The sequence below is a fragment of the Chelmon rostratus genome, chromosome 14, assembly GCF_017976325.1.
Source record: "Chelmon rostratus isolate fCheRos1 chromosome 14, fCheRos1.pri, whole genome shotgun sequence".
Lineage (NCBI taxonomy): Eukaryota > Metazoa > Chordata > Actinopteri > Chaetodontiformes > Chaetodontidae > Chelmon > Chelmon rostratus.
Window position 1 is genome coordinate 18129425 of NC_055671.1, and position 70700 is coordinate 18200124.

General features: G+C 41.0%; 5 protein-coding genes across 5 annotated transcripts in view; 3 read left to right on the forward strand and 2 right to left on the reverse strand.

The window, feature by feature from the left end:
* Positions 1-7560: 7560 nt before the first annotated feature.
* On the reverse strand, positions 7561-13192 carry LOC121617596 (sodium-dependent phosphate transport protein 2A-like). Its single transcript, XM_041952790.1, has 12 exons — positions 13057-13192; positions 12731-12874; positions 12464-12575; positions 12170-12365; positions 11417-11569; positions 11176-11227; positions 10247-10414; positions 9960-10076; positions 8979-9103; positions 8461-8573; positions 8086-8369; positions 7561-7874 (listed from the first exon to the last, which is right to left on the reverse strand). Exons 1-12 carry the CDS (start codon positions 13190-13192, stop codon positions 7561-7563), a joined length of 1914 nt encoding a protein of 637 aa, XP_041808724.1.
* A 1364-nt stretch (positions 13193-14556) lies between these two features.
* On the forward strand, positions 14557-21755 carry LOC121617597 (solute carrier family 22 member 5-like). Its single transcript, XM_041952791.1, has 11 exons — positions 14557-14763; positions 15284-15466; positions 15645-15748; positions 16980-17134; positions 17259-17430; positions 18982-19108; positions 19346-19452; positions 20616-20830; positions 20951-21133; positions 21237-21372; positions 21686-21755. The coding sequence occupies exons 1-11, from the start codon at positions 14557-14559 to the stop codon at positions 21753-21755; spliced, it is 1659 nt and encodes a 552-aa protein (XP_041808725.1).
* A 5521-nt stretch (positions 21756-27276) lies between these two features.
* Positions 27277-35665, reverse strand: slc22a21 (solute carrier family 22 member 21). Its single transcript, XM_041952376.1, has 10 exons — positions 35267-35665; positions 34499-34602; positions 33628-33782; positions 33348-33519; positions 32610-32736; positions 30574-30671; positions 28961-29175; positions 28536-28718; positions 27802-27937; positions 27277-27361 (listed from the first exon to the last, which is right to left on the reverse strand). Exons 1-10 carry the CDS (start codon positions 35663-35665, stop codon positions 27277-27279), a joined length of 1674 nt encoding a protein of 557 aa, XP_041808310.1.
* Positions 35666-40874: 5209 nt separating this feature from the next.
* slc22a5 (solute carrier family 22 member 5) lies at positions 40875-47510 on the forward strand. The gene is made up of 10 exons (XM_041952345.1): positions 40875-41264; positions 41353-41456; positions 43557-43711; positions 43839-44010; positions 44120-44246; positions 44566-44654; positions 44852-45066; positions 45997-46179; positions 46332-46467; positions 47291-47510. Exons 1-10 carry the CDS (start codon positions 40875-40877, stop codon positions 47394-47396), a joined length of 1677 nt encoding a protein of 558 aa, XP_041808279.1. The 3' UTR covers positions 47397-47510.
* Positions 47511-49788: 2278 nt separating this feature from the next.
* LOC121617598 (solute carrier family 22 member 4-like) overlaps positions 49789-70700 on the forward strand; it is a 25172-nt gene continuing 4260 nt past the window's right edge. The window contains exons 1-9 of the mRNA XM_041952792.1: positions 49789-50196; positions 50770-50873; positions 50986-51140; positions 51532-51703; positions 52549-52675; positions 53123-53223; positions 53424-53638; positions 56785-56967; positions 57080-57215. Coding sequence (XP_041808726.1) covers positions 49789-50196; positions 50770-50873; positions 50986-51140; positions 51532-51703; positions 52549-52675; positions 53123-53223; positions 53424-53638; positions 56785-56967; positions 57080-57215 — 1601 coding nt within the window. The remainder of the gene's footprint in view (positions 50197-50769; positions 50874-50985; positions 51141-51531; positions 51704-52548; positions 52676-53122; positions 53224-53423; positions 53639-56784; positions 56968-57079; positions 57216-70700) is intronic.

Below are 70700 nucleotides of genomic sequence, written 5' to 3' on the forward strand. Positions count from 1 at the left end.
TTTTTAACCAAACATAATTTAGGTAAGGGCTGTTGCATGATTAATGTTTTATATAAAGATTATGCAGCATATTGAAATTAACAGCTCAGTAGATAATGTTTTTGCCATCTTGTCGAAATTCCTGCAGAAGTTATAAAAAGCATAATCTCAGAATTTCAGTAGAAAGTACACTTAATGTATTGAGTAATAATACAGAGACACTTCATGAACATGCTAACGGATATTTTGGTTTAATTTTGTAGGACAAGAAAACAGACAAGGGCCCTGTAAAATTAAAGAAAGGGTGTATGTGGTTTTGGTTAGCAGAAAACTTTACAAGAAACATAACTGTGTGTGTGCCATATGCAAAGAACTTTCTCATTATAATGCAATTATTTTGAAACAGCCCATACATACAGCGCTTAACAAAAAGGGCTAAGAACAATATACTAAGATTTGGAACATAAAGAACAAGGGCAAGGGCTGCAGTGTGACCATTTACATTGTATTCACTTACCTTCTTTAATAGTCATTGGCCTTGTTTTCTTGTGTACATAGCGGATACCAAGAGACAAAGCCGAAAGAAGTATAGTGGCAACACCAACTCTGACAGCCAGAATGACAGACAGGTGAGAAGTGGAAGCTGGAAAACACAAATATCAGACCAAATTAGGCAGTGTTACATGTCATATTTGATTCTCAAGCCTCAGTATTAACTGAAAAAAACTGAACAAATCTCAGAAAGATGCTTGAAAAAGCTGATGTGTACCAACTAACCCAGAAATTGGCAAAATACCTCATGTGGAAGAATTAAAATTTATCATTGATTTAGTCACTGTTTGTTGTTGTTGTTTTTTTTTAAATAAACTTTCATGAGACAAACTACAGGTTAGGTACAGTAGTTGTAGTACAGCCAACAACACTGAAGTGATTGTCAAACTCCTGGGTCATGACCAGACGAATGAGGCCACATACCTGGAAACAGGCTTTTATAAATGGTCCTAATGCCATGACAACAATTCACCTTTCAAGTAAAACAGCTGCTACTCTACATGAGATGAGCTAGTTTATGTGGCGTAGGCATTTCGAAAGATGTAACAAAAGTAAGTGAAATGGCAGAGAGAAGCTAAGTGAAAGAAACAAAATTTGGAGTCTGATCATCCTCTAAACACTGTACCTTTGCAGCTTTTCAGGTGAATAACTGTTTCCTCTCTGCTGACATTGTTCCAAACATGACAAGTCAAGTTTCCTGTTAGCTGACCATGTAAGCTGATGGTAACATTTGAAACACTTGGTGTGTCATGTTCAGTTTTATTCACAACCGGCTGTGTATTTGCCATCTGGCTGCTCAGGGACTGGGTGTGGCCTCTGGTCTGAATCAGTGAGAGACCGTCCAGGGTCAAAGCAAACTCTGCTGCATCTCCCTCAGAGGAGCAGCTGAAGTTCATCTGTTCTGGTGACAAACACATCTGAGAAACAGCTGGCTTTGACACTGGAGCTGGAAGACAGACATAGAATAACACATACAGTATCTACAGTAGGAAATGCAAAGTAAAATCCTCTTCTGATTCCTATTTTGATTGTTATAAAAAACAAAAACTCTCTGCGTCTTTGGTTTGAGATATGCAATATTATCTGAACAAACAGGACAGAGGTAGATAATGTTGAAATAATCTGTGTGATGCAGTCCAGTTCAACACCACAAACTATAACCTCAACAATCAAGGAATTTTTATTTTTCTGACACTGTCAACAAATACTGGAAAAAACTTCTTAAAAGTACAATGCACGGCAGAGCTGTTGGATTGCATTACATTGTACAGGTTTACGTGATATGCAGTTAAATTAATACCTTGCTGACAGTGTCAATCAAAACTGAACAATGTTATATTTGTTAAGACAGAATTTATTGCAGAGCTGTTGTATTGGATCACATTAGATTTTACCAGTTTACCGAATGAAGTGGCCAGTGAGTGTGTATTTCTTTTACGTTGGACCCATCAAAAAGTATGGGCTATTAAAAGACTTAAGATACACATGTACATGCATGTTTTACAAAAACACGTCTGAGATGAAAGCGTGAAGTAACCTACCTTGTATTTCTAGATGCACATTTACATTTTTCACCAAGGCGCCATCAGGTCCAAATTGTTCCAGCACGTAATCTCCAGAATGTCTCTTCATTGCGTTTCCCAGTTTGAGTGTTCCATTGGTGAATAATGCTGGGTGATGCACATATTCCTTATGCACTGACACACTGTGATTTTTGATTTTCAGTATCATATATTTATTGTCCTTTTTCAGTCTAAAATTTGGATTTGCTGTATTTGGCAGATGAAAAACCAACAGTTGTCCCACTGCTCCAAAACACTGCTGAGGTCCAGTAGTTTCAAAGAAGTTGCATTCAGTATACCCTAAAAACAAACAAACAAAAGAAATAAACAGTTTTATGTCCAATTCAGATCAGGACAAAATGTTGTTATTTGTCCAGCATTTCACCTCAGTGGGGAAATGAAAACGACAAGACCCTTTCAGCGTATCTGTAAACATTAAATCTATTGTTTACTTCCACATAATTACTGTCTATACACCATACTGCTAAATGCAGGAGCATACTTTTATCCTGAAATATACCTTTGGCCAGAGCTGTTGTTGCCAGAGAGGTGAAGATCATGTAGATGGAAATCATTGTTTTTCTGTTGAAACACATTAATCAAATTTTAAATGCCACAGTTTACTTGGATTTAAATTGTACTTAAATACTGTGAAATGACTAAATTTGAGAGTAGCTGTTTAGTCTATATAAAAGTGTGTGTTTATTTTGTGTTTTTGATATTATTTTTGACTATCAGATAAGAATGTAAACCCAAACTGTATCATCGTAGAATATTATATGATAGAACTGATATGAGAATTTCTCTACTCACTCGAGATAATCTGAGTACAAGACTAAAATTAAGACGTGTCACTCACTGCCTTCAGAAGGGTGGGCTCTCTTCTTCGTGCGTCAGGATGAATTTTCCACTGACAGAAGGCTGGTCTATGCTCGCCTTTTTATTGTCTCATTATGTGGTAGCAAATAAGGAAGCAGTTGTGGTATTGTCACCTACAACTTGCCAGTGAACAAAGTACTAAGATTCTCTGCTTTGGCAGCTAGAAATTTTCAATTAATGAACATTAAAACATGAATATCTGACAGTACTCAGATAAAGACTGCTGATGTAATTTATGGTTTCCCAAACTTGAAACAATGTCCAATGTAATCTAAATGTTCAGTTTTGACATGAAGGAATAATTGTGCTGTGTGGGATGTTCTAGTCATTGTGTGAACTGTCACATCTTATTAAAACACTTTTGAAAGGGACGTATCACACAGACAGTGACAAATTACATGTATCAGACACACAAGCATCACTTGGTGCATGGTGATTGTTGGTGAGGGACACTTGAGAAGACATAGCTGAAAAATGTGTGCTGAATTGAGACACTGAGAACTAAATCAAAGGAACAATCAAATTTAGATGTGCAACCCCTTTTTCGTACTTTTTAAAACTAAAGTAAATAAGCTTTATATTTGAGCATCTTTACAGAGTGAATGATTCACATAGCATTTCACCACATTCAGAGTCAATAATTGTGGTGAAATGCTACATCTTAGCAGCTCTATGAAACTATATTGTAGATTATGCAGGGTTTAAGCACAGCATCATATCCCATTACAAAGACAACAGAACCGAGAAAAAATCACTTAGTGTATGAGAAGCTGTTGTGCCAGTTAACAGTGGGTACGTTGTGGTTATGGTAGTTGAAGTATTGAAGGACTCACCCTGCGCTGAGTTGTGTTGGAAAAAGTTAAGTCACAGCAGCATACTTCATATATTTTACGCAAGGAAAAAGATCATTACAACACATATTTTTGTACATTTCTTTAAAGGATGCAGTATGCATGCACAGTTAATGAATTTGATTGAAATGAAATGGATTAATTTCATTGTTGTCCTAGTGGGTACCTTCACACACTGGCTCTCGTTCTCACAGTATTTAAAATAATTGTGTTTTGTTCTTTAATATAATGAAAATATCTTCAGTAAAGTGAGAGTGCCGAGTCACAAAGTAGTTTTCAAAAGCCCTTTAGATATACTCACATTAGATACCAGTGCTTCCTCTTGTTTGCTGCAAAGCAGTACAACAAAAAGTACGGAGATGCCTTTGCTCAAAGTTGTGAGTTTCCGTTTCACCTGCAAAAAAACAACCACACAAAACATACATACACTGTAAAACATATTTCCCCTACATCACTTATTGCTCTTATGCACACTTTACCAGTTTCTCTGTGAAATACTGTTGTCACACCATTACTAAAGTCCTAACAGGCATTTAAATGCAAAGTATTGGTTTATTAAGGCATGCATACAAATTGTTCCCAGCATCCATGCATGGAGACTTGTTATATTCTTTTTATTTAGCTGTGTTGTAAGCACATTGTAAACCTGCTTGAAGATGAGGTGTTGTATTTCTACAAAGGACATGAGACAAAATAAACACTTCCGGTGTCAATGCACTGTATAGCCACACTTTTTTTTTAATTTCAGAACCATATATATCACAAGGCAACTCAGATAATGTGAAATTAAACTGCATGTGAGACTGGCAGTTAAAAACCACAGCTTTTTTCTTTCTCTGTCACTTCCTCAACCTCAGTGCCTCATTTAAAGCTCAAAGGCCCAGGAGGGAATCACCTCACCTCTGCTATGAACATAGATTGTAGTCAACAATGCAGGAAGGTGGACTGGCAATAATATTTTCGAAACCGTTATTTTCTCATAATAATCAATAAAGAAGATAAGTGGACTGTTTTGCATTTGGAGATAATTGTTTGATCTCGACTGAATGTTTAATTTAAGGCAGCAATGACAGGATATCAAGCGTTAATTAACAGCAGGGATACTAAGTAAATGTTTTAGCATACTTTTTTCAAAATAGATTGGTTTTGAGAATTTAATTCTCAAAATTAAAAAAGACAAAGCGCTTTTCCGTTCAGATCACTAACTTGAAACAATTCTTCAGTACCCATAACATCAGTGTAAGAAGAAGTGGTCTTTCACAGGTCGCCTCACAGCTCAAACAGGATGTAGAACTGCTTTGGAAGCAGAGAAAGCAGGATCATTTTCTCCCAACACAAGCTATGTACTTCAAATTTTAATTTTGCTTTGTCATAGGTTTTATTGCTTATGTACAGATATGTAAACAGACAAAATTACTCTTCTACTGTTTGGGTCTTTGGTCCTGTGTGTTCTTTTCTGTCTGTGTCCATGCAGGATGTGTTAGTAGTAATACTAGGAGAAACCGTAGCAGCTCTAAGAAATACAGTTGTGAGAAAGAAGTTTGACTCAATTAGTGCCATGGACAGAGACACAAAGACAAGATATACAAAGACATGTAGCTCCAGCTGTGGAAGACTGGTAAATAGATCCTAGGTGGGGCGATCCACCTCCATGAAGCAAATCATGTTTTATATTCTTATTCCAGTACTTTTATGTTTCAGTGTATTGCTACCATTGATTTGTACGAACACAAGTCACAGGTATGGGGGTGTCTGGATAGCATACCTGGCAAAGAAAGAGATTACTTTTGAAGTTTTGAAGTTGATTACTTTTAAAGTTTGTGCCATCTAGTTCCATCATATATAAAGAAGGCAGACATCTCTACAGCCGATATTTCCAGGATTCAGCAGCTAACACAAAAAAAAAGACAAAAAAAATGAGATTAATAGCACTACAGGTAAGAGGAATTTTGGGCTGAACTATTCCTTTGAGGCACTTCCACATTGATTTTCCTTTTTAGACTCTGAAGCCGCGTCCACTCCACTGTCTATGGGTCGTCAGAAGATTCAAATTCAGAATCCCTGCACTCCGATGTTGATTGCATTTGTGTTGTAAATAATACATGCCTCAGTAATAAAGAGGAAAAATAACAAATTAAAGCACAAGTGTAGCAAAGTTGGAGGAAGCTACTGGTGGCAGCATCTGCATGCACTGCTTTCACCATGGTAAATACTTTGTGCCTCTCAATCTACTGTATAGCTAAACCTTTGTAAAATATTTACCATATACTACTCAGAACCATCTGCGCCACTAAACCTTCTCGCAGACAACACAATGTTGCAATGTATAAAATTAAACCATGTGTGAAACTGCTAGTTAAAAACCACAAGTCTTTTTCTGTCTCAGCCACATTGTCGAGTTTGACACTGTCACAGCTCAAAGAGAGACTCGCCCTCTTTCTGCTGTAAACAGACCTAAACATAACTCTGGTCATATGAGTCAGTAAAGATGGTCATTTACAAGAAAATTAATACAAATGGCCTTGTAAGCAGCAACCCTAAGAGTGTTTAAGGCAGCTGACATGCCTTTTTAGTCTACTGTAAGGACATTTGACCAGAACCTGTAACCACACACTGATACTTTTGCATACGTTTTTTAAGTTTTTTGGTATGTTTAACATCTGTGTTCTAACCTTTGCTAAACTTACCATAAAAAAAGAGGAACAAACAAAGGTACTGCCACAGTTTAAGTTTTAATTCCATCTTGTATTTGCCTGTCCACACCTGACTTCACATTTTCAATCAGTTGTGTCACCCAGCTGGACACATACATAGTGGAGGCAAAAGTAAGTCACATGTGTGACAAGTCACAAGCAAGTCTCAGATCTTAACCTTCAAGTCTTAATCAAGTCCCAGGTTACTGTGAGAATCAAGAAAGTCAAGTTGATTCCCTGCTATAAGTTAAACAAGTCACAATTTTGTGATGACCTACAGCAGTGGACAATGTATTCACATCCTTTACCTCAGTACAAGTACTAAAACCACATCACTGGACAGCAAGAGAGTGAAAAAAAAAGTTGTTAGGTTGTTAAATGAGCTGTCTCAAGTTTGAGTTAAGTGTCATGAATACCAAGCCAAACTCAAGTTGAGTCTTTTATCAATGACTTGAGTTCTCACCTGTGGTCCACTGATTTCAGTGCAGCCTTCATTATCATCATCCATCTGCAGGTGATAACTGGACCTGCTGGGTGTGAACATCTCATTCTGTAACTGGATGCTAGACTTTGTCATTGAGAGACTACCGTCAGTAAGGACTAACAACAACACATCTGCCACCACGAAACTGAGCATGCCTTGCTATTGTCCATCCCAACCCCTATCTTATACTATATAAGTATTATATAAGTATTTAAAATCATAGTATTTTTTTATCCCAGTTTTTTAATTCTAGTATTTTTAAACTCTTGTATCACTTGTATACCAACACCCAGGTCTTCAAGAACCAGTATCCTCTGCATTTCCTGTTTGGAAGAATTACAATGAAGCTGATTGTGAACTTTGAACTTCTTTCAACTTTGAAATAAAAGCTAACCTGTTAATAATTAGCTCTTTGTATATGGGTAAGACACCAACATGCTATTTATTAACTTTTCATACCTTACTCATCTAAAAGCAGCAAACCCAAAAACATTTTTCAGTGATGACCTTGATAAAGGTCATGCAACATTCTGGCACACCTTAGACGCAAGATAGCAGCTCTACAAGCGAGTGCTGCTTAGCAGAGTACCCTCACTGTTTAAGTTTTTGTTTTTCAGTGTGGAGCAAGCTGTAGCCAGGTCAAATACATTGTTATCTGAAGACATGTTGTTTGCTGTGTTGTCTCTGTAGTTTTCCTGATTGTATTGTGGATGACAAGATCCAGGTTTGTCCAGTCCTCTTTGTTTCTGCGGGCTCTTATCAGTCTCCTGTCCTTCCCCGCTCTGTTGCCATTTCTCTTTGATTTTTCTCTCAGGGTTGACAGTAATGCCCTCCAATGATGCTACCTGGCCATCATTTCGCTTGAAAGTCCAACCTTGGAACAAAAAACAAAGGACAGGGCAAACGTTCAGGAGTGGCCAGGAAAAGATAAATCGGTGAAATAATAATGCAAACAACAGAAAGTAAGGTGGCTGAGTTTGTATCACAATAGTAGCTGTGAGGGAATGGATAGAAATTTGATCAATCATTCAATTAATCCATTCACATAACAAGTTTAATTGAACAGTCTCACCGAAGTAATTTACCTCTTTCTTGCCTGCACAACAGCGTCACCTTGGTGATAAGGTCATCGAGGGGCTGAAGCGAGGTCATCCAAGCAGGAAGAAAGTCCCAGTTCTGCAGTCTAAGTGGCAAACAACCAGGTCTACGTGCCTGGAGCATGTTTACTGTTGCCACAAATATAACTACCATAATGACTGGGACGCCAATTCCGGTCATCACCTTCCACCCAGCCATGGAGAGGCCAAACACGAGGGATGGGAGTACCAGGAAGCAGAGGAGGAGGTACAAAACAGCAAACCAGCGGTACCTGTGTATGTGAAGAGAATATTTTGATTTCGTTCGATTGTTCAGCTGCCTCATTAGACATTTTGTATGTCTATTACTATTGCTAATTGTACCTGGTAGTGCAATTACCAAGGGCACAGGCCATACGTATGGGTAAGCGGGTGGCTGGTATAGGATACCACAGCAGGATACCAAGGAGGTTAAAGAAAAAATGACATAACGCAACCTGAAACCAAAAGATGGTGAGGATAAAAGACAGCCGCATAGAAGTGAGACAGAGAAACAGAAAAGTGAGTCAAACAGGGCAAGATGTCAACAACTGATACAGTCCCTTGTGAAATCTTAGTTTTTAATAAGGGATGAACTGACAATTATTTTCGTTAATGATTATTCTGATGATTATTTTCTTGATTAACCAATTAATCATTTAATCTAAGTAATATCAAGAAAATCTGAAAAAGTGCTTGAAACGTTTGAGCTAAATGGTTGGTAGAGCACTAATTGGTTGCTAAGACCAAGGTGCTTTTTTATGGCTTCTGTGATGCTAGATGCTTTTTTTAGTATCAGCTGCTGGTGTTTGGCAGGTTGTGTGTGTGTGTGTGTGTGTGTGTGTGTGTGTCTGTCTGTATACCTGTGTGGCAGCAGATAGCTTATCTCCCGGACTAGCCAAGGCTGCCAGTGTAGCTGTTGTAGTGGTTCCAAGGTTGGACCCCAGGGTTAAAGGATAGGCTCTTTCAATATTGATCACACCAATCCCTGAGGGTTTATAGCATGATTAAGAACAGGTACATTAGCTCTAATTTTGCATTCGTCAGTTCATTCAGTAAATTCATCTAAAAAGCAAAACACCATATAAAAGATAAGCAAAACAAGAGGACAAGACACACGCTCAACATAAAAAAGATCAACTGTAGTAGCTACAGTCAGGTAATAAGCCTACTGAATGATCAATGTCTATGGAAAGAGGATGAGCCAGCAGGATGGGACACGATGTTGTTGTGTTACACATTTACTGGTGTAAGTAGTTGTGTTGTTTAAATCATGTACTCATTCCACATAGTCTAAACAGCACGCGAGAGAGAGACGAGCAGAAACACAAAGACACACGCAGGTCATCACACAAAGCGATTCTTATAAATACATCATTATTTAATTCAGTGTAAAAAAAGTCTTCTTTACAGCAGTGTTATGGGATCTCTACATGAAAAGATCTTATCACTGGACTTTAAGGAACATTTTAAAAATTGCAGAAAGATTCTAGACTTAATCCCAGTCTGTTTTTTGTAAGTTAACAGCTGATAAGTTAAGATACTTAACTAAAAATAAGTGAAAATGTGGGAAAGTTTACCAGACAACAAAATGCTTCTTTTCCTTTTTTTTTTGAACTGAACAAATTACAAACATGCTTAACCATCATCTGCTACTAACCTGTTAATGCTATACCAAGCTAGCAGACAAGTGTTTCATATAATGCGATTTTTTTAACTGAACAAATAACAAACATGCTAAACCATCATCTGTTACTGTCCTGTTAATGCTATACTAAGCTAGCAGAAGAGTGTGAAACGTGTGTGTGTGTGTGTGTGTCTGCATTTGTGTGTGTTTGTATTACCTATGAGAGGAGTGATCGCAGAGGTGAAGACCGAGCTACTCTGAACCAGAAAGGTCATGCCTGCTCCCACTAATAGAGCCACATAACCTGCCAGCCAGGTAAAAGGGAAGGGGAAGTCTACAGGACAGGACAGAACAGACAGGGCATGGGTGTGTCCTCCTGCACATTGTCATTGTTGGAATTAAGATTCAATTCAAGATCAGTTTTAGGTCAGGATAATTGAAAAAGCAAGGGTTTAGTTGTGATGTATTCAGTACAATGGCTTTGATATTCCCACTATATATTACCTGTATTAACAACTTTATTAATAGCACTGGCCACATGGCCCTTCAGCAGGGAGTTGAGCAGTTTAACCAGCAGTACCAGACAGCTGCACAGCACCAAAAGGGAGCAAGCCAGGAGGATCAGACCTATAGCCAAGTCAGACAAAGAGCAGTCCACAAAGAGATGCCTACCTGTGCAGAGAGGCAGAGATGTGGCATCATGAGGATTTGATGTACAGAACAAGATTGTTTGACTGAGAAGCAAAATGTTACTAGCGAGATGTCTGAGAACAACTGATAAAAACGTCAAACTTAGAAGTTGGCGTGTTTCATTCGCAGTGCATGTTGATTAATGATGCACAATTTAAAAAGACAGTTCACCCAAAAATCAAAAATACATCCTATCACTGCATAAAAGGAAGCATGCATCGAGTCACGGACAAGAAGGTCATGCTCCTGACATTCTGACATACACATTGATGGCTCAGCTGACCTTACCTAGCTGTATCAGTTAGCTATTAACTAATCTTCACAAGATAGCAATGTCAGACTAGGGTTAGGGAGTAAATGCACAGTCATTTGGTTGGTGGGATTGTTAGAAAGAAAATTGTTCCTCCGTAAAACTACGCCGTCAGTTATTTTTTTGTTTTGTTTTGTTTTTAACCAACAAAAGCCAAGTGCCATCTTGTTTCATTACAAAAAAAGAAGGCAGACACCTCTGCAGCTGATATCTCCAGAACCCAGCAGCTCACATCACAACAACCTTGATGGATAACCAGCACTACAGGTAAGAGGAAAAAAATTGTGTTTTGAGTTTTAGTTGAACTGTCCCATTAAATTTAGGACTAAAACACAAAAGTAGAAGGAAAAGTATGAGAAAGGAGAGGAGAGTTATTCTTCTATCACAGAGATATTAAAGACAGAAATGCTTAAAAACTGGCAAAATGGCATACATTTCTGTGCATGTTCTGAAAGGTTGTGTGTTCCCCAGGATGTTTCATTGTCCTGTCAGATAAACAGGTAGAATGCAGACAGAAGCAAAGACATGCTCGGACAATTTCAGAATGTAACATACAAAGCAGTAACATTTTACATGAACATAATGAGTACACTTGCAGTTTGTAGTTTAGTAAAATGACCACCGTATTTTAGCAAATTGAAACTGAGATGAATATGTCACTCAGAATGGAACACGAGAAGACACAGGCAGTAACTTGACCTGAAGTGGGATGCATCGTATGGTACCAGTACCTTCATGGTTGTGGTTTGACACCAGTGCTTCACCAGACTCTTGTTCCTCACACTGTGGTCTCCTGTAGCGATGGCTGTAATGACTGAACGATCCAGCTACACAGAGAGAATCATGTCATTACACTTTTATTGCAAGTTATCAGAATTACAGTTTACTGCTGCCATCAGTTGTCCACAGCGAGTGTACACAGTAAACAAAGGGGTGGAAAGATTACCTCACAGCTATTTGTAAAAGTGTTATTTTGTGTTCGGTAACCAACTTGTACAATGTTGGGCTTATACAGTTTGTGCTCACCATAAACCATAACGTGACACATTATTGTCTTCCCTACTGAGGTGTGCACAATTTCAAACTCAGAAAAGTGTCTTGAATTTTTGCTCCTAAGCTGCTTTGTAGTCCTGTATGACAATTTTTTTGTCTTTTGCCCCTGAGCACCATTTCCTCTTTTAAATATGCAAAATCAGTGTAATAGGTGACCATTTAATGTCGAAAAATTATGCACAATGTATTTCATAGGTAACAGTTGGTGACTTTTTTGTGAGAGGCCTCTTTCGCTCTAGTTTCTCCACCTGGTTGAGGTGTGCAAATCCCATACCAGTCGTTTAAAATGATGGATATGTTTGCTCATAAAGCTTTGCTTCCTTATCTATCCTGAAAATATTTGCTGTGTTTGTGGAAATATGCTGACACATTACCTGGATAATAATTTTGGTGAGTGGCTCAGTCAGGACTTTAAGAAGTTCAGGAGCTTCTTCTCCAGTACTAAGCTGTAGCGTGTCAACCACAGCCTGTGACATTCGCCTCAACAGCCCGCTCACAACTTCCAAAGGGAGAAGCACCAAAACAGACAACCAGTTGAAACAGTCGTGGACTGTAGCTCCAGCGAATGCCCTGGAATAAACACGGTTTCACATGTTTTTTTTATGTTTTGTTTTTTTTAAATAAGCTTAGCAATAAACTTGTACATGCACAGTAAACCACAGCTGTACCTTTCAAACTCATCTCTCTCCCCAGCCTGCATTAGAGCAACAATGGTATTGGTGACAGATGTTCCGATGTTGGATCCCATGATGATAGGAATGGCTGACTGAACATCCAGCACTTTACAGAAAAACATAATTTGACAAAAATTTTGCTCATGAATTCAGATGGATTAGTTGAACAGGAGATATGTGGTTTTCTGTTGACCATGTCTTGTCACAGTGCTGGCGTTACACCTTAAGACTGTTGTAGAATTGCCGAATACTTAAACTCACAACCAGAAGAGACAAGGCTGACTATGATGGAGGTAGAGGTGGAGGAACTCTGGACTAACACTGTCACCAGTATTCCCACTACCAGCCCTGCCACTGGGTTAGACAGGATGGCATTTTCCTGGAAGATGTCTCCTGCTACCCTGCCTGGAATGGAGAGAAAGAGACAGACAGCAGGATATATATATTAATATTTAAGGTCAAGCTTCATATCAATAATAATAATAATAATAAATACACATACACACATTTATATATATATATATATACACACACACACTGCACATATTAAATGTATCTAAATGGCAATGAAATAAGACAGTCCTTACCTCCTGCTAGTTGGAAAGCAGAGCTTAAAATGTCAAGAGAGCACACAAAGAGGTACAGGAGCAGAAAGAGGAGCGGGATTTTGCAGAGAGCAGATATCTCTCTTTTCACTCGCCATGTTCTTGGCTGAGTTTCCATTTTCTGATCCTGGAGGGCATTAATTACGGGTAATAGAAGCAGAAATAATAGTGGTTAGTGCCTATATTATTGGTACTGGTAGTTACTGCTGTCTGTAACAACATAAATTTCCTAGCTTAGGATCAGTAAAGTTTGATCTGTCTTATCTTAATTTACATTAAGCTATTGCAGGGTCATATACTGTATCAGTGGAAGAAAGAGCACAAGTTAGTTACATTCACTATAAACAAAGCTTTTACCCAAACAAATACTTCAAGCACATACAGTAGTTTGTACAAATGCTTTCATTTCAACATACCTTTGGTTTGGATGAAATTGTTCCTCTACTTCAGGAAATGAATGGTATCTTAAGTTGTTGCTAATAACAAGAAATGAAGAAACAAAAGCAATTTTTCGATTGAAGAGACAGGAGCGAAAGGATAGGAGTTTTTACAGCATACATTACTGGTGTATAGGTAAATAAAAAGGAAAAGAGAGACAAGATGAGAAAGAAGGAAGCGAGAAAGGGCAGATACAGAAAGGGAGGTGCTACTCTGTAGTGTACATTAACTTTGTTAGTCAAGCGCAGATCACTGGTGGTATAATGGATAGCTTAGACTCGTGTTTATAGACTAAACCCTCACCACCTCTTTTTCCATACTGCATCCAAAAATTAAGTTCATTTTTTTCATCTCTGGACATGTGCACTGTCTTCCACAGCCCTAATGGGTGTGTTCACATCAGCATTTGCACGGGTTGAAGCAGCCCTTTTTCTGTTCTTGTCTTCTGTAAGGGTAATCTTGAATGCGACCATTGGCCCTTAATGTAGCCTCATCTTTGATCCAGGTTGAAATAACAAATTCCAATGAGTTTGCTGACACCCTGACTCTAGTGCCACCAGCTGGTTGCCAATTTTGGTAGTTGTTGAAATGTCTCAGGAGATATTGGGTGATATTTGGTACAGATTTTCACGTACCCCTCAGGATGAATTGTAATAACTCCAGTCTCATAACTTTTCATAATGTGCCCTTATCAGCTCAAACTTCCAGTGTGGCCAATACTTTTGTTTATGACCTGATAGGCATGCACTACACATACATTTAATGTGCTTTTATTTACCTGATTTGTCATATAAACAGTGATACTTTCATGTCCCTCTCTTTGTATTTATCTTTCTTTCTCTCTCTCTCTCTCTGTAGGAATGGAGATCAATGTGCAACAACAATTGAAATACATTTTTTTTTAGTTTTTTTTTGGACGGTGTTTGAAGCCATAAAAAATAATGAGATTACTGCACAGTACATAGGGCATCGGTAACACATTTACACACAGTAGATAAAACACAGATCAGAGAAGACTGTTAGGAAGAAGTGAATTCAGAGATTATGAATGATTATGATGAAACCACAGCCTTCCTGGGAGACTGGGGACGTTTCCAGCAGATAGTCTTCTTTCTGCTCTGTGTCAGCACCATCCCCAATGGAACCGGAGTTTTATCCATCATCTTCGTTGCTGCTATTCCCAGTCATCACTGCATGATTCCTGACCTCAACCTGACCCAGGAGTGGCGCAATGCTGTCATCCCAGTAACGGTAAAGTGTACAACTGTCAGAAAACTGTTGCAGTTTGAGTTTGAAGCTCATGACAAAGAGTTTGCCTACGTCTAGTGAAAGTTTACCAATCTGGCCGAGAGATCATTACAATATTACCAAAACATTGTCTTAAGGTACTTCAGAAATTTCTTTGAAATTTGCATGCAGTGGAATCCTAAAATGCATCATGGAATAACTGAAGTATGTTTTTATGATAGAAGAGAAATTTGCCCTTGCTACTTATTGCACAGCAATATTTCCGCTGCAAATAAATATGAGCATGCTAACACATTTTAATACATTGGTGAGCTTGTTAGCATTTAACTCTGCCCAGGTACCACCTGCTAGCATAGCTGTAGACTCTTAGTCTTGTTACCTTTTGTTACTCTGTCTGCTGTGTCATCTCTGGTTTTTATATGTTTTTTCATTAATAATTAATGCTGACATGCTAATGCTTTCAGATTATCATTCCATTTAAATTACACAGTGTTATCAGTAACGTTGTCATTTTGTCTGTCAGGTCGTGGATGGAAAAGAAGAGTTGAGCAAATGCAGCAGATACAAGCTGGATGTGGTCAGAAATCTGTCTGCTCAGGGACTCATTCCTGGGAGAGATCTCAACCTCACAGACTTGGAGCAAGAGAGCTGTCTAGACGGGTGGAGCTACAGCAAAGACCTCTACCAATCCACCATAGTCTCTGAGGTGTGTGCATATGTATGTGTATGTGTGGTATGTGTGTACACCTGCAAAAGTTGTAGTTAAGGATCATGGCTTTAACACAGATCCCTCTCATAAATGTATTTAGTTTTTTTCCAGTATTCTTCACAAGATTTTGGGAATTGTGACTGCTTTGTGCTTTTTGGATGCATGGCTATCCCAGTTTGACCTGGTGTGCAGTGAGCAGTGGAAGCAGCCATTCACCTCCACAGTTTACTTCCTAGGAGTTCTTGTTGGGTCCTTCTTCTCCGGACAGCTCGCAGACAGGTACTAAGAACACAAGCTCAGTGTGATACACATCAAAAACACCTTTGGGGGGGATTAATTTCATTTGATCAAACACTGTTACTAACATTCTGTTGTACTTTATTATGCAAAAGAGCAAAAAACAATGTTTTTATGCTGAATAAGAAGTATGCCTTTCAGTGCAAAGAGATTTTTATTGCGGCATGGAGGTATAATAAAAAAACTGATTATAAAATTGATTGTTGTTGGTCCAAAGTCAATGTCACTGTAACTCCCTTCACAATTGTTGATCAGATAAGATGTCAGTATCGCTGTGACCTCAGAAAGCATGTTTTGGCCAGAACTCTATGTAATGTATGTTTTGCATGATCCACTTAAATTGTATCAATTTAGATCTTGTGTTGATAGTCTTGCTTTGTCCATCTTGACAAACTCTCCTCTGGTAAAGATAAATGGCTTGGAAGTAACTCAGTAACTCAGTAGTTACAGAGCCTAACCCTTACATGCCCCCTCTCACAGGTAACAGTGACAACAAACTCCTGGGATATGGTCACATGTGCTAATATTCCTTCTCTATTCAGCTTAATCTGAGAGGCTGTCATTGTTTTAATTCTTATTCTGGAGAAATCTGTTAATGTTCTGTCCAACATATGTGATGCAGAGTTTAGCAATGAACTGCAAGCCATACTGAATGCCCTCTGAGTGAAGCCTCTGATTCAGGCTTTTGTCAGGCTTTTAACTTCAACAGCAAAGTCAGAAATAGATCCTAGGAAGTCCATGGGGGCTAATCAGGCGAAGGCTGTTATTGTTAGGAGCTTCATTTTAGTTGAATATTTTTTTAATAGAAACAAGACTTGTGTTAGTCAAATCTGCAGAAAGCAAGTTGTCCAGTCAGCCTTTTTGCCTGTTATGGACTATGGTGACGATGGTTACATTCTTTTGCCTCCCATCTAAAACCCTGAATGCAGTAGATCATCAGTTAATGAGGACCATGTCTACACTGGCTCTAAAATACAATGCACCAATCCCTTTGAATCAATTTAAATCTCTCGATAGACACAGAGCTGTGTAACTGTAGGTGTTTTATTTAAACTGATTTTATCTCTCATGTTATTCTCATGGCCTGTTCGTTGCAAAAACTTTTTTTATGTATCTTTCATGTTCATCTGTTGCTTTATAAGTAGCTTCTCACCTATCAAATGTCTCTTTATTTTATATGGCTCCTCTTTTATTCTTTGTCTCCTCAATATAGATATGGAAGGAAGCCTGTGTTTTTCATCACCGTGGCAGCTCAGATGATTTTTACTTTTCTTCAAGTCTTCTCCCCTTCATGGACAGTGTTCATCATTCTCTCCTTCTTTAGTGGTTTGGGACAGATCAGCAACTACATATCTGCTTTAGTGCTGGGTACATATAAACACCCCTTGCTCTAAGTGTTAGCACATTATTTGCTTCATATTAGATGTATGTTATTTATCATACAAATTCTTTCTATGTTCATGTCCCTCTCTTTGTATTTCTGTCTTTGCAGGAGCAGAGATCTTCACTGGCCATGTGCGGGTCCTGTACACATCGCTGGGTGTGTGTCTGTTTTATGCCTTGGGCTACATGATACTCCCACTCATTGCTTACCTTTTAAGGGACTGGAAATCTCTCATGCTGGCTGTCGCTCTGCCTTGCCTGCTCTACATCCCTCTCTGGTGGTAGGTTAAAGTAAGACTAACTTCCTCTCCTACCATTGATTAAGCCCCTAAAAACTTAACTCTGTTGATCAAAATTACAATTTTTTTCCGTGAAAAGATATCCCTTCATGTCTTAAAATGGCAGAGATGTAGCTAATATAGGAGTAGTTCAGCCATAGATGCTCAAACTGGAAACTGATTCAGAAGAAGAGCGAACTGTCCAGGGGTGCCTACAAGTTAATGTTATAGAATGAGATTGTCTTTTATGTATCACTCTGTATAAGGCTGGAACCATCACAGTAATAAATAACAGGAGCCTGAGGCATGTTACATAATACCCAGGCTGTCAAAGTGGAAATGCTCAGCAATGGTGTTGACTTCGCTCCTGATGTGTCTTGTATCATCTAAAAAACATCCCATGGGCATGTTAACAAGATCAAAAACTACATTTTAATCGGAGTGGGTCTTAATGGACAGCTTTTCATTATTGTTTTTGTGAACATAAAAAAATGCCCTCTTAAAAACCAACGCATTGAGGATCTCGCTGTCAAATGGTCACCTGACTAGTTGTTTCAAGTTCTCAGGTGCCCTCTATCAATGCTCACACAAATATAGAAGAAAATCACCTATGTAAAAATTAGAATATAAGACATAAGGAGGGTTGCTGAAAGCACCTAGCTGGGAGCACTTTGGACAAGCCTTTTTCAGCTGTAACGCTTTTGTTGCTATGATGCGGAATATCCACAGAAGTAGCTTACCTGATATATCCATGGCAAACAAAATGATCTTCCAAGCACTGTTTTTCATGTTGATATTTTGGATCCTCAGAGACCAGCAGTATGAATCTCTCCTTTGTTGCTGTTGTACAGCACTTGTACATGTAGGATGTGACAGTTTGTCTCTGTGGTATCTGTTCCACCCCTCCTCCACTGTGATTGGACAGCTGGGTAAAAAGAGACAGTGACAAGTGCAGTATTTTACCCAGCTGAACATCTTTCAACTCTACCGACAGAAAAAATGAAAAATGTGCAGCTTTCAGCGCAGAATATGCAGATAGCGTCCCGTCACACTTCTGCCATTTGTATCATAGTGTAAATACGTGGCTCTCCTACTGTTTGCACCAATCATTTTGAAAGGGCAACAGCCAATAGGGAAACTCAGCTACTCAGCCCGTCAGTCATGTAGGCCTGGCTTCGCTGTTGTTGTCCAGCTAAAAAACTGATTTAGAAAAAAAAAATGTGACAACAATGTTTTTCCCAAAGGTTTTCTTGGGAAAACAAAGCGGGATACTGCAGTGTCCCAAAACTCTTTCCCACTCATTGCTCGCTTCAAAACATTTACAGCAAATCGCAAATTGTGAGTCACAATTTGTTCTTCCTTGCCATTTAGTGCTACTGGTTGGCAGACTTTTTTTTTATAACTGTCTGCAAAAAAAGATTAGTCTATTAGACTAAAAGAGAAACTACGAATTGCCACTACATTACGTTACTACTAATACTATACACCTGTCTAAAATATCTTTGTGAAACTGACCCCTGAACCTGTGTGTCTCTGTGTTGAATACTGAGGCAGGTTCATCCCAGAGTCTTCTCGGTGGTTGCTCTCTCAGGGACGAGTGGAGGAGGCTGAAGCCATAGTGAGAGATGCTGCTAAGCAGAACAAAGTTAAAGCCCCACAGGTCATCTTTAAACGCTTCGATGTAAGTTGGACCAAAGAAAAAAGCTCAAAATTGAAGACATTTTGAGGAACTTGAAGGATAGCTTCACATCTTTTCAAGTCTGTCTTGAAACAAAATTGGAACAGCTTTTGCTTGCTCTAGTCATTCCTCCTGTTTTGAAGTTTTGTTAAGCTTTGTTACAATTAGCTGACCTCAGTCAAAACCACCCTAGCACATGAAAAAATCTGCAAGTTAAGAGTGAGGATTTGTATCTTGCAGGCTGACGAGAAGAAGACACGGTCTGAAAAAGAGGAACACCACACTGTCTTTGATCTGATAAGGACCAGCAACATCAGACTCACAACCATCATTTTCTCCATTTTGTTGTGAGTCTGAGGATTTCTTACACTTTTACACACATTGTATTATGCATTGAACTAAATTTAGTACACTATACGGTATGGCCTAAAGCATGTGGACGCTCAAACATTAAATCCATGTGTGAATCTCATTACACCAGATTGGCTGAAATGGAAGGAGACATTTGACAGGCTACAGATGATTCCCTTTGAAAAAAATGCATTATTGAATCGAGCTGTGGCAGAAAAATCTTAACCCACACACACAACTTTACACACAACGAGCATTTTGTTAATTCAGGTTCAACGGTTCAAACGACAGCTTTTTGCTGGTGAGTCAGCAGCAGGTTCGGGAGTGCTGCTAAACAGTCATTCTGCCACCACACCAAATTCTCAAATATAACACTGCAAAGTTTCTTTGCTTATATGGCAATGTAAGCTCGCCAAAGACTATTTATGCTACCTTTTTTAAATCCGCCAGAACCACTCTTCTTATCGGCATAAATTAGATTCAGCGCATAGCACGTATTTAAGGAGAAAGTCTGTCACTTTTAAAGCTTCATCTGTGACTCCCATTATTTCCTTCCTCCAAAACATTGAAGACTAGTAGGAGCAAATGCCGGGAGATGAGTTTTCATTCAAGCAAAATTATGGCTTGTGTTTTAACTGCATGCCAAATTAATGAGAGTACACAAGGCCAAATTGCCTCTGAAGTTCTGAAGAAAACACAGACTTTGTCAGCACGTTAGTGTGTCGTTCACTACCAAGCCTGTTTGAAACTGACATTATCTGCACGTCAAGTTCACCTGTCTCTGCGCTGCGTGTGTGTGTGTGTGTGTGTGTGTGTGTGTGTGTGTGTAGGGGCCTACCCCAGTGAAACAGGATATTAATGATTATGTAGATTTTTAGCAGAGGCACTGACAATTTTTGTGTGATTTCTATGTATGTGTAAATCACCGGCTTCGTGATTTGTATATGATAGTAATCTGAACATTTAGCTAGCTATTGATGATGAAGACGTCCCCCTGGGCTAAATTTGTGATGCCGATTTTTCACTTTTTCTGACATTTTATAGATAAGCGAGTCATTGAGAAAATAATTGACAATCACATGGTCAACCACTGACCTACTGTATCTGACTTATTTCCCATCCTCAATGTCTCTGCTTTCTGTATCTCTGTCTCATTCAGCTTTACTTTCGTGACTGGCTATTATGGCCTGTCCCTGAACTCGGCGCAGCTCAGTGCTGACCCCTATATCAGCTGTTTCATCTCAGGAGCTGTAGAGTTGCCAGGGTACATTTCCTGCTGGCTGGCACTGCGATACTTACCACGACGACCTTTTTTGAGTTTCACAGCGCTCCTCGGAGGAGTGTCCCTGTTCTTCATTCAGCTGGTGCCTCCTAGTAAGTAACGTAAAATTAAAATAAAAGCAAAATTGCACTGAACAGTTTTACGTTATACTTTCCAATCAAATGTATGACTCATTCTATTTTTTAAGAAGTGCTCTTTTCCACCTCCTTCAGCTTTATCAGAGGTGTCTGTTACACTGGAGATGCTGGGTAAATATGCCTTTACCACCAGTTCCACCCTGTTGTATACCTACGTAGCAGAGCTTTACCCAACAGTGCTCAGAAGCACAGCATCAGGGACGTGCGGCACGTTTTCCAGATTCGGCATCTGCATTTCACCTTTTTTGTTCCAACTGCGTGAGTAAACTTGTCTCACATAAACTTTATACTTGCCCATTTTGGTAGGCCAGAAAAAACCTAGGCCTCCCTCCCATTCTAATTTTCCCTCTCCCCCTGTCAGGTGTATACTTTAAGTATCTGCCTTATATTATACTGGGGTCTTTGGCTGTTGTGTCTGCCTTTGCCATTGTCTTCCTGCCAGAGAGCTTTGGAAAACCTATGCCTGAAACTATTGACCAGATGCATAAAAGAGAAAGGTGAGATGCTACTACTATGAAGCAACTGTCTCCTTACTGATGAATGATTTTTGAAAAAGTAAAGGATGCATTTAAATTTGTTTTTATGATGAAAGGTTTACAGCTGCTTCACTAATTTATAAATTGTGTTATTGCATTTTCCTCATCATCATCCTTTCGGGTGTGATAGTAGTAACATTATTAATGTAGCTGCTTGTAATAGTGATAATGAAGTTGAAAGCAGTGAGGTAACAATCATAACTCTTGTCGCCCAGCAGCCTGTGCACAACCCTAAACCAAATAATGTTTTGTGTGTTTTTTTCTCTTTTAACAGGTTGAAATTTCCCTGCATCACTCGAAAAGCAAAACCAGAGCCTGCTATGTTTTTGGAAAGTCAACTGTGATTCAATAATTCAGAAACCGACATATTGCATTTGTGAATCATAAACACTGTTCTATTTTTGATCATTTGTTTTATTTTCATAGTCTGTCATCACAGTTTAAGCTTTTGCAGGATTTAGGATGTTTTTGATTTTGTAATTACCATTTGACTGAGTTTTGTCATTTCAGTATCCGATTTTCTTTTTGGCACCATGCCTGATTATCCTGAGTACTAAAATATAATAGTTTATTTGCCATTTTCTCTCTTAATTTTCCATTGTCACAGTCACTTTTAATTCTGGCTAAATATATATTAAGTATTCATTCAAATACTGCAATTACACATTACCACATACTAAGAGCTTTCTTAATATTTTGATTAACGTTCATTATTAGTGTCAGGAAGTGGGGTTTCAGGGAACAAGGATTGAACCCAAATGCAGACACAAGGGGCCGCTGGTTCAATTTAACAGGTTTATTTCACCACAGGAAACCAAAATCCAAAACTGAGGGAACAAAGAGAAAACACTCACATGGGTAGAGCGGCATAAGACAACACAAAACAAGCACTGACAAAGACAGCTCTAGAAAAACACTTACACGGGTTGTGGCGTGGCTAAAGACTAAGACAACACACAAGTAACAATTACATGGGGCATGGCATGGGAATATAGACAACACTAGAGGATGCAGGACAAACATTTACATGGCAAGGCTAGATAATACAGACAAGACTAGAGAAAACACACACACAAGGAACATGGCTTGGCTATAGACTTAGACAACACTAAAGAAACATGAAACCTGGCATGGCATGGGAACAAAGACAATACTAGAAAACACTTGCAAGGGTCTTGGCATGGCGAGGGAACATAGACAACACTAAAGACAGTGGACAAACACAAGATTCGTGGCATGTGAAGGTAACACAGACAACACTAAAGAACGCTTACATGAAACGTGGCCTGGACATGAACAAAGACAACACCAGGAAAAACACTCACTAGTGGCATGACATGGAAAGAATCATACACAACAACCTGACAAAGACTGAGGGGAAGACACCTAATGACACACAGGTGAAACAAATCAGACAATTACAAAGGTGGGAAAACACAGGAAGTAAAGTAAAAGAAGAAACATAATGTGAACCTTCAAAGTAAAACAGGACGTGACAAAAAACAGACTATGACAACACCAAAAGAGAATCAACATAAAACAGGCGTGCAAGGCACGGATCATGACAATTAGTACCTCATACCAGTGCACTAGAAACAGCACTGTGAACATGCTACAGTCAGCAAGCCTTTCGGTGCTTATTCATTGTTGTATCTGCAGTATGAGACGGGTCCCTCCACAAGCAAATGTTTAATAGTTCTTGTTTATTTGACTCTCACACTATAGATTAACTCAGGGGAGGTACTGAAGGTTGTTGACATATCATTACCATGCACTGCCTGTACAGTACACCAGTGTTCATTCACTTACTAGCTATCATTAATGACAGTTTTTGAATGCACAAGTTGCTGCAACTTGCTCTTGTAATCCAGCATGCTACACCTGCCTTGTCATTCAAGCACTGTTGTCTCCATGTTTGATCATGTGTTTATATTTGCATGTGCAAAGCTTTTAAATGTAACCCTGGAGTGTCTGCTGTCAGTTCAGGAGTGTTGTTTCTAAGATACAGAAGACAACACAGAACAAGTTCAAAATATTTATGCCTAATTTTATGGGTAGTCAGGTATTAAGATAAGATAAGATAAGACTTTAATAATCCCCAGGCAGGGAAATTCGGGTTGACGCAGAATGGAAAATCCTGCTGAAGGTGTAATTAAAGTATCGGCAATGAAGAAGTCACTTCAAACTATATTTGCTAGCAAAGCACTTTCAATATACATGTCAGATAATGTTGTTAGGCTGAGAGGTGGGCAAGTCCAAATGATTGAGAGACATAAAAATATTGTTGGTTTTGGTCATTTAGTGGAATTTGTGTATGGTACCAATAAAATCATCTCACAATGAATTCAATGGTCACAGCTGTTGGAAAAACTACTTTTAAACTTATTGCAAATGTTCTTTTTTATTTACCTTGATGAACTCGTTAGTCTTTCTTAAAGTGAACAGTGTAGAATAGTATTTTTAAAAGCTGTATTAAAATCTTTTTCAGTTCTTTCTTAAGATGAGAAAATGAAGGAGATGACAAAGAGATTTAACACTCCTTTTTATCCAAATCATTTTAAAGCGCATTGCTTGTGTCAAGCTCCAGCCCCTGAAGTGTGGAAGTCGACCTGGTCTATTTGGAATCTTGGCACTTCAGACCCCTTTTCAGTGTGTTCTCTGCTTTGTGGAATCTGATCAGCATCCATCACAGGATAATTTTACACATTTGTCATATTCTGAATAAATGTACCGTAGATAACTTAGTTTGATAAATACCGTCCAGACTGAAAGATTTGTGTATTTGTGTATTCACCCTAATGTGAACTGTCAAAGCAGAAATCAAAGAATAAAGACATCATGGTGTTATTTGCAGACTCAGTTGATGATGCCAAGACTGCTTTCTGAAAGAGTATCATTTTGAAAAAGGATGCAATGTCCTCATAACTTGCATTCAACTATTTTGTTGCTTTGTCTGTTGAGCCCCTCTGATCTAGACTGTCCCTCTGTCTGTTTCTCTGTAATATACTGAGGCAGGATCATCCCAGAGTCTCATTGGTGGAGGAGGCAGAGGCTACAGTGTGAAACGCTGCGAAGTGGAACAAAGTTCAGGCTCCGAGGTTCATCTTTAAAGGTAGAAAGTGCAATTTAACTGTGACTTTGCAGGACTAAGCACAGGAGCTAAAGCCCATCAAAGACACACAGTCAGCAAAGAATCTGAGAAATATCTCGAGAACTAGAAATCTATGAAGGAGATGATTCCTCTGTCCTTTTTTAAAAAGTGAAAACAACAAGCAATGTTATAAAATGTTTAATGATTGAACATAATCCTGGAGTGTGCTTTTAAGGGCAGCAGCCATGTTTGAAAGTCTATTCATGCTGATGCCTGTTGTTAGCACTCACCATAAAACAATTATGTTGTCACAGTCAGCCGGTGTAAACAAAACATCCATATCACACGAGAGGTTTTTAATGTCATTTCAGAAGCAAATTCCTGTATCTTGTCTGATTTTTTTTTTTTTTTTTTGTCAGCTCATCTAAATCCTGTATTTTGATCTCAGGTTGAACATTTATTTTAAATTTAAAACAATCAGTAGAAGGTTGAAGAGGCGATGATCACAACTTGTTTCTGCTGCCCCCAAGTGGTCCAAAAAAATCAGTTTGTGCAGGTTGAGTGATGATCTTTAGCTGTTAATAAAGGTTTGAAGTGTCATAAATCTGTCTGCTCAGGGACTCCTTCCTGGCAGAGGTGTCAGTCTCACAGACCTGGAGCAGGACAGCTGCGTGGATGGGTGGAGTTACAGCAGCATAACAAGCCGCTAGCCTTTAGCAACAGCTACAGGCTAAGTAAATTCCTTTCTTTCTAATGCCACACCCCCAGATTTTCTTCATTTTTAAACTTGTGGTCATCTGCCCCATCCCCTGAGACAATTTTTTACATTTCGAGCATCTCCCTCTGGAACCACAAACTTTACTCAAATATGCAGTAGAACATTCCCAACACCCTTCAACAGACATCACTGTGTAAACTTAAACAAGAAACTTGTCATCAAAAACACCAAGGTTTAAGAATTGAAAGAATTGTTACGAATAGTAGTTAAGTGGATGACTGAAAGGAGGAAGAAAGCTTTGGAGTTTTTCTTAAGCGGAGTTAAAAATGGCTGTATAGAGTGATGGTAGAGGCAAAAATCTCTGAACGCTCCATTACGTACATTTAATCTGCTGCAGAGCGGATTGTACAGGGGCTTTTATTTTGTTCCAGTCTGTTCTACGACAAACCATTTCTTACCTTTCAGGTCTATCAAATCTGACTGTTGCTCTGGAGACGCTGGATAAACGTGCTATAGCCCTGATGTTTGCCCACACGGCAAAGCTTTACCCAACAGTGCTCAGGAACACAGCGACAGGGACGTGCATCATGTTCCTGTTTTGTTCAAGCTGAGTGAGTTAAGTGGTCTTAAATCGTAATTACTAACATTTGTTTAACCTGGAGCCAGGCCTCTCCCTCATCCTGATTTCCACTTCTCCTTGCACAGGTGTAAAGCAAGGAGAAGTGTAATACATCATGGAATACAGTGTTTAGCTTTTAGTGTGAGCTTGAGGGTTTCAGAGTGCTCAGACAAGACAATCACAACAAAGACACAAAAATGTCAGGTATTTCTTTTAATGTAACTCCCAAAAACCAATTATCATCATCTTCATCATTGTCATCCCTCCGAGACATAGTGACGGTGGTTGCATCGCACCTGTTCGTGATGATGATGATAATGAAGTTGGTAACAGTGGAAAAATTACAGCATTACAGCTTTTTAGTTTTCCTCTACGCTGAACACTAAACAAAATGATGCTGAGAACAAAAAAGTGCTTTTTGAAAGTTAACTCTGATTGTCTGAAACATCTTGAATGAATTATCAATAACTATTGTTATCGAACATCATTGCTACTGTTTGCTTTTCTTACTATTTCGATCAAAAAGTCAATCAGTACAAGCAGATTTAATGAAGTGACATGAACTTTTTTTATGAGAAGTGAAATGAAAAGAATTAAAGCTTGACTTCATATATGTGCTTGAACACATGACCTTTTTGGAGGAAATGAAATCGTGCATGTGTCACTTGTTCTGTGTTGTGTGTTTTCCCTCTGCTGTCTCTCCACCTCCCGGCCTTCCCTCCCTTGCAGCTGCAGTGAGTAGTTGTACGCAGCTGTTTTCAATCACTCCTCAGGGCCTGGAGGATGAAAGACTGGGAGAGACTGTGGCACTCTGGGCTGCATGTGGCAGCTTAGGTAGTGTGTGTAGCTCGCAGGTGGTTTGTGTGTGTCCCTTTTTTGGAGGGAGGGTGATATTTGTATTGTCTGTTGTGTTTGTTATCCATTTCAGTTTTTAAGGTAACTTTCCTTTGCGGTTACATTGTAGTTTTGATTTCATTTGCTTATAATTTATTATTTGTACATATATCTCAGTTTCTCTGTTTATGTCAGATTTCAAATATGTATACAAAATATTCACTGTTCAAGTGTTAAATGTGAAGCTAAAGGTGCATTGTGCCATAAAACCTAAATGTGCCCACTGGTTCTGATTAAACTGGTGTCAAAGATTAGAAATTATTTCATGTATATGTGCTGTCATTATTTTCATCTTTTACAACAGTGAACAGCCGTATAATGTGAGCATGTTAAATTGCACTGATTATTGTTGCACTTCTCATTTCACAGTATTTTGACTTTTACTCCAGTTTTGTGAAGCGCCATTATACTATCTGAATTACTGCCATGTTCCTTGGTCCTGTTGAAGTCACATTATTTCACAAATCCAGTGACGACATGGGACAGAGACACAATGTGTGTCCAATCATTCGCCTCCAGCCGGATAACAGAGCTGCTCCTTGTTCAGGGGACAACAGGAGACTTCCTCTCAGCAGTGCGTTCCTTTTCCTCTGTCTGTGTGAGCGTATAAGGTGTCTTCTGACAACATCTAGAGCACAAAAACACAGAGGCACGGTTAAAGTAATGACTCCCGGAACGATGCTGTCCAGCTCTGTTTTCAAACTTAATGTAGCTGAAATTAGTGGGCAGCTAAAGCTGCGAGTAGTTACTTGTTAAGCAGCTGCAGCTTCATCGTTTTATGTTTAGTTGAGCTGAACTTTAAAACAGTCAAAGGGCAAATGTTTTTGTGCTTGTGACAGTACAGTTAATCATTTCTGTTCATCAAAGCAGGCACTTGAACAACTAATAAACCAGATCTGAGTAGGAGAGTATTTGACAGTAGAAAATAAAACCAGACAAACTGACTGAAACTAAGCAAAAATCCACCTAGACATTGAGAACTGTACAAAAATATAAACTAATGACCAATCCAAATCTCCCATGACACTGTTCTTTTGGATGCTTCATGACAGGGAGGTGTGGTTTTACCCGGGGAAGTGTTGCATGTGAGTGATGGTGTCAGGCAGAGGCATTCCATAGCTCTCAGGCAGCAGGAGACTCAGCAACCCCGTTAGAGCCGTAAGGCTTCCCATGAGGATGTAAGGCAGTGAAATGGAATAGCTTCCTGTGGCAGCACATCAAATGAGGCAGGAGACAGTGAAGAACAACCCCAGCTACAATGGTTACCGTAGAGCAGTTAAAAACAAAAGTTGGAGAGACTTAAAGAAGTCTGATGTGTCTACATCAGTAGTTTAAATCCAATCCACTAAATCTTGAAAGAAACTTTGGGATTTTCAGCAGACTGTTCTGTCTGATCTGAGTGCTAATCAAGCCTGCTTTTATGTTTTTGTTCAGCTTTGTTCTTGTTGTTTTGTTTCTGTAGAGGCACCAGCTTCTTGTTAGCCTCTTATTTCAAACAGTGTTGGTGCAACTCAGTTGGGAGAAAAACAGCTTTTTCTTAGCAGTGCATCCAAAAAATGCCATTCACTTCTGTGTATGGGAAAACATATCAGATGAGTAAAAGTCCCAGGTACTATGGAAGTGAAGGAAATAAAGTTGGAACTAAAAGTCTCTTTTCAACAAGTTTCATTCACAGAAACGTTACCAAATACATGGGATGAGTGCAACAGTATAGAAGTTGCTGTTGCACTTATCCCACAGTGATTAACGCTGACAGCCTGTTAATATGAGTGAACTCACTGTACTTTAGGCAGTGTCCTTACTTAGGTAAATGAAGTATGGGGCGATGATGCTGCCTATTCTGGAGGCCATCGAGCAGGCGCCCACAGCAGTATTCCTCAGTACAGTTGGGTAGAGCTCTGCAGTGTAGGCATACACGATAGCAAATGCCGTCGTCACCGCAAACTTCCCCATCATCTCAAGGGTTATGGCGAGATAAATCAGGTCTAGAGGGAATAAAGCATTATATTGTTAGGTAACATGTAAGTCATTAGTTTAACAAGCTGGGCATTCAAACAAGTCCTGCTTGGTAAAATGAAAGGGGACTGCCTATGTTAAATGGTATATCTGCATGTCTGTATCTGCTTGCATGTGAACAAGTGAACAGGTTTTTGCATCTGAGCACATGTTGGTACATAAAGCAACAACACTCAAGGCAATAATAATCAAGTGTTAAAAAGTGTCATACTTGCTGGTATGAGCTGTATGAAGAGTAGAAACAATCCTCCCATGAAGAGGGTTGAGAAAAGACTGAGTCGTCTGGAACACCAGCGAAACATAATCCATGACAAAGTGTAGGCTGGCATCTCTACTACAGCCGACAGGAAACAGTTGAAGTACGCATTACCGTGAAGGTTCGCTGTATTCAGGGAAAGAGCGAAGTAGGCGATGGTCAAGGTGTTCCTGTGGGGATATAGTCGAGAATAAATATCAAAGTAGATGGTGTTGATTTTTCATTATTATTATCCTGTGTTGCTCTATGGGCTGACACTACAGTGTAATCAGAAACATAATGAAACTTGTGAATACTGTATTTCCTCAAACAGTGAACTGGGCCTTTATTTGACGCAGGCTTGTTTTAGAAGCAGGCCCTTATTTCTGATTTCCTCTGTTTGATAAGTATAATTGGTCATATTTTAAACAAAGCCTTGTTCTGATCCACTTCCTTTTGCCCTGTTAAAGTTTGAGTGGTTAGGAACATTTCATAACAGGCTTTTATTGTGAAATATTTGCAGGAACGTGTTGCAATGCTGCTCGTGTGTTGTAGAAACCACATTGACTTGCATGGCTTACAGCACTGGAAATGTAGCTACTACAAAATACAGTTCGGCTGAGACGTCAGCAGACAGACACCCGACTTAAATTACACTTTAGATGAGTAATCCAGGACAACAAGATGTTGAAAATAGTTGGTGATCATGTCAGTTTTTAAAGTGAAGAATAACGCAATTATAGTATGTTTCAGCTCATTCTTTCGGTTTTTTGGTTTAAGTTTTTCTCTTATGGTTCACACTTATTATAGAGTTGTGTTTTGGCTGCAGTAGGCTGCTGTGTTCAGCTCTGAAAACCCACTGCACACTACCTGGTCGACAAGGAGGGTTTCAAGTGTCTCAATAATAAGTTAAGAAGAAGGAAAAGCTTTGGTGCTTAGGGAGCTTTGGTGATGAATATTAACCCTCAAATTAAGTTTAATACTGACCGTAACAAAACAGGTCCAAGGTCTTTGGTGAGACCTCTGACCACGTCTCTGGTAAAAATCCAAAAGCTAGTTCTTCAGAGGCAGTTTTTTCTCTGATAGTTTTTTCCCTCTGGCAGTTAATTAAGCTGTAATGATGGGCATTTAGATCAGAATAAAAAAAAAAACATTTTGTTGTTTGCATCCTTTATTTTTTTGACTGTATAAAGTTCTTCAACTGCAGAAAAAATTGATATTCAACTTGAAGCTTATTCACCTATGACCGACTAACAACTTGTTTCCCAATGAAACAAATATCTGAATGTTTTCAGACTTGAGAAAGAATTGAGCACAGGAAAAATACAGGCATACTGTGCAGTTACATAAAACCTGACTCTGTCCTTAGTTGTAGGCTTCACAGCATCTGACAGGTCATTATTTGTTGTTAGTGAAATGGGCTGACACATGGTCAAAGGCGATGCATGAACAGGCTGAAGATGTGAGAATGTGTGTTTCTTAAAAGTGTGTACAGTACAGTACAGTGCATGTGTGTGCTTATGTGTGTATTAGTGTGTGCAGGGTCACTGCACTGAATGTAGAGGTCAGGTGGGACAGCAGGGACTCACCAGACCAGCCACAGCGTGACAGAGATCCAGCGGATGTTCCGAGAACGGAGCAGGTCACAGATGTTGTGAGCCCTCCTCCTTTCAGATTGAAGTTCTTTCTGTGGGGCAGCGGAGCACGTGGAACAACAAACACTTAACAAGCAGAGCCATCAGTCTGGAAATAATTTCATTAGAGAGAAGCATGTGAATGCGTGGCCACCTGCTGAGTGAACACATGCATGTGCTTGTGTGCACACATTTTGTACCCAAAAGTCCGGGTCAGGATTAATAGAGGCAAAAGTTGAATGTGCAGTGAGAGTCTATATTAGCTGATAGGTAACAAGAAACTGCAGTACAGAAACCAGGTTTGAGGTCATTTAGAGACAGTGTCAGACTTTGTCCACCAGAGAGCACTGCTTTATTTCTACACTGTGAAATGTCCTGATTGGTATCCACCTTTGGTCACAATTCTTTAACAAGTCAAAGGGATTCCTGTGAAAATTGTATAAATTAAAATTACTATCAGCCAATACTTCATGTTCAGATTTTTTAAACTCTCAGATATTGTTTTTGTATTGCCCTAAAACGTCCAGTCAGGCTGGTTGGACATACAGAAGGAAAACAGCACCACCTCATCTAGTCTGTTGCCAGTTTCCAGCAGTGAGCAAAAGGCAAAACAAAGTTGTACAAATTACAGGCTTTATCAAGAATGTAAAAAAAAAAAAAAGTTCCTATATATATATAAAAAAAAAAGGCAACATTTAAAACATGCATGCATGAACAGAGCTGGACTGTTGAGGGAACTGTATAGCCTGAATGTCTAGAAACTGTGTTAATCATTCAAAGTGATGATTTAACAACCAACACTTTCTGACCCGTGCAGCAGGTCCATTGTGTCTGGCTTTCAAGCAACCAAGTGTCTACACAGAGGAAAAGTCATCAGTGAGGCAATTTTGTTTCTAGAAGAAAGTTCACGGGTCAAAGTTCACGTGTCAGAGAGGCCAGCTGGATGGTGTTTGAGGTGAGGGAAGAGCAACACCCACTTCAATATATAGCTGCTTTTTAATTTTGACTGACAACACTTCTCACTGTAAATCCATATATTTTCATTATAAAAAGCTTTTTGCTTTTGCTTTTGCTTTGCTTTTTTTTTTTTTTGATTGCCCCATTCCTAATTTTTTGCAAAATTTGGTAAACATGCATAAAAATGTCACAAATATACTGCACAGCAACATGAGTACCATAACAATAAAGAAGAGCTGGTATCTAAATGTCATTCATTCGCCTCAGTGGAGCTCACTTTGTAATTGAGGGAGACTTCCTTCAACCTTATGGCTGAAGGCTAGGCGTTCTGGCAGATTATTTTAGCCACAGAGGGATGGCTAAATCTTAGCACAGTCTCTGTCAGATGCCATCCAGACTAGTGTGTGCAGTATAGTAAATGATTACATTGCACCAAGCAGTGAACCACAAAAGTTCATGCTCATTCACAGGCCAAAAGAAAGCCAATCTACAAGAAAGCTGGAATCAGCAGGCGGATAGGTAAGAAATGAGTAATGATTTGGTTCTAAAGGTTAAAGAGTAGAAAAACATTTTAATTTCTATCTAGCTTTAGTTTCGTTCTGACTCTTCCAGTGCAATGCTGATAACCTGAAATAAATGAAACACCATATTTCTAATGTGTTCCCACGGTCTTTTGAGCTTCATCTGTGAACCTAAATGTGGATTTTCATTGAGCAGGAGAGCTGTAACATCTGGGCAGCCAGAAATCATCTTCAAGCAGGTGTGGTGCACTCAAGTTTCAAGAGAAGGCCAAGAGTAACTTTAGAAGCATTTACAGGAAATCCCAGAGGGGAGGCACATTTGTCTTCCCAAAAGTATGTTAAACAAAAGTTCAAATGATTTTTAACAGTGAAAAATATAAATCACCCCATGACAAACTAACCTCCCTCCCATCCTCCAACAACTTCAACACCTGTGTAACTATGATCTGACTACATTGTTCACCTACATCTGTTTACTCACTTACGGGCGCAGATTTTTCAGTGAGATCTCACCTGCAAGGCACCAAAGATGACGGGCGGAGGCTCGATTTTGTTTCTCTTAGCAGCATCTCTCATTATGGCGTCAGCCTCTTCTACTCTTCCCTGAGAGAGCAGCCAGCGAGGAGACTCTGGGATGTACCTGCCTCATTACACAGCAGAGGTTAAAACCCCCAGAACATGGGAAAGCAGGCTGCACAGCAAAAGTGCTATTAAGGCTTTTCTTTCTCCTTATTTTCTTTCATTATAAAGCTCCAATGTGTGCCTCCAAAAAAAGTAAAACCTGCCAAACACTAGCTGTATGCCTTCAGTAAAGCTATAGGCCAGTGCTGTTTGACTGGCAACACATACATAACTTTAAAATGTAATTAGGATTATTTTTATTAGTGATTAATCTGATGATTATTTCATTTGTTTAGTCTATAAATTGTAAAACAGACAAAAAAAATGTGAAAAATGTTTGTATTTCTTTAAATTTCCGGAAAAATATTCACTTAACTTTAAAAGAAGACTGAAAAGGAAGAAAAACACTCACATTTGCCAGGACAACTTCATCTTTGACATTTTGTCTCAAATATGGCTTTAACATCAAAATAGATCTATGTGAAATAAACTGCTTCTCAATTACCAATTGACTGATTGCTTTCGTTCTAAAAAAAAAAAAAAAAGGTGCAAATCCATCGATCCGGATAGTCATTAATATAGAGTTTGAATAAAAAAAAAAAAAAAACCCACACAGACACACCCACCTACCACCAGAGAGGCACACTGAGGAAGCCGGGCAGGGAGAGGCCGAGGAGGAGCATCCTCCAGTCTCTGATGAAGAAAGCAAACAGCGGCAGCAGCATGTAGCCCAGTCCAAAGAAAAGAGTCACACCAGCGGTGGAGTAAATTGTCCGAACACGTTGGCCTAATATCTCAGTTCCTTGACACAAGAGAACGGGGGTCAACACACCAGGAATGAATTACAGTGTTTTGCATTGTCAGGAGCAAGTTAGCGACTGAATACATATGAGAATGAAGGTAAAGGTACCGAGCACGAACGCAGCCACATAATTGGAGATTTGTCCCACGCCGACAACAAAGAAGACGGCGCAGAACATGGTCCAGGATGGAGAGAAGACCTGGATGAATGTGAACACTGTCTGGACTGCCATGGTGACAAACAACACAATTTTTCTCCCATACCTGAAAATGATAAACAGCACAGGTTAAAGATCAAGTAAAACATGCTGAGTTCATGGGAGGGTCAACCAACCTAATCTCACTGCTCTCATTAACCTTGTTTCCAGCAGCAGGGGAGCGAGGGGGGGTGACGTGCAGCAGAGGGTCCAGGCTGGAATCAAGCCTGAGCCGCTGCAGTACGGACTCAGCTTTGATTCATACCAGGTGAGCTACCAGGGCGCCCATGCATTCTTCTTGTTGCAACTACATTACCCACAATGCAGCTCTGTCGCTGAATAGTTTGCTTTGAGATTCGGGTGTGTTATGCTAGTAGCAGCTAATGTAGCCTCAAGCCGCCAACCTCAAGCAGAGATGAGGAGCGGGCTGCAGAGGTCTGGCAACTTCACAAAATCCCGGATTTTTTTTTCTTTTTCAAACATGCCCTTACTGGCCCCACCTGCACCGACTCAAGTGACATCACCTGAGGTCATTTGTCAGATTGTGTGCAGTTCCCTCTGCAGCCACAAAAGGCTTTATGCCACTTCTTGCAACAATGCAAAGAAAAAAGTCGTTGCAAAGCCTTTTTCAGCCATCCACATTCCTATTACGTCCTAATGAGTTGTACCTGATTTAATTCAGAATGCAACATTTCTTAACATTAATTTTATTAATTCACATATATATTCATTTTTATAACCAGAAAACTAGGCATGTGTTGAGTGACATCTTTCGTCCACAACCTGTCAGAGAGCTGTCCCGAAATAAAGGAGCCGGTGAGAACTCCACAGAAGAAGAGAGAGGAAGTCAACGGGTTCTTCCACCTGTCTTCACACACCAGGTCCCACTGCAAAAAAAAAAACAAAAAAAAAAAACACATGCCTGGTCCAGGTCAGAGTACACCAAGTAGTGTCGAGCCCTGAAGTTAAAATTTCTTAGCAAGAAAAACATTCCACACAGAACCAACTCTAATAGGAAAAAATAAGAACAATTTGGGATTGCAATAAATAATCCTAACTATTACATTTATATCAAACTGAGTAGAATAAAAAAAAATATTCAGACAGTTTCAAACTCCATTCTTATGTTCAAACATGTATCTAATGAGGGTGGACGAAATATTAGAAACATCTGCGTTACCTTATTTAAAAAAGTTTCTAATTTGTGATATCTGCAGATTCGAGCATTTTTAGTTATCTAGAAAAGATAATATAAATAAAAATCTATTCTGACATAAATGTAATTTTTGTAGATAATCTCAGTGAGTACTTAAACTCACCCATCTCACTCAAATACCTTCTGACAGCTACGTAAAGAAGTCAGTTATTCAGTGCAGCCTTTCTGTTTTAGTGGCTTTGCACTCAGTAAGTATCAGCCTGTTCTGTTAAAAGCATGCTTTGAGCCTGCATGTTTCCTGTAGAAGGTAACACCATCATATCAAGTCATTCTCACTCATCATGGAAGCAGCTGCAGCCTCCTCCTGAACGGAGGACCAGCGCAGGTATACAGACCTCAGTCACGATGGTCGAAACGTACACGCTGCGGTCATACTCCCACCCGTCCAGGCAGTCCTCTGTTGCCACGTTAGACAGGTTCACATCAACACCGGGCAGCAAGCCCCTGTCCGAGAAACTCACTATTTCTTCTAGTTTGTATCTGGAGCACTTGCTGGGCGCCAGCGCGCCGCTTTGCGTGTCCTCCTCCAGCGGGATGCTGCTGTTCTTCCACGCGGCGGTGAGGTTGACGTGCGCCGGGATGAGGCAGCGGTGGGCCGGCGTGTCGGCGAGGAACACGATGGACAGGCCGGTGAAACCGTTCGGGATGATGGTCAGACAGAGGAGGAAAAACACCTGCTGCTGGAAACGTCCCCATTCCCCGAGGAAGCCGGTTGCGGTGTCATAGTCGGTCATGGTGGTGGCTGCTTTACGCGCGGGGCGCACAGAGTGTGCCAGAGTTAAAAGCAGACGCGAGTGAGGGACTTTGGAGTGGGCATTTCAAAAGCAGTGGTTTTGTTTCAGCCATAGAATCATCCCACCCACCCTAAATTAACTGACCTTTAAAGGAACAACACGAGATCCAAATTTAGGCTCAACCAAAACACAAGATTAAAGTCGCTTATTACTCCCAAAATAATCCTCTGGCCTGATATTACAGTTCTTACTGCAATAGACCTGAAGTTCACACTGTAATAAAATACTTTTTTATGGTGTTAAATGTTTGTTTGCAGCATTACCACAATAAGACAATAATGCACATTTGACAAACATCCATGTCAAAATATTATATGTGTGATAGGACATTTATTTACCCTTCCTTATTAGTGTTCCATGATGAAAGCGTGGAATATAGCTTAAAGTGTGCCCATCTTCATCCTGTCATCATCTTCTTCATAAAAGATGAAGCCGAATTGAATAATTAGAATGCTCATACTTACATACATGCAGCCTTATATGCAGTGTCTGCTTGTATTTGCTATTAGTGATCTATTTACAGCTAACGTAGCGTGGAAGCAACATCTCAGCCCCTCCATATTATCTCCTCCAACAATGCACTGCAAACAATACAAAATAAACATAAATTTGATCATATTTAAAGCTGAATAACCTCCTGGTGTGAGATGACTTGTTATTCGTCTGTGGTGTAAAATTAAAGCAATGAGTGGCATCACCATGCAGGCATGTTCTGAAGCTCCAGCTGGAGGCGCTACAAAACTTGTTTTAATCCAGACAGGCGTATCAAAGAGCATCAAAACACAAATTGATGTGTTGGAGAAGTCCGTCATCGTGCCTCAGAGGGAGAGGGAGTCCAGCAGATGCAGCCTCTCTCTCCTACGCTGCCCATAACCACGTGATTTTCCACGCGTCCTATTTGCCTCACAAGACACTGATGCACTCTGTACCCTTTTATCTCTGCGATGACAACAGAGACAATTTATCTTTGATCCAAGGTCAGAAGACAAAGCCTTGTTTTTCTCTTGATACAACTTCTTAAAGGTCTCCCGCCTCCCTTCCCAGACCAGCGGACACTGACGTCGGCCTGTCCAGTGCCTCTTTACCTCCCACACACGGGTGACAGGAGAGAGCCAGAACACTGCCATCATTTCCTCAACAGCTCATAACATGATACTTTAAAGGAACAGTTTGACATTTTGGGAAACACACTAATGCACTTGATGTAAACTAGATGAGAAGGTTGATACCACTCACAGGTCTGTCCTGTAAATATTAGCGAGGCTAGAAACCTCGTAGAAACTGGAAAACAGGGGGAAGCAGCCATCTTCGCTCTGTCTCATGGGCATAAAATCCAGCTGCAGCACCTCTAGAGCACATCTTGTTTGGTTAATCCCTGCAAAAACTAAAGTGATAACATGATGACCCATTAAATAAAGCTGGATATAATTTGTTAATCAGTGAGCTTTTGAGGTGTATGATCAGATCAATCACTTATCAAATATATGTCAGATTAAACATGATCGACGTGAACTGCTGTTTGGAATGTAGACCACTCTTAGTTGTGGTATGTGGCCTGATCTGAGCCTGCGTGGCCACGCAGGGCCACGTAGGGTCAGATCAGGAAGAGATGAACCAGAGGTGGTAATGTTTGAGGGGCTATTAGGACATAAATCTTTTATAGACGTAGATAGATTGTCCAAAGGAGAACATTCATCAGTGGGGCAATGCCCAGAGCATGATCTGGTCTTTGAGATAAGAAAGATGTGGGTGGAGTTAGACAGAATGCCATGCTATATATGGTGTCGTCTGTATGTTAAGGGCAGAGTTTTCTGATCTGACCCTGAAGCTCTCTTAGATGGCCGGCATCTGATCTGATACTGCTTGTTCATAAAGTTGTCTTTGACTCAAGCTGGTATCAGCAGAGTTCTTCCTGCACCATCACCACACCACTGCTCAGCAGGACCTGGCTGATAAACATCACTTTAGAGGAGCTGGAAGGTGGATGTTGTCACTCTCGGACAGAGATTGGCTATTCAGTCTTTGTGCTAAGCTAAGCTAACTGGCTGCTGCCTGTAGCGTTACACTCAACAGACAGTTATTTGTTATCAGTCTTCTCATCTAAGTCTCCACCAGTGTGTTTCCCCAAAACATTTGTTGTGGAAAAATTTCCCAGTCTGCCTATAGAGAGCCAAACAAACCACTCTGGAAAGCAAGTAGCATGCACAAAGTGTTTAATCTCTATAGAGAGGAGACACAGCCACAGAACCACACGGCAGTAAGCAGTTCAGAGTTGTGCTCCCTGAACAGATGTTTTCACCCCATTTTTATATTCTGACAAGCCTTTGGTCTCAGCAGTACTGGTTTAACAGATGGCAACAGAAAAACAGTTGTCTGCAATAAAACTTGATGATGTCCTGTTCTCATGAATTTACAGTTAGGTGTGATAACATCAGGTCATTTACTTTGGCACCCTGGGGGTTACTTGCAGTGGGTCACAACAACAAATCCACCAGGACATCCTCTAGTCAATATAACAGTAAAACAGCTAAGACTACAGATCAACTATATAAACTAGGAAAACAAAATGTATAGAAACATTCAAAAATTCCATCACACATTCATTTGACAACTGGCAGTAGAACATCAACAAAGAAAGGTTTCTCTAAAACAAGCTGAGCTGAGTTCGTTTTTAATATTATGTCCAGTTCCAGCTGATATTTAGTTTTAAGCAGCAGGGACACTGACAATGTTGTTGCTGTCAGTTTTGTCCATATTTTATATAATTCCATGCAGATAAAAAAAAACATCCTCCAATACTTTCACCAGAACAAATTATTAGTAGTGCCTGTGTAATATATTCAGACCAAAGTTAGGTTAGGAAGGTTAGGTTCACAGATTGTTTATATTCGTGTCAATCAGTAAAATCTCTTCATGTCATTTGATTTAGGTATATGATTGTTTCTCCGTGTCTGGGGAAAATGACCATGGTTTACTTTAAACAATGCTTCAGGCTTACAAACCCGCCATACTTACATACTGTATGCGCTGATGCCGTTTGCGTGTTCTGCTTACATGTCACATGGTGGGAAGTCACTTTCTCTCACAGTCATTAAAACCATTACAGATTGTGTAAACCATGACCTCGGTGATTGTTTTACATGCTGTGGAAGTGCAAGTTAATGATTACACACAGGCTCGTTTCCAGCTTTGATGTGAAAGTGAGGGAAGTGCTGTCTCCTGCATTGTTTAAAATTAAACAGGCAGTTACAGTATTGGGGTGTTTCCCTTTATATTCACATATGTGTTAGGACCAAATGATCAAATGAATAACTTCAGTAGTAGTGAATGCACCATCTGTTAACCATCTAAAATATGTGTTAAAGACTTGTCAAATCAGTATTTTGGGATTGCTTTAATAAGAAACAACCCCAAATCAAGTTTTTTTGTTTACATATATGATTTGCACAGAAGGGAAATTGATTTGCATCTTTAAATGCATGTAAAATGCATCTTATTTTAGAATGTATCATCCTATTCTACTTTTTCCTGCAAAAAAGTAGCGTAGAAGTCAAAGTCTCCACTTGGTGACACCTGGTACTGTTAAGTGTTTCCCTTGCTACAGTGCTTTTGAGCAAGACATTTCCTTTTTTGTGCATGAGGAAATCCACTCTTAACTTGGTTTAGGGGTAAACTGCAGTTTTGTCACATGATAATCCTAACTTTGTTAGAAAAAGTAATCTAAGCTCATTATCTACTTAAGAGAAACTTGGTTTGGATACAGTCACTAACTCACTCCAATATTAAACCTAAGGCAGCATGTGAGCATCTTTAGTGTTGCTGTACATTGTTTTCATCCTTTGATGGGTTGTTTCTGAAAGCGTTTGGTGTGCTCACTGATAAAAGACCACAATCACTTAATCTTGTCATGCACTTATGTCCTGAATCACCATTGTGCCTTCACGCAGGTGCTGATTAAACTCTTTAATCACGTCAGTCTGTGGCCTGAAGAGGAACTCGTGGATTTACTGGTTATGCAGCACAGTAGACAGTAAAGTAGTGTAATTCAGGAAATATACACATAAATATTAGTATATACAATAAGCAGTGATGGAAGAAGTACTCAGATCATTTACTTTTGTAAAAGAAGCAACACCAGACTGTAATAATGCTCTGCTAAAGTTACTTAAGGTGTTAGCATCAAAATATACTTAAAGTACCAGATGTATCCAGTAAGTACTCATTATACACAATGGCAAGTTTTAGAAAATCCTACATAATATCACTGCATTATAGCTAGTGACTCATTAATGTGTAAGCAGCACTAATGTTGCAGCTGGTAATGGCTAATTTCATCTACTTAGTATATTGCCAGTAGGTTAATTGTCACATAGATGTAGTGGAGTAAAGAGTACAGTATTGACCTCCAAAATGTAGTGGAGTACAAGTATTAAGTAGCATGAAATAGAAGTGCAAGTACCTCAAACTTGTACTCAAGCACAGTACTTAATTGTATTCCACCAATGACTGCAAGTATGCAATGAACACATTCAACATAAACATTGACCTTGTAGACCTTGAATTATAGAATATATCTACAATTTAGGGTCTACAGTTTCTGCTGAACTTCACATAAAGGCCTCCTAGCTCCACACTGTGGCTTAAAATAGTCCAGTGGGAGTCTTAATGCTACTTAGCAACATTTAGAGTACAGGCACGTGCACTTCTTTGGGTATTTAAAAGTGTGGAATGTTGTTTAGAGAAAATACCACTTTGACCGCAGCGGTGCGGGGGCTGGGCGCACAGATTGGCCACTCTGAAGCGTTTGATCATTTTGCTTTCAGGAAATCAAATCCAATCAGTGTGCGGGTCAGTCTCTCATTCAGTAATCTCAGATAAATTGTCTCCCTGTCGGCTCACAAACTGGACACAGTCACTGTAAGTCACTCCTGGATGAAAACAGGGTTCGATAGTGGACTGGAAACTGAAGTTTTTCAAGAGTGACTCCGTCCCACTGAGGGACCAGCTCAGTCTGCCCCACGGGGAGCTCAGCCCTGCCACTCTGGTACTAAGCTGAGGACTTAAAGAACGATACCACGTCTCATACTCTGAAGAATTTCAGAGGATTTTTTTTCTCTCCCTCAAGAGCAGGGAGGTGTTTTTCTGAAGAATGGGAGACTATGATGAAGACACTGCGTTCCTCGGGCAGACTGGTCCTTATTTCTGGACCACATTCTTCCTCCTGAACACAGTTTTTGTCTCCACTGGATTCAACGGACTTTACATTGTCTTCGTTGGGGCAGCTCCGAAACACCACTGTCTCGTTCCGGACGTTAACTTAACCGAGGAGTGGAGAAACGCCATCATCCCCTTCACGGTAGTGGATGGCGAGGAGGTGCAGAGCCAGTGCAGCAGGTACCGGCTGGACGTGGTGAGGAATCTCTCCGCTGAGGGACAGATTCCTGGGAGGGATGTCAACCTCACGAGCCTGGAGCAGGAGGGATGCTTGGATGGATGGAACTACAGCAAAGAGATCTACCAATCCAACATAGTCACTGAGGTCAGTGTGTTTGTGTGTTTGTGTGTTTTCTTCAGTTTGGCTCTTTCTTTTTGTTTGAAATATGTGTCTAATTCCCATTTTTTCACAGTGGGACCTTGTTTGTGACAACCAGTGGAAAGTTCCCTTCGCCTCCTCGACTCTCTTCGTGGGATACCTTGTTGGGTCCCTGATCTCAGGCCAGCTCTCTGACAGGTATTTCATCCTCATTTATTAGTAAAATCCCCCAAAATGCAACCATATCATAGTCCAGTGTGGACCATAAATGTACTTTATGGTTTTTGTGATTTACTACATGCTTTTATCTAGATGCTTTAATTTAGATTCAGGAAATGTTGTTGAAAGTTTGCCTATAAAAACAGTAAATTATCAATGAAGTAAGTGAGGATTTGACACTGTAGTGAATGTTACTGGAGGCTTGGGCCTGATCAGCTGCTTTTATAGTGACAACAGCACCATCTACTGTTGAAGCTGAGGAGATGGTTTGCTTTTATTGCGATAGACGGACTTTGAAGTCATCACCAGTCTCACAGTGATGGTTTGACAAATATTAAACGGTCTTGTGAAATGAAATGTGTGTATATATTTATAGGTTGGTTTGTTTTTTGGTGAGGATGAAGGAGCGGGTGTGACTTAAAGGATTTCAACGAGATGATTTAACTTTTTTTGTAAAAAAAATATATATATATCAGGCAAATTAAAGTAGATCTTAAACATGTCTGGAGGAGATCTTTAACATATCTAAGAGTCTGAAATTATCACTATAAGATCATACCATCGTCTCCTTGGTGGTGCAGTAACTGCTCTTTGTTTTGGTTATTAATTAGATTCAGAATTTAAATGCTCCCTCACTCAGTTAGTCGTTGTAATATTATTTCAGCATCGTCTTGGAGAACTGGTTGTGCCTCCTGGCTGTGGAAACCAAATGCAGATTAGCCTGATCTAGAAGACAATCGGCTGGCAGAAGCATCATGTGAAGTGGTTTTCTGCCACAGAGTTGTTGATCCTGGCAGATGTGAGAATAATATTGCAGAGTTTAGTGTGCTTGATGTATGTTGTGGTGAGGTCACGGCTTTGGCAGATATCCGCATTGTGTACGTTTGATTGTGGAAAAGCAGGGGGCTCTGGACACAGCAGTGTGGAGCTACTCAGCTGTTTCGCAGCTGTGAAAACTGTGCCCTCAATGCATGAAAGAGAGGGGGGTGGGGGGCTTTGAGGTCTTAGAGCTTTTTGATCATTGTGTCACAATGAAGATTTTAAAAAGACTAAAGACTAAAACAAAGCTGTTGAAAAGTATACGTGAACTGCATGTTGCCAGCACTTCTGGAGAGTACGTTAATATGTCTGCACAGTGTCTTGTCATGCTTTATACGAAAACACGTATGTACTGTAAATTGTTGTGCTGAGGACTGGAACTAATACATATGTAGAAGAAAAGTACAACTTCAGGTCCAGTTCTTTGGCTGCTTTATTCACAGTGGAGACAGAAGTCAGACAGTCTGAGTGAGGTTCTGCTATTATATGCAGGTAGCAGGAAAGGGTCTGGGAGACCCTTCTCACAGGTCTGACTAGATTTACATAAATTCAGTACACAAACAGTCCAATGTTTAGCAAACATTAGCGAGTCTTCATGTAATTAACAGATCATTATTTGCAAGGGTCAAGTCAATTTTGCCCAAAACTATTTAATTTACCTGGATTATTATAGAAACCAAACCTTGAAATCCTTGTCTTGGATTGGAGTATGTCACAGTTGTACCTGATCAAAAGTCATGTGGCATGATATCAGCATTTTGGTTGGCTGTTGTATTAAATCAGTTGCAAAAAAGTTTCAACTTAATGCAACCAAGTTTTAGCTTCGCATTCCTTGCAAGGAGGTCTAAAAAGTTATTGCTTTGGCTCAACAATAAGAATAAAGTGCAGCCTCTCAACTTGAATTATAGGATAACATTTGGCTGACAAAAGTCATGGACTGGAGCAGACATCAGCAGACACTTAGTATCTTTCCTTACAATGCTCTGCCTGCTCTGTGCCACAGAGATCTTCACTTGCTGCTCATTTAGTGGGCTTTTTGTCTTCAGTCTGGGCTGCAGGAGGTGAACAAATGCTGGACTGAAGTTCAGCAGCCAGTCAAGAACATTCCTCCGTTCGGCTATAAAAAAAAATGTGTTGCTGTTCATCACCGCTCACCGCTTAGCTGCATTTCCTCAGATTAGGGCTTTCAGTATAAGCAATCGCACACATTTTCTGAATGTGCTTCTGACTACAAATGACATGCTGTTCTTTTCCCTTCAGGTTTGGGAGGAAGAAGGTTGTCTTCATGTCTCTTGCGGCCCAGTGTTTCTCAGTCCTGCTTCAGTCCTTCTCTCAGTCATGGAGGATGTTCTGCATCATGTTCCTCTTTGTTGGAGCCTCCCAGATTTCCATCTATATTTCTGCATTTGTCTTAGGTATGACTGTAAACCACTTCTCATCCTGCTTTTGCCAGAAATTCTTGTCGCCTGCTTGAGTTGATGGTTTGACTTATTTCAGAATGGTTTTACTTTATCTTTTGCACATTTTATTTCATCTTATCAGGAACGGAGGTGTTAAGCAAGACCATGCGAGTGATCTTCACAACTCTTGGATCCTTTCTTTTCTATTGCATTGGGTACATGACACTACCCTGGATCGCTTATGGCATCAGAGAATGGAGGACTCTTCTCGCTGTTCTGTCCATGACTGCTGTGGTCTACATCCCATTGTGGTGGTGCGTTCCCAATAATCCTTTCTGATCTTTAAACTGATATTATGTGCATGAATGTAACAGAGCCAACGTCAGCATCCATGATTGAGCAGATATGATACTGATTGTGCAGGTTCATCCCAGAGTCTCCTCGGTGGCTGATCACTCAGGGACGAGTGGAGGAGGCCGAGGCCATAGTGAGAGATGCTGCAAGGAAAAATAAAGTTGAAGCGCCATCAGTCATTTTTAAAGGGTCTGAGGTGAGTTTTTTTTCTTTTTAAAATTATATCATTGTATCATATGTGTATCATATGTTTTTCAGACATGGAAACACTCAACTGTGTCTTCACATGTGACTCTAGGAATGGAAATCTAATCAACCTTTGACATATACAAGTATTTTATATTACTACTACAGCCAAAGACTTCATTCCTTCATTTGTATTTGGAATTATGCATACTTATATCATTTCATAGTCAGATCTTTAAAAAAGATAATTGAAACTGTTCTTCTGTGTGCAAGCCTGGACAACATAAACACATGAATTCTCTTGTTTTCACTGTATTTTTAATCAACAGGCAACGCTTCCGAGCAGGAAATATACCATGCTTGATATTCTGAAATCCAAGAACATCAGATGCATCACTCTCATGTGTCTCCTTTTGTGGTAAGTTTTTGCCTTGATCATTCACAATCTGTAAACCTTTGTTATTCAGCGACAAGACAGACATCTGTTAATATCTATGTGAATGAACCACTTGTACAAACGAAGAAAAAGTATAATGTAAAAATGCATCCCATGATATTTATTTGATGATACATACATGTGCCATTAATTGTACTTTTCTTTTTCTTTTATTTCAGGATGGCAATAAACGTTGGGTATTTTGGATTGTCCCTGAACACCTCCAACCTGAGTGGTAACCCCTTCATGAACTGTTTCCTGTCAGCAATGACTGAGGTCCCAGCCTATGTTGTTTCCACTTGGCTGCTGAGGAAATGTCCCAGAAGAGCGCTACTGTCATCGTTCCTCGTCATTGGAGGAGGAGTTCTTCTTCTCATCCAGATCATCCCTGATTGTAAGTCTTCTTTTCTGTCATGTGAAAGTACAGTGTGACAACCTTTGTAACACATGGTGATTTGCATGATGATACACAACATCACAGCTAAAAGGACATGATTCGTTTTTTTGAGTGGCACAACTCACTGAGCCACACTCCGTCTGCAGCAGTTTGTATTCATTTATCAAAACCAACAGGTTTTTTGTAAAGGGACTCAACAAGATTTCAGCATTTGTACAACCAACGCTAGAAAATACATTTTCCATTTGTCAAAGGGGATTAAACTCGACCTATGGTTCAATGTATAGCTGGTCACAAAGTGTCACATTGTAAGCTTGAAATAAGAGGGTTGTGCAAATGTGCAAGCTGTACAGCTTTGCAAAATTTCATTGAAGGCAGTTAAATCACAAATGTAAAATGTGCAGTTCAGATCTAGACCTGATATGAGACATTCAGGTCAGTCAAAGCATGTGTGAACGTGAGGAATATGTGAATACAACAGTGATGCAACACAGTGAAGCAATATGTAAAGAAATAACTGTGCTGTTAAGTTTCAAAGTATACAGTGTGCTGCAGTGCTGTAAGGCATTAACACGTGACATGTGTCATCATAGCTAGTTAAGGTTTTCTTTTAAAAATATTTATTGAGCTGCTTCCCTCGTATCTATAGCTAGTGGGCTCCACTGCTTTGGGGCGTCACTGGCAAAGGCTGCATCGCTGATTGTCTTTGTCACTGGGAACCTCCACTAAACCGCAGCAGATGATCGCTGTGCTCTTGAAGGCAAATAGTGAAAAATGTGTCAATGTGGCTTGGTCCTAGTCCATTAAAGAATTTAAATACAAGGAGGAGGACCTAAAAGTCAATTCCAAATGATGCAGGAAGCCAGTGCAGAGCAGCTGAATGTTTTTATAAACTCCAAGTATCTTCTCTTTTCTCCTCGTCCTCAGCGCTCCAGTATATTGCTCTAGGACTTGAAATGACAGGGAAGTTTGGCTTCACCATGGCCTTCAGCATCGTCTACATCTACACGGCTGAGATTTACCCCACCGTACTCCGCAACGTCGGCATGGGAATGTGCTCCTCTGCTGCACGCATTGGCAGCATCACAGCTCCTTATGTCATCTATTTAGGTATGTAGATGTTAAGTCCACTGTCTTATGCATTGAGAGACTGTAAAAGAACAAGAAAAGTCTGCATACGACTGTTTTGTGAAGGTTCATCTATATTCCAGTAAAAGTTTGCCATTTTGTAATGTAGAATTGTGCTCCTTTGTAATTCACAGGTACTTATAATAAGGTTCTGCCTTATATTCTCATGGGAAGTCTCACAATTGCCTCCTCTGTGGTGAACTTCTTCCTCCCAGAGACCCTCAACAGAGACCTTCCAGAAACAGTGGAGCAGATGCAAGAATGTCAGGGGTAGGTGCATTTCATTCAGTTAGCTGTGGGTCACATATTCTTTAGGTCAGCATTGTTTCGGAAGGCAATTCAGTAAAGAAGATAAACTCACTGACTCAGTCATATACTGTACTAATAGCCCAGACGTGGTTTTAATGCACCAATACAATCCTTGAAACAGCTGTACAGGAAAAAAAAAACATCTTCTCAGAACTGGAAATACCTGCATTCTCCTTGTAAATGGTCAAGATTGGTTGACTTGTATGTTATGATGCTGCACATCTTATTCTATTTAGCTGGCTCTGTATTATGCAATGTCTATCTGCAAAAACTAAATCCAAACATTCAAAATGCCTAGTTTTCACCTGTCAAAGTGAGCACAATAAAAGAAAAGAAGACAAGCAACAGTAATGACAATAATAACAATAATAGTCCTTCATACAAGAAATGCAGCTCGAAGTGCTACACAAAGGAGACATTGAATGAATGTAAAAACAGGGATAGAAAATGGATGGAAAATAAGATGCAGAATGAAATCCACTTGATAATTATAGTAGAAATAAGGTAAAAATAAAAAGAATACATGACATAAGATAGAAAATAAGACCACTGAATAGCAGTAAAAAATAAAGTTAATATACAGTACATAGAAGGCATAAAATTAAGTAAAATACAAGACCCAGCAGTGCATACGTGTGAGGCAAAGCACAAAAGTTTCAAAGAGTCATAACTAGTCGAAGGCTAAAATTACAGTACAAATAATATATATATATCAACCGCCATTGATGTACCGTGCTAGCTGTGTTGCTCAATTGCTGTTTTTACCTGTGTCTTTTGATTACAGGTTGTGCAGTGGAGAGAAAAAGAGGAAATATGTCGAAAACAGAGGAAGTGGCGGCCCACCCAAACAATGTGAGGCCAAGTGTGATGTGCAGACTCTTACACCATAGTCTCGTCGAGTTTCACTTTTAAGACAGACAGACAGACAGAATGAAAGAACATTTCAACTGCTTGAAAGTAATAAAATGAAATCTGAGAAAAAATCCGAAACATGCACAGAGGGATCCACGAGTCCACTGCGAAGAATTGTTTTTTTTATTATCAATTTTTAAAAACTATTTTTTTACTGATGATGTTTGCTAGAAATGTTGCAAAGAACTGCCAAATTTTTAGACCTTAAAATGTTTGTATGAAAGTGAAATACCTGTCTGATTGGTCTCTAATTTCTGTCACACGATACGTGTAATTAAAATTCGAACATATGAACAATTTTTGTACACAGTTGTTGTCATCTTTTACAAACATGATCCTGATCCTGTGTGTTAGCCTTGTGCAAGCTATTTTCACTTAGCAGTAATTTGGCATGTTGTGAAAAAAAAATACTACTCTCATGTCTGTATGGTCAGCCAGCAGCCAATTAGCTTAGCTTAGCATAAAGACTGGAAATGGGTCAAAACAGCAACCATTGCTCTGTCCAAAGGCTCACCAATTAATACATTATATTTTGTTTGTTTCACAATCAGTACATGCAATACAATGTACCTAATGTAAACTGTGCAAAGTATATAAATTAATTCAAATCTTAAAAACTATAGTTGGTTTTTCCGCGTGGGTGACTTGGACAGGATCAATCGCTAACTGATGAAGACAAGTATCCATCTGTTTTGCAGTAGCTCTCCTCCCTCCTTTCTGGGTTAAAGTTGTGTGGGAGGGGATGAATTTCCCAGCAGGCCGGTGACCCTAAACATAGTTGTGATGCTGTTACATCGAGCATCTCTGAAGTCCAAGAAGCTAAAGACGCCCGATTGTCGTTCACTCTCGGCCACGAGGCTGGTAATTTGTCAGCCACGACAACATGGTCTCAAAAGTGGGCTAGATTTATGTAGTCTGATCCCAGCATAAGACATTTTTAATATATATTCACCTGTGTTGTGCTTATTTTCGCAGTCATGCCATTGAACTTATATCTAGTATGTCATGTTTCTTTGGCAATGACTGTAAAACGTGACTGACAGCCCGGATATCAACAGCAACCCTCACAAATAGGACTGGTTACGAAATGAAGGTTGTATAAAAGTCCTCATGGACTGCTGTCCCACAGGACTTTGGTCCTCTGTGACGGTTCATGTTTGAGCACAAATGGTCACCTGACCAAAAGAGTCATAAATTCATTATCTTTAATCCATCTGGTTAAAAAAAACACGACTCAAGCATCTCTAGAAAAGACAATGATAGGCTTCATTAATGTTTTACCTCTGCCTGAAAATCATTAACATGATATTACATCTTATATAAGGAATAGAATTTTCTATTATGAATTGAGTTTGACAGAAAACATCTCAATCTAAAAAGTATATATATTTGAAAATTGTGCCAAACCTCATTTGGCGTCATGCTACCGCTACATCCCTGAGATAATAGTACAACACATACCACTGCCAGGACCCTGAAGATGTAAATATACAGGATCTCTGCATTAAATCAGTCTACAGACTGCAGTGGCACATTAGCCGACGTCCATCGGGAATTGATTCAGAATTAATAATAACTGAAAATTTTCTCTTCAACATAGGCTCTATAGATTGACATCCTGCAGCCCTAGATGCAGATAGTTATGAAAATGGAGGAAGGGGCAACCCACACGTGCAACTTTGATGTGCCAAATTTGATGTGCAAACTCTGTCTCCATATTTTTTGGCCGCTTGCTTCACTTTTAAGACAAACAGAAAGCCTGTGTCTTTTGCTTGCTAATTTTAGACATGGTATGTTCTGTTCTCAGTTGTTTTCTGTCTTGCAACATTTTTCTTCACTTCCAATAGCTCGCAACAAAGTCACCTTTCTCATGCCTGACGTGGACTGGGTTCTGCATACACGAGTTCAACATTGAGATAATAATGTCTGCCTTCTGTCTTCTCTCAGCAGGAAAAAATTGTTGTTTTATTATCGTTGAACAGGCTTCATTAATGTTTCACCCCTGCTTGGAAATTATTAACTCCCTTTCCAAGAATTACTTGAATGGTGTGTCCCTGTATTATATGTTATATAATGAATATGATTTTCTTTTTACTTGAGTTTGATAGAAAACATCTCAATAAAAAAAAAATGAAAAGAAGTATCTATATTTAAAAGCAATTTTAGCAGAACAAATTGTGCCTCAGTTCAAGTGGTGTCACATTTGTTGCACTGTATGTTACTGTGTAACCTCCCACAACAGGTGAAGCTTCCATATAAAACCTGACCCCAGCTTCATGGCTCAAATGCATTTCATACAGTCGTAGAAAGTACTGAGAGGTTTTTTTTACCTGCTTTCTTTTTCTAAATATTGAAGATTTTGGTGAGGTGATGGGCAACTCAAAAATTAGAGACTATGACAGCATTACATCTTTTCTTGGAAATTGGGGACCCTTTCAGCGAAGGATTTTTTTAGCACTCGCCATCAGCATCCTCCCGAATGGTTTTATTGGCATCTATATAGTATTCGTGGCTGATACCCCTCCTCATGAGTGCCGCATCCCTGAAAACTACAACATCAGTGAGATGTGGAGAAACGTGACGATCCCACTGGAAACAGTTGATGGCGTCTCAAAGCGCAGCTCTTGCTCAAGGCTTGACCTCGGAATTGTCACAAACTACTCTCAAAATGATATCATCCCAAACGTGGATGTGAACGTGAGTGAAATTCCTTTGGAGAGCTGTGTGGATGGGTGGACATACAGCAAGGAAATCTACCAGTCAACCATTGTCACGGAGGTGAGCAACAATTATCCATTCATTTCCCTTGGAACTGCCCTTTTCAAGGTACCTACAGAGATACAGTATTTAGTTGTTTTGTTATCTTGTTTTCAGGCAAAGTTAATAGAATGAAGTATAAAAAGACTCACCATAATCTTTTTTTTCCAGTTTTCATCTTTAATATTCTAATACATTTACAAGTGAAACTGGTCATGAAAAATCTCTGAACTAGAGTTCAAACTAAATTAACTGACTGCAAAATGGCAGCACTGCAGTTACAAAAGCACTTAGGTAGCAGGGTCAAAGACCAACCCCTCACTTGTTGCTCCCAAGCAGCTGCTTATGGTCTTGAAATTAAACAGCTTAATAACAAGCTGGGTCTCATGTTAGTGTTCAACTGTTCTCTTTTCAAACCACCAACAAAGCTTGTGAGAATGATAGACCGCTCTGATAGAATATTATATATATATATATATATATATGATATATATATATATCACAAAAGGGAGATCCACATGAGATAGATTTTACTAGTTTTTACAGTGTCAGTAGCTATAAATAAAGTGGTGAGGAAATGTGTTGATTTTGCAGTGGGACTTGGTCTGTGAGAATGGATACAAAACTCCACTGACCACCTCTATCCATTACGTTGGTGTGCTGGTGGGATCGTTCATCTCAGGCCAGATGTCTGACAGGTGTGTATTGCACACAGCATCATCTGTTTTTTTTTGTTGGTTTTTTTTTGTTGTTTTTTTTTTTGCTTTAAGGAATAAAGAGAAATCATGACACGCTGTGATTGTTAAACAGGTATGGAAGGAGGCCGGCGCTCTTTCTCATGATGGGTCTGCAGACTGTGGCAATCACAGCGCAGATATTCTCCCCGAGCTGGGAGGTCTTCACCCTCATTTTCTTCTTTGCGGGTGCAGGGGGATTCTCCAACTACACCATTGCATTCGTGCTGGGTATGTTTGCATGATACTGCTTGCTGTATTTAGGAACTGTAGGTCATAATGTCTGATTTAAATGTGCACTTAAATACAATGTTCAGTACCTATGGTCGTCGTCTGAGTGGTAAAAAGGGTTCCTAGCAATTGCATTTGACAGTCTTATAATAAAGGTCGACATCAACGTTTTCATAAATATAATATGGATGGCATGACGCTTTCCTCAGTGCTGTTGTTAATGCAAAATAGTTCCATTTGATCATATTCTGTTCTCTGCAATGGAAAGCATATTCTCTTGCTCTCGGTTGATGATCTCCCACAAAAGTTGCCTGAACAGAGCTGACTGGCAGTGAAGCAGCCAGAAACTTGAGGTTTATTTTGAAGTTCTCCATTACCTTTACGCCTATAGGTACAGAAACCCTGAGCCCAAAAGCGCGAGTGGTCTTCTGCTCCCTTGGGGTTTTTATGTCCTCGGCTTTGGGGTACATGGCAATGCCAGGCGTGGCTTACTTCCTCCGTGAATGGCGGTTGCTGCTGATTCCCATGGCTGCCTCTGGCTTGATCTACATTCCTCTGTGGTGGTAAGAATATTCATATATTATCTTTCATCTTTTCGTTATTGTGACAATGTATAAAAATATACATGTTGCAAAGGAACTTGCAAGTACAAACAGCAAGAAAGTTGACGTTGAAATTAATATGTGTGCTCCTGCAACATGGGTGGTGGTGGACACTTGGTGTTGTAGTGACTATTCTCCTACTGCAGTCGTTGTGTAGTTATATTTTGGTATAGCCCCTCGGTCATTGAAGCTTTATTTCCTGTAAAACCAAAACATTCTGTTTTAAGACAATTCCAATATGGCATAAATCTCACCTTTGTGGGGTTTATCCCACCTTTTTTCCAGTGTGGACTGGGCCTTTTGCTGCGCCCAGTAGCTGCCGCAGGGAAAAAACACCCGCTACAACTGCAGTTTGTCCGCAACCATAGTTACAGTGGGTGTTTTCTGCTTTCTGCCCTCAGGAAACAGTAATGAATCCACTGCTGCTGGGCACACAAGAATAAGGAAAAGTCAGACATGACACTGTGGTCATGACAATGACGAAAAGATGATACGATTGGTTTGGCCAATGCACACCTTTAGTAATATCACCTGCATCCCTCACGCCATGGATGAGTGAGTCCCAAACCAGGCTAATACAACATACCTCGGTAGAGCAGTAAAATAAAATTAGATGGTGGACAAAGCTAACATGAGCTTCCTCCATATTGTTTTCTGGTCCCTTAAAGGTAAGCATTGTTAAAATGGTTTATATTTGGTCAACGGTTTGTTAGTAGAAATGCTGGTGTGACCACCTCAGGCCTATGGTTAACGAACAAAGACTAGTTGGGTTTGGTGCACTTAGATCTTGTGTTTCACCCCTCCAGGATAGTCCCAGAGTCTCCTCGCTGGCTGTTCTATAAGGGAAGAGTGAAGGAAGCTGAAGCCATACTGAGAGACGCTGCCAAGACGAGTAATATAGAAGCTCCACAGGCCATTTTTACACAAGATGAGGTAAGAAACTAAAATGTTTATTAATCTGAAATAAAGCTAAGCCTTTTGACCTTCTGTGTACCATTGCATTTCAGATTAGTCTGTTTCTGTTAGGTGAGTTATTTGTCCCTATCTTCATGGCAGTGCAATGATCAGCACAAGCAGCATATTGAAATTTGTTTTTGTTTTTTGTTTTTTTTTGGGGGGGTTAGGGTTAAATCGACAATTAACATTTAATAACAGTGACATTGGGAAAGCAGTCAGCATTTATATTTAAATTAATATGATGCTTACAGCACCTGATTTCCACAGCTTCTTTCCACTGTAAAGCTGCTCCTTCAGTCAATGAAACCCCTGCAGCCATCTGAAGGCAGCATATGTTGATAAATCGGCAGCCTCTGATTTAAGAAGTGCACCTTGGACCTTTCAGGTTATCTTGTTGCAGCCATTTCTTCTTGTTTTTCCCAGATCGAAGATGTACTGGCTTTGAAAGATGAGAAATACAACTTTTCGGTCATCCTGAGCAGCTGCAATGTGTTCTCTATTACCCTGCTGTGTTCCCTTCTGTGGTAAGTCTACAATTTCCTCACAACATCCTTTAAGCATCAAAACTAAGTCTGTCATGGTGATATGTTACACCTCCCTTACAGCTCAAATTAGAATCAAGCACTGTTTTCATTTTTACTGTTGCGCCCACGATTGGCTTTTGGTTTGGTATTTGTTTCCCTTCATATGTGTATTCAGTTTGTTGTTTTGAATATCTCTGCAGGGTTATCGTCACCATTAGTTACTATGCTTTAATCCTCAACACTTCAAACCTGCACGGCGACCCTTACCTAAACTGCTTCCTGTCTGCTACAACCGAAGTGCCGGCTTACATAATTGCCTTGTTACTGCTCCAGTTCTGCTCTCGGCACTTGTGCCAATCCTCGACACTCTTTCTTGGCGGTGTCATGATCCTGTGTGTTCACCTCATCCCAATAGGTAATGCTGAAATGCTTGAGCTCCTGAAGTGTGTGTTGTCAATTAAGGGACATTTATACAGTAGACCAACATCATGATGCATTTAGTTTGTCACCTATGATCCATCCATCTCTCCATCCATTGTCTTCCGCTTATCCGGGGCCGGGTCGCAGGGGCAGCGGTCTAAGCAGGGATGCCCATACTTCCCTCTTCCCAGACACTTCCTCCAGCTCTTCCGGGGGGACCCCAAGGTGTTCCTAGGCCAGCCGGGCGACATAGTCCCTCCAACGTGTCCTGGGTCTTCCCCGAGGCCTCTCTCCGGTGGGGCATGCCCGGAACACCGTCCCAGAAAGGTGTCCAGAAGGAATCCGATAAAGATGCCCGAGCCACCTCAGCCTGCTCCTCTCGACGTGGAGGAGCAGCGGCTCTACTCTGAGCTCCTCCCAAGTGACAGGGCTCCTCACCCTATCTCTAAGGGAGCGCCCTGCCACCCTGCGAGATCTCGTTCTTTCAGTCATGACCAAAAGTTCATGACCATAGGTGAGGGTAGGAATATAGATTGACTGATAAATCGAGAGCTTTGCCTTTCGGCTCAGCTCCTACTTCACCACGACAGACCTTAGTGCTGCCGCCACACCGGTCCGCCTGTCAGTCTCACACTCCATCCTTCCCTCACTCATGAACAAGACCCCAAGATACTTGAACTCCTCCACTTGAGGCAGGAGCTCTCCTCCAACCCAGAGAGGGCAAGCCACCCTTTTCCGGTCGAGAACCATGGCCTCTGAATTGGAGGTGCTGATTCTCATCCCAAACCGCCCCAACACACTGGAGGTCCTGGTTCGAAGAAGCCAACAGGACAACATCATCCGCAAAAAGCAGAGATGAGATCCTGTGGTCCCCAAACCAGAATCCCTACAGCCCTTGGCTGCACCTAGAAATTCTGTCCATAAAAATAATGAGCAGAACCAGTGACAAAGGGCAGCCCTGCCGGAGTCCAACATGCACTGGGAACAGGTCTGACTTCCTGCCGGCAATGCAAACCAAGCTCCTGCTCCAGTCATACAAAAACCGGACGGCCCGTAGTAGAGGGCCCTGGACTCCATGCTCCCGAAGCACCTCCCACAGAATGCCACGAGGGACGTGGTCGAATGCCAAGTGTACAAAACACATGTGGACTTGTTGGGCAAACTGCCACAAACCCTCGAGCACCCTGCAGAGGGTGTAGAGCTGGTCCAGTGTTCCACAACCAGGACGAAAACCGCATTGTTCCTCCTGAACCCGAGGTTGGACTATCTGCCGAATTCTCCTCTCCAGTACCCTGGAATAGACTTTACCAGGGAGGCTGAGGAGTGTTATCCCCCTGTAGTTGGAGCACACCCTCCGGTCCCCCTTCTTAAATATAGGGACCACCACCCCAGTCTTCCAGTCCAGGGGCACTGTCCCCAGCTGCCACGCGCTGTTGCAGAGGCGTGTAAGCCAGGACAGCCCTAAAACATCCAGAGACTTGAGGTACTCAGGGCGGATCTCATCCACCCCCGGTGCCTTGCCACCGAGGAGCTTCCGAACTACCTTGGTGACCTCCGCCTGAGTGATGGATTAGCCAACCTCTGGGTCCCCAGCCCCTGCTTCCTCTACAGAAGGTGTGGCAAAGGGATTGAGTGATCCTCAAAGTATTCTTTCCACCGCCCGACAGTTTTGGCAGGGTACTGCGTCCCCCTTCTGAGGTGCCAGACAGTTTGCCAGAATCTCTTGTTGCCGACCGATAATCCTCCTCCATGGCCTCCCCGAACTTTTCCCATACTGAGTTTTTGCTTCCACTACCACCCAGGCCACAGCACACTTGGCCTGCCAGTACCCGTCAGCTGCCTCAGGAGTCCCACAAACCAACCACGCACGATAAGACTCCTTCTTCAGCTTGATGGCATCCCTTATTTCTGTTGTTCACCACCGGGTTCGGGGATTGCCGCCACAACAGGCACCAGAGACCTTACGGCCACAGTGCCAAACAGCTGCGTCAACAATGGAGGTGGAGAACATGGTCCATTCGGACTCAATGTCTCCAACCTCCCTTGGGATCTGGTCAAAGCTCTCCCAGAGGTGTGAGTTGAAAACCCTCAGACAGAGGGTTCTGCCAGACGTTCCCAACAGACCTTCACTACCTGTTTGGGCCTGTCAAGTCTGTCCAGCTTTCTCCTCCGCCAGCAGATCCAATTCACCACCAGGTGGTGATCAGTTGACAGCTCAGCCCCTCTCTTCACCCGAGTGTCCAAGACATACGTCCGAAGGTCAGATGACACCACCACAAAGTTGATCATTGACCTCCAGCCTAGAGTATCCTGGTACCACCTGCACTGATGGACACCCTTATGCTGGAACATGGTGTTCGTTATGGACAAATTGTGACTAGCACAGAAGTCCAATCACAGAACACTGCTCGGGTTCAGATCGGGAAGGCCGTTCCTCCCAGTCATGCCCCTCCAGGTAACACTGTCGCTGCCCACGTGAGTGTTGAAGTCCCCCAGTAGAACGATGGAGTCCCCAGGTGGAGCACTTTCCAGCACCCCTCCCACAGACTTCAACCACACGCTCTAGCTCAGGCTCCTCCCCCCCCAGCGAGGTGACATTTCATGTCCCCATTGCCAGATTCAGAGTCCAGGGATTGGGCCGTCGGGGCCCCCGCCCACGACACCCAAATCCCTCCTGCAGGAGGGCAGGCCCACGTCGCTCCATCGGGCTATGCCCGGCTGGGCCCCATGGGCGAAGGCCCGGCCACCAGGCGCTCGCCTGCAAGCCCTAACCGCAGGCCTGGCTCCAGGGTGGGGCCCCGGTAACGCCAGTCCGGGCGACGTAGTGGTCCTTGTTTTTATGTCTTTCATCAGGGGCTGTGGAACCGCTCTTAGTCTGACCCATCACTGAGGACCTGTTTGCCTTGGGAGACCCTACCAGGGGCAATAAGCCCTGGCCAACATAGGTCCTAGGATCATTCGAGTACTCAAATCCCTCCACCACAATAAGGTGGCGGTTCAAGGAGGGGGTCACCAACGATTTAACAAACAAACAACAGTGTTTACATGATGATGTTTAGCGGGGATACCATGTTCGCCACCTTACTTTAGTGTTAGCATGCTAGCATTGGCTAATTTCCTTTTTCTTTTTTATTTCCTCAGATTTACCGAGTGTATCTGTGTTTCTTGAGATGTTGGGAAAGTTTGGCGTCACAGCTGCATTTTGTGTGGTGTACACCTTTTCATCCGAGCTCTTCCCCACCGTTATCAGAAATACAGCGATGGGGTGCTGTTCCATGGCTGCTCGTGTTGGAACCATCCTCTCCCCCTTTATCATTTATCTTGGTGAGTATATTTAGCTTTCAGATTTGATAGTAGTAGTTTTTATCACATTCGATTTTCTGATTCTGTAAATTATGGTTTCTGTGCCCTTCTCATTTTGCTTCTTTTTTTGCAGGACAATACTACAAAGCCCTCCCATACATACTAATGGGAAGTTTAGCCATTTCTGGTGCTTTCTTATGTCTCCTGCTGCCAGAAAGTTACAGGAAGGCTTTGCCAGAGACCCTATCCCAAATGCAGCAGATATGCGGGTGAGTGTACACATTGGGCTTACATGTACAGCATGTTTACAGGCCACAGTGTCTCACTGTTTGCACAAATGTGGCCACTGCAAAGGTCACAGCTTTATGTTTTACTCATCATTCAGCTGCCAGCTCTTAGAATAAAATGTCTGTTAACAAGCTGCTGCAGCTCTTTACAACTCTGCCACATGGAGGAATTAATGAATCAAAATGAATATTTTGGTGCAGATACTTTTAATGATTGACACAGTCAGGTTTAACTTTAATGAAGGGTGGTCAGCCATACAAATGGTCACCATTTAACTTCAATATTTCTCTTTTTTAATGTTTCTTGTGAGACAGTTTGAGAACTGTTGGGTCCTACATTTGCAGTTGATTATTATTTTGCTGCTCTTCTATGTGCCAGTTTTTAGAGTTTTCTTTGATGTCACTGTTGCTGAATGTCCTCTCACTGTTCAAACAGGAGGAGAAGAGGAAAGGAAGGAAAGGAGGCTGAGAACGGAGAGAGCACCGCTGAGTATCAGAGTAAAGAATCCAAGTTATAGTCAGTCATGATTTCTGTTGGTGTTTTTGTTTTTAGTGACCATCAGTGATGGTCACAGACTCTGACCTGACTAAGTGACACATTTCAAGACCATTATTACAAGATCTTTTGTTTGATGTGCAGTTCTGTTTGTGTTTTTTTTTTTTTTTTTGCTATATGCACACAGTGACTGCATTTGGAGCCTATTGAACTGACTGTTCAACACATGTGTTTGGGGTTTTTTTGTCTTAAATGATCAATAAAAAGTATTGTAAAGGTCCAGATGTAAGATTTAGCAGCATCAGGTGGTGAGATTGCAGACTGCAACCAGCTAAGCACACCTCACCTCATCCTTCCCTACACTGGCTGCCAGAAACACAACAAAACTTGAAAGGCCAGTGTTCAGTTTGTACATTCTGGGCTACTGTAGAAACATGGTGGTGCAACCTGGCTATGAGGACCCGCTCCCTCTCCCTCAGCAGTTTTACACACATTTTCACCATCTGAATGGTAACATGCATTTTCATTGTTGAATTATAAACACTCAGAAACAGACAAAAAATTACAACAAAGGCACAAACTGAACAAAATGTCTTGCTTTAATTAAAACATCCTGACGATTGTTGATTTGATAGAACCCACATATAAAAACATGAGCCTTTTCCTGTGCCATTCATTTGTCGTTAATCTATCGGAGTGCATAGCAGAGCCGAAAACATTCAACAACTGTTGCCATTTGGCTGCTCAGGCCAGGCCTCAGTCTGCACTGTGAGTCAGAATCTGTGCAAACGGTGTATCCTGGAGAGCTGCTAGATGTTGCCAAATGTGTCCATTGGCAACATTGTTATCTTAAAGAAGTAGCCTATCTTACATACTTTTTTCCAAACATATATTTAAGATGCTTTAGAACACTCTTAAATACTCGATTCTGATTGGTCAATCGCCAAAATTCAGTGGTGTTTATTTCTTGATAGACGACCGCCTTGCTCAGGAATTCCTAACAGTCATAGACTAAAGGGGCAACCCCTTAATCTACCAAGATCAACAAATTGCCAGCTGATTTGAGTGGCAAAATATGGAGCATTTTCTGGACATTATTTTTATTTTGTTTGGAGAGGACAAAACACTTGACTTACCCAACAACAAAGACAAGAAAAGTAAAGAACAACGCTGGACCAACAGGAAAAACAATATGAAGGCACAAGCGACTTGAGGTCACAGAGATTGACCAGGCTGAAGCTGACAGACACGAAAAACACCAAGAAAAACACAGCATGGACGATCGGCTTGCTAAAAGACTGCTTAGTGGAGACAAAACTGGAGACAGATTTTTAATGTATGACGCTGAATGCCGAAATCAGCTGCTGTGAGACTTTTATCCATCAATACGAGATAATAGCGGTAAACCAAACTCTGTCGCCAGCTACGTCTCTCTCAGATCTGGGATATCCCATCACTTCTCCACTTGATTTCGCTGAGTAACTGTAAAGAAATAAGTTATCCTGCCTGCCGGCCTGTGCGCAGGCCGCTGCGCAGTGAGAATGGTGACAGACGAGAGTAGGCTCATTTTAAATCAATAAAATATGTTTTAATCACTATTTTGTGTCACATTATTAATGTTTTAGTAGTAAGCCGTGTTCTAAGCGGGATAATGTATTATTGAGGATTTATTTCTCCATAGGAACCTGCTCACTATACATTATCCTTTACGTATATCTTTTATGGATCAGTGTGTCCCTGTGACAGATGTAAGGTGCAGTGTGCATAACAGCAAATTTAAGGCTACTAGTTACTTGCTTAGTTGTCTTTTTGAGTGATTTTCTCATTTTCGTGGACATTGTCGTTTTTTCCTCAGCTGAGTTTTTCTGACTAAGTACATTAGCCTAAAGGTGTTTCTATTTTATGCTACTTTATACCTCCTCTCCACTACACATCAGAGAGAATTTTGTGTTTGTTTCAGGTTTGACTTTAGTTACTGATTAATTTACAGTTATAATGATGGAAGAATTGTCAACAAATACATTTATGTAGTATTGTAAGCTAAATAAGATAAGACTTTATTGATACTCAAGGGGAAATACACAAGCTACTCAGCTGTATATTAGAATTAAAATTTGCCTCACCTTTAAGATGATGTTTACACAGTGTATCAATAACTGGAATCCAACAGTATGACATGAAATTTGCTCTTCTTCATAATGAGTACTGCAGTTGAAGTATGTTCTGATGAAGATACTTGTAATATTCACACAGAATATGAGCTATGAGTTAGCAACAAGCATTCCTATTGGTTGCTGCGTGAGACTGATTGTGATTGGTTCAATCAAGTGTGTGTGAAGTTTGCCTTCCTTAGTTTAGCCATCCATGTGCATGTCCACGGCTGGAATAAATGTTATGAGTTACAGCACGTCGTCGTACGGATATTATTGTACACCAATCCCGAAACAAGACATGGTGTCAGAGTGAAAACGACTTTTATGGACGAGGATGGACATCGCTGGAGCACCATCACCCCGTATGGACTGGGATGCTAGCAACCTGCCCGAAGTATGGCGCAAATTCAAGCCTCACATGGATTTAATGTTTTCTGGTCCCTTCAAGAAGAAAGGAGAGGATGAAAAGTGCAGCTACCTACTCCTTTGGGTCGGAGACAAAGGCAGAGACATTTACAACACCTGGACGCTCACAGAAGAGGAAAAAAAGGTACTATGATCTCTTTGAAGCATACGTCATGCCGAAGGCTAATGTTATTTTTGCTCGTTACAAGTTTCATGAGAAAGTGCAGGCTGCTGGCGAGCCATTTGAACAATTTGTGACGGACCTAAGACTGCTTTTGAAAGACTGCAATTATGCTAACAGTGAGGAAATGATAAGAGACCGTGTGGTTTTTGGGATTCATTCACCGCGAGTTGAGAGAAGCTACTTAGCGGAGCCTCAGCTAACGTCATTCCCACACGTGTGTTTGAAGCACTAGGATTAAAGTACATGTTGCAGCCCTCCAATCGCCCACTTTATGGCTATGGTGGCGAACGACTAACCCTCAGAGGCAAATGTAACATTAAATGTCAGTACAAAGACATTCAGTTGATGCTGAAGTTCCACATCATAGACACACTGTCACCCCCAGCGCTGCCCCCACCAAAGGCCTGTCTGGACTTTGGTCTCATAAAACTCTACTACTGTCCGTCAGTGGCACTCCAGATGCACATATAATGGAGGAGTTTGCAGACATCTTCACAGGTATAGGACTTTTCCCAGGTGAATGTGTTTGTGGTGCACCCACCGAGACGTGTTCCTCTTGCCCTGCGTGATCGCCTTAAGGCAGAACTACAAAACATGGAGAAGCAGCAGATCATTGTAAAAGTCACATAACCAATAGAATGGATCAATTCAATGGTTGCAGCAGAAAAAATACGCACAGGTAAGCTGAGAGTATGGCTGGACCCTAAAGTATTGAACAAGGTTATCAAACGACCACATTACCCCTTACCCATTCTCGATGACATCACATCCAAACTGGCAGAAGCCCGCTTCTTTAGTGTCATGGATGCCAGGTTGGGCTACTGGGCTATCAAGCTCACAGAGGAATCATTCAAGTTGACCAGAGAGCGAGGAGTCCAACTCAATCCAGAGAAGAGCACAATCTGTGCCACAGAGGTCAGCTACTTTGGACATTGCATCACCAAAGATGGAATCAAGCCAGATCCAGCAAAGATTGCTGCGGTACGAGACATGGAGCCACCCAGTGACAAAGGTGAGCTAGAGACTATTCTTGGCATGGTTAACTACTTATCACAGTTTGCCCCTATGCTCTCAGACATCAATGCCCCCATGCGTCACCTGTTAAAAGAGTCAAGTGAGTTCATCTGGGATGCACAACATGATGACCACCGGTTAGTGTTTCTCTGCAGCCACAGGATATGTATGGGGTAGAGATGGGATTTATGGCTCTTTGAGGGGAGCCGAATCTTGGTGAGCCGTTCCTTTCAAAGAGCCGTTCAAAAAACTGGCTCCTTTGGCTCATTTTTATATTTATTAAGTTTTAAGAAGGCAGTCTGGCCTTAACTCGTTTTATCTTGGAAATAACCACTGGAAGGAATGAATTTAGATGTCCCACCAATATGAGTTTGAATTATTCTGAAATATTGATATTAACGTTATTTGACATGTGTGGATTAGATTTTAAAGTCTGATCTGGATTAATTGTAAGTATTCCACAGGGTGGCGCCATATCACTCTGCTTTGACAGTGACGTGAATTACCCTTTGTACAAATTCTGTGTATGTATGTAAACCATGACTTGAACATGTATAAACATTAAAAATCAAAGCAGGCTACAATGAATTTCTGTGCAAAACAGCTTTTAGTGCAAAGATTTCCACACAAGAACATTGTTAATAATGCAGAACAACAAAACATACAAACAAACTGTTCAATAGACTGGTGGCATTTTCAGAGACTTCATTGTCACTATTATCTGAGTCATCTGGCTCTCTTCTCACCTCTGCCACTTTTACTGTTGGATGTTGAGTTTTCAGGTGTCTGTGCAAATTATTTGTGGAGCCTAACTTAAAAGAAATATTTTTTTGACAAATACTGCATTTAGCCTTACTGTCTGCCACGAGAGAAAAGTGTGTTTCTGTGTTGTTTATTTTTTTGTTTTTTCTTTGTTACTGGCGCACTCAGGTGAAGGCAGCGTGCACAACGTGGCGTGATGCTATTTGCATATCTAATAAGCACCGTGCAGCTGGGCAGCGCTCCTCCCCATGTAACTGGAAAAAAAAAGAACAGTTCCCAGCTGCGACTCGGTTCCCATCGTTCATGTTTACGAGCCGTTCAAAAGAACCAGTTTGTTCGTCAACGTCACAACACTACTCTGTTGGTTCATGTGCTGGCCTCCCTTAATTTAGGCAGATGAAGCAGATCCTTTTTTTTTTTTAATGGATTTACCATTATAATCTCAGGGCACATCCATGTTTTTCCTTGTACATTTGTGATGCACTCAACACCCTCTCACACAAGCAACACTGACAACACCAACAACCACACAAACAACACAGACACAGACAACACCCACACACATAATTATTTCAGTGATTTGAAATGACCTTTTTCAGATTAATCATTTTATAGATAGATACGACAGTGCAAAAAGCAGGGATACCAGGATTTGCGGGATGCTTAGAGCATACTAGCATGATTTGGCATCAGATTCAGACAGCTAAGAGGGAGAAAAGAGACTTGAATGTTGTATTTTTAGATCTGGCTAATGCGTTTGGGTCAGTGCCACATAACCTTATTTGGAGTTCCTTTGACTACTTTAAAGTGCCGGAGATAGTTGTTAACTTGGTGAAAGCATATTTCCAAGACATCAGACTGTGTGCAAGTATCGCAGAGCTCACAACAGGCTGACAAAGATTGGAGGTTGGTATTATGGCAGGATGTACAGTGTCCCCGCTAGCTTTCACAATGGCTATGGAGGTAATTATTAGGGCTTCCAAGTGGGTCGTAGGTGGAGAGAGACGGCAGAATGGAATGCGTCTTCCACCAATTAGGGCTTATATGGATGATATGACACTGCTAGCTTCAACAGTGCCATGTACAAGGAGGTTGTTAGATAAAGTCAATCAGAATCTCAAGTGGGCTAGTATGAAGATTAAGCCTAGTAAGTCAAGGAGTATTTCAATATACAGAGGGAAAGTAAGTGATAGAAAGTTTGCTATAGATGGTGAGGAAATCCCAACAATTAGGGAGAAATCAGTTAAGAGTCTAGGACGGTGGTACAATGTGGACCTGAATGATGTTGAACAGGTTGTGCAATTTAGAAAGGATGTTGCAGAAGGGCTGGAGAGAATAGATAAATCAGGGCTCCCAGGAAAACTGAGGTTGTGGTGCTTGCAGTTTGGCTTGTATCCTAGGTTAATGTGGCCAATGTCAGTATATGAAGTCCCATTATCTGTAGCAGAGAGAATGGAAAGGCTAGTTAGCTCTTATATTAGAAAATGGTTGGGTGCTCCCAGGTGCTTAAGCAATGTAGCTTTGTATGGGAAAGGAATGCTTCAGCTGCCAGTATCCAGTCTAACAGAGGAGTTTAAATGCACCAAGGTTAGGACAGAACTTTTATTATCTGGGAGTAAGGACATGTTAGTTAGCAATGTGGTTCCGAATCCTTCTGGGGGGAGGAAATGGAACCCAAGGGCAGCAGTGCAGGAGGCAGAGGCAGCTCTTAGGCATGCAGAAATAGTAGGAAATGTTCAATTTGGCCGGGGAGGCTTGGGGCTTGGCCCAGGCAAACCAGTGTGGAATAAAGCAGGTCTAAAGGAGAAAAGAAAGCTTGTAGTGGAACAGGTGCGTAGGCAGGAGGAGTTGTTAAGAGGGGCAAAAGCAGTTGGTCAAGCCAAACAGGGACAATGGTTGAATTGGGAAGGTGTTGAGAAGAGGAAACTTAGTTGGAGGGACCTGTGGAATATGGAGGAAGGCCGTATTAAATTTCTGATAGGGGCGACATACGATGTGTTGCCAACCCCGCAGAACCTAAGTCTCTGGGTACAGGGCGATCAATCGTGCCCACTCTGCTCAGGTACAGCAAGTTTAAAGCACATTTTGTCAGGTTGTAGAATTAGCTTATCACAAGGCCGGTATACATGGCGGCATAATCAGGTGCTGAGAAGCTTAGCCGCAGGCATTGAGGAGAGAAGGAAGCAGGTGAATTCTGGAAGTTCTAGAAAGGAGAGGTTAGATGTGCAGTTTGTTCGAGAGGGGGAGAAAAATAGAGCTGCTAAGTCAGGGAGAAAGCAGGTAGGTGGCTGCCTGGTAGGGGCTGATGATTGGCAAATGCAGGTCGACTTGGGAGGAAAGCTAGTTGTGCCCCAGGAAATAGTTTATAGTAATCTGAGGCCAGACATTGTCTTATGGTCCATGAGTAAAAAAACTGTGTATTTTATTGAGTTAACAGTCCCTTGGGAAAATTCAGTGGAGGCAGCTTATGAAAGGAAGAAGACTAAGTATGCAGATTTAAAGACAGAATCTGAGCAGAGGGGATGGAAGACCAGGGTCTGTCCGGTTGAAGTGGGGTGTAGAGGTTTTGTTGCAGGGTCAGCTGTTTCACTGTTGAGGGAGCTGGGAGTGCATGGGCAACATTTAAGAAAGACAGTGAGGGAGATGTCAGATGAGGCTGCTAGGTCTAGTCAGTGGATATGGATCAGGAGAAATAATAGTAGTTGAGGGGTGAAATAGGGACAGTGAGGGGGGGGGGGGGGGGGGGCAGGCAGAGGACATGCATGCCTAACCCGGCAAGAGAAGAGGTTAAAGTCTGAACAAGACACCTCTCCTCTGCTCTGCTTTCCCCGCCCCATCTTCTCGCTCTGCCAATAGGAAGAGAACCAGGAAGTTTAGATAAGGTGGGGGTGTGGCCAGCTAGAGTCTCTCTTTGGGACCATGCAGCCTGTTCAGGTGAGTTTGCGTGGTAAGACACAGAGTTGGCTTGTTTTTTGATCTTTTTGGTTGTTTTCCTGTTTTGTTTGCTTCTTGAAGGAAATGTTAGGGTTTGTTTTCCTGCTCTGTTTGCTTTTTGAAGGAAATGGTAGGGTTTGCTGCTTCTTGAAGGAAATGTTAGAAGAGGCTGTTAAATCTAGTCTGTGGTTTAGGCCTCCACCTTCAGCACCTTCTAAATTTTCCACCCCCTACCCGAACAAGGGTCTGTATCCAATCCCTACTTTCATCTTTTGACTCTACCTCTTTATTTTCTATCCCCTACCCGAACCAGGGTTTGTATTCCCACCCCGCTTTTTCTTGGTGCAGTTGGTGAGAGGCAAGGGTAGATGATGGTAGTGTGGCAATCGGCAGTTACATGTGGCATCTAGGCCTGTGGTAGCATTGTAGCAGCTAACAATAGGTAAAGCGGTGAGAGTATGATAGTATCTTAGCAGTTAGTATTGGTAGCTAGCAATTAACATTAACAGTATAGGTGAATCTAGCTTTATTGTCTTCTTCTGTTCCTCTTAGCAGGTAGCGGTTAGCACGTAGCATTAGCTAAATGGTAGCATCGGAACTGTATTGTCTTCTTCTGTTCTTCCTAGCGGTTAGCATTAGCATTAGCAATAGTTAAATGGTAGCATCGGTACTGGCCACTACCTGGAGCATCTCTGGGTCAGTTGAACGTGGCGGTGCTGTTTGGATTGTGTAGGAGCAGTGTGAACTGGCACTAGGGGGGGTGACTCTGGGACGCCGGAGTTCACTGCCTAACCTCCTGGAGGTGTAGTGGGACTAAGTAGGCGAAACACTGTTGAAGGGAGGTTTCCACCTGATGACCCCCAGAGACGTGTTAGGAATCACTGCTCTTTGGCAGGTATAGAGGCAGATTAGAGCTCCAAGGTTCTTCACTGAGAATGAATCCTCTTTTTGAGCACAAGTATCTTGTGTTTAAATTAACTTTAGGTTGGATGTGTTGATGTTGACCTGATGATGAGTTTGTAATAAGATTGGCTGTGTTTTGCCATTTACTTCAAAATAAAATGCATTGGAGCATTTAAAGGTGTTTATTTTTTCCATCCAATTTAATTGAAACAATGTTTTCTACAATATTTTTTTTAAAGAAAAGGTCATTAAATTAGAGGAAAAATCAGTCATTGTAATACATGAATACAACTCAAAATATTTAGTTTCAGCTTGTGTAAAAACTAAAGTGGTATAGGGCAATGGGTTTCCACAGCATTTGCGAGAATAAAGCCAACTAATTGAGGTTAAGAGTGTAGCAAAGGTGAAATAGTTGGTTGAAATGTTTAACCGGGGTGCCAGATGAGGTGACAGAAGCTTTCCTCCTCCAGCGACACATGTCTAAATGTATAGCTTGCAATGCATGGGCTGAGTCAGTAGTTGCAGTTCTGTCCAGCAGCATGATTGAGCTGATGGTGTGTGCTGGCCTGTGCCGTGTGGGGCGGTTGCTAGGCAACATAGGCCTTTGACAGCAGCTGCGCAGTGAGAGCCTAGAGAGGCTCATTTTAGTCAATAAAAAAAGTGTATAGTGTGGGTGTGTGTGAGCGTGTGTGATCGTGTGAATGTGTGTGCGCGCGCGAGTGCAGGCGCGCGTGTTTGTGTGTGTGCGCATGTACATGTACATGTGCGGGTGATCTCCGGGGCTCTAGCAGTTCTCCCCCAAAAACCGCGAGCCAGCAACAGAGATCTGGCGCAATTCCATCATCAGCTTGGACAGGCTTGGGTCCTGACTGGGACGATGATGCTCTTGGCAGGCACTGTATTAAACGGTGGCCGCCAGAGCTCGTGTAAACACGTCCCAGAGAGTCCAGCAATACCCCACGGTCCAATTGAATCCGGAAAGGAACCAACTGAGTCAGGTAAACAGCTCAGACTCATGTGTCTGCTGTCCGGTTTATGCAAATTAATGTGTGGCATTGCGGAGAGCTGATTGGGTGATTGGTTTTCAGTCCTGGCCAGCGGATTGGCTGTATCTGATCCAAGATGGTGGCCGGCCCTGGTCTGCTGCTGCCCAGCGCCAGCCGCCATCTTGGATCTCTTTAAAATCGGTAGCCTCGAGAGACAGCCAATCCGCTGGCCAGGACCGAAACACATCTTCCCAGCTCCCATCTTCCCCACGTCCCAATAGCCACAAAGCCAGAGACAAACTTTTACACTCCATCACTAAATTTATTTACAAAAAGGAAATTAATCAACACAAACTTCAAGATAATTCAAAATACTTGGGACAATTTGATAAATGTGTAGTTCAAGCACACACACACACAGACGAAGACACATGTAACCCATGTTAAAATATGACATAAATAAAAATAAATAGTAAATAAAAGCTGCATAAATAAGTTTTAAAAAGTTTAAAGTGATGCATATAATGTCAATTCATCGTCAGAGTTAATTAAAAATATTAATTCAGCAATCATTTAATGTTTAGGATTAAAAGTCTGTAGACAGAAAATAATGTCGCTGCCCTTTAAGGGACCAGCGACATAGACTCAGCACCTCAGTGACGCTGCAGCAGAGACCTGAGGGAGAAAAAGTAGAGAAAAAGTCGATAAAACAGTCGGGGAAACGCAACTTACCTGGTCGGGAACTGACAGGGATTTTGTGAGAACTAAGCCACATCGGTTTTGGTGGGTTTTGTGTTTATTTTCATGCGTTTTCCTCCTTTTTTTTTCCTTTTTTGGCGGGGAGTTAACGCTAAAATCGCTGTTTACAAAGTAATGCTCCGTCATAAACTGTTTACCAGTTAATATTCTGTATTCTGTGTGTGACTGTGAAGAATTTATGTGTGTGAATTGAAGATTTAAAAAAGAGCTTTATTGTGTTCATGGCCTGTTACACAGGTCAGGTTTTTTTTTTTTTTGCTCGGTTGGAAGCTCGGACGGAGCAAGGATTGGTCTGCCATGTGCGGGCGAGCACATCCACAGACGGGATTCAAGATGGCGAGCCAGATCCAGACTTTGAACTCATCTCCTCCATCGCATCATTGAGGAAATCCTCTGCGTGTGGTAACTCACTGCCAGAGCGGTAGGAGTATCAGGAACTAGTTTGAACTGAACTGAACAGAACTGAGAACTGATTGAACTATTATTTTTTTGGACCGAATCGAACTGAAACTTTCCATTGAACTGAAGATTTGAACTCACATTTGAATTTGAACTTAAATTTGAAGTGTCAAAACTTTTTCTTTTCATATGTTCATATTTTTGAATGTGATTTGAATGACTGTGGTCCACTTTGATTCACTTGGGTTTTGAAAGTATTTTCTTACCTGTAAAAGAAAGAAAAAGGGTTAACTCAGGAAGAAAAATAGGAATCCTAAAATAGGTACAACCTAGGAAAAAGAGACTGGTCTAATTAAATTAGATTAGCTTTACTAAAATAAACTAGGTGAACCAAAGAACAAAAACAAAGAGTGAAATACTTTATTTTTTTATTTATACTTACCTCATTATTGGGAACCTGCAGGGTATTTTTGGTTCTATGTATTGTGTTTTATATGTGTGTTTTACATTTAGTAAATTGCCGGCCTTTTCTACTTAAAGCAACGGTCTCTGGTGTAATTATTCTTGCTCCCCACTCCTTAGAGCCTAGAACTGGTCCAGTGGCGCAGTTAGTGGTGTGATACCGGTGCTACACACACACATACGCAGTCACACACCAACTCCAGAAGTAATCTCATGGCAGTCACACAATTCGTCCCGTTTTTTGGGGGGATGCAAAAACCTAATTTGATTTCCTTCGTTCTCTGGTGTAGAAAGGTCCCCCGTGCTTCTGTGGCTATTAAAAAAATGTCTCTGTTTACTTTCCGTCTATGCGTACGTCACATGCACGCGCCCCAGCGCTCAAAGCGGCTCACGCAGGCAGAGGGGGAACTTGACCAAAGAGAGACAGCGAGCTGAATTACCAGACGTCCGCGCTGAGGTCTGCTTTTCACCAAGTTTTGGAGTCTTCATTTGAAATGGGAGGAGAGACAACTGACGAGGAAGGAGATGGAGCAAATACAGGTGAGCCACCAGCACGACAAAAAAAACATGTACTCGTTATAATCCTGACTGGGCGACACTTTCAGCGTTTGAATGGGTGCGGCCGACCCAGGGAGACCATTTTTCCGCCGCGTGCGTTTTGCGTCCGGCAAACATCTCCATGATATATGAAGGGAAAAACGCATTGGAAATCCACGCAAAAACAAAAAAGCATCAAGTTGTAGTATCAAACAAACCAAAACAGGCAACCATTGCAACTTTTATGACCAAAAAGCTTCACCAGAAAAAGACAAGATTGCAGTGGCAGAGCTTAGCAGTGTGTACCATGGAGTGAAACACGGCCACAGCTACTTATCAACCGATTGTGGCAATAAAGCAAGTGCGAAGATCTTTAATGATTCTGCTATTGCCACAAAAATGTCATGTGGAAGAACAAAAAGTGAGGCTTTAGTTCAAAATGTCCTTGCTCCTTACAGCCAGAATCATTTAGCCACAGAACTGCAAGATTCAGATGACGATGGTCCTGCAGAAGAGGTGGAGGATCAAGATGTGTCTGCTATTTTGAATGAGGACACTGGCCTTGAGTATCAGCTTCCAAGACATCACAAGTGTGCATGTCATCTCCTGAATCTTGTCTCAACCACTGATGCCAGTGCTGCAGAAGCTGGCTGTGAGACATACAAGAGGCTGTCTCGATCTACTACCTGTCCCGACCTAGTGCCACACGTTGGAGCTCCCTTGCTGTGGAAAGAATTGTCCAGATCTGTAAGGAGAAAGGAGAGTGTGCCTCAGCATTAAACATCAAGATGTAAGTTGTCGGGGGTGGGATGGTAAATGATTTTTGATGTTATGAAAAATTGCTCTTGCTGTTACCAAAATGTGGTCTAAAATATGTTTGAGTCATGGCTGGGTATGGCCCAATACAATGAGCACCTGTACTCTACCTTGATGTGCTATTAACTTAGCAAGCAATATCATTTTGAGGGCCTCTAGCTGGTTATATATAAAATACATGGATTTACATAAAGTAATTATAAAAGTAATTTAAAAAGTGATCAAGCAACAATCAAGTCTCTGCCTGCTACAGAATGATTTTACATGTTTGTGTGTGACAATTACAGCTTTGCTACTGATATCTGTGGTATCCTTTTAACTGTGTTCAGGTTAAATCCGGCTGAATTGGCCTTTTTGGGGGAATATGCTGCAGTAATGAAGCCGGTTACCATGGCTTTAAATATTCTCCAAGGGGACTCATCTGTCCACATGGGTTTCCTGCTGCCGACCAGCTGCAGGAAAAGTTGAAAAGGCCGCAGCCAACCTGCAAAGTCTGTGGACCACTCCTTGCGGCCGTACTACTGGGCATCCGGAAGCGTTTTGGGGACATTATGAAGGACCCAGAGCTTATTGCTGCTGCTATTCTCCTGCCAAAGTTCAGGATGTGCTGGACCACAGATGAGAGCATCTTAAAAGCTGGTAATGTATCTTCATTAA

What these genes read in the sequence shown, in the direction of transcription:
- LOC121617596 (XM_041952790.1), bottom strand. Translation starts at nt 13,192, where the DNA reads ATGGAAACTCAGCCAAGAACATGGCGAGTGAAAAGAGAGATATCTGCT. An exon ending in TGCTTTCCAACTAGCAGGAG is followed by an intron (nt 12,875 to 13,056) that starts GTAAGGACTGTC and finishes TCTCCATTCCAG; the next exon opens with GCAGGGTAGCAGGAGACATC. An exon ending in GTTGTGCAGGCAAGAAAGAG is followed by an intron (nt 7,875 to 8,085) that starts GTAAATTACTTC and finishes TTTTGTTCCAAG; the next exon opens with GTTGGACTTTCAAGCGAAAT.
- LOC121617597 (XM_041952791.1), top strand. Translation starts at nt 14,557, where the DNA reads ATGAATGATTATGATGAAACCACAGCCTTCCTGGGAGACTGGGGACGT. An exon ending in TCCGGACAGCTCGCAGACAG is followed by an intron (nt 15,749 to 16,979) that starts GTACTAAGAACA and finishes TCCTCAATATAG; the next exon opens with ATATGGAAGGAAGCCTGTGT. An exon ending in CTCTACATCCCTCTCTGGTG is followed by an intron (nt 17,431 to 18,981) that starts GTAGGTTAAAGT and finishes ATACTGAGGCAG; the next exon opens with GTTCATCCCAGAGTCTTCTC.
- slc22a21 (XM_041952376.1), bottom strand. Translation starts at nt 35,665, where the DNA reads ATGACCGACTATGACACCGCAACCGGCTTCCTCGGGGAATGGGGACGT. An exon ending in TCATCTTTGGTGCCTTGCAG is followed by an intron (nt 30,672 to 32,609) that starts GTGAGATCTCAC and finishes GCTGCCCCACAG; the next exon opens with AAAGAACTTCAATCTGAAAG. An exon ending in CCCATACTTCATTTACCTAA is followed by an intron (nt 27,938 to 28,535) that starts GTAAGGACACTG and finishes GTGCTGCCACAG; the next exon opens with GAAGCTATTCCATTTCACTG.
- slc22a5 (XM_041952345.1), top strand. Translation starts at nt 40,875, where the DNA reads ATGGGAGACTATGATGAAGACACTGCGTTCCTCGGGCAGACTGGTCCT. An exon ending in TCAGGCCAGCTCTCTGACAG is followed by an intron (nt 41,457 to 43,556) that starts GTATTTCATCCT and finishes TTTTCCCTTCAG; the next exon opens with GTTTGGGAGGAAGAAGGTTG. An exon ending in CTCATGTGTCTCCTTTTGTG is followed by an intron (nt 44,655 to 44,851) that starts GTAAGTTTTTGC and finishes CTTTTATTTCAG; the next exon opens with GATGGCAATAAACGTTGGGT.